Here is a 72,089-nt window from a genome sequence, read left to right on the forward strand (position 1 = left end):
CTTTGAAATATGCAAACATTTAGAAATTGCAATTGACCTTTAAGCAATAAAACTCATTTTTGATAATCCAGAAATTTTGTCAAAATATATTTTTGAAATTATCTACTATAAATATGCTTATTCTGATATTCAAAGGAAGTTTAGATAAATAAGCAAAGAACATTGATATTATATCAATTAACTACAAGAAGATTATGGTTTTTTGTTTGTTTGTTTGTTGTATTTTATAATTTTTTTTGAGACGGAGTTTCACTCTTGTTAACCCAGGCTGGAGTGCAATGGCGCGATCTCGGCTCACCGCAACCTCCACCTCCTGGGTTCAGGCAATTCTCCTGCCTCAGCCTCCCGAGTAGCTGGGATTACAGGCGCGCCCCACCATGCCCAGTTGATTTTTCTATTTTTAGTAGAGTCGGGGTTTCACCTCGTTGACCAGGATGGTCTCGATCTCTTGACCTCGTGATCCACCCGCCTCGGCCTCCCAAAGTGCTGGGATTATAGGCGTGAGACACCGCGCCAGGCCGAAGATTATGTTAACCTATGAATAAGGTTATTCTTCAAGGACTATATTTGGTTGTTTCTACTCCTTTTTTGTCAGGGATGTTATATGCATCATGTTAAATCTCGTCAACTTCCAGAGTCTCAACTTTCAAAAAATTAGTGTGTTTTATCATACGATATATCAAGAAGAACTGATTCAACAAATAATTATTCATCATAAAATTTCACCTAAAATAAGATGTCCAATATTTGAATCATGTTAAATGTCACATTTTTCAATTTCAACCTGTCTATAGAAAGAGTAGGAAAAAGTTATGAACTCACACTTGACAAAAGGGAGGTTTTTATCCATACAATAATTTCAGTAATTCAGCACACACAACAAAAAAGAGTTTTGGGTATGAAACCTAGAGAGGAAGGCATTAAAACCCAGATTGATTGCTGAAGTGTTTACAATCAAAATGAGAGCAAACTCATGGGGAGACTCTTGAGTACAGAGTTATGAGGCAGAAGTTATGAAAAGTAGGACAGAAATCAGAGTGACTAATTGAGGGTGAACTGAATAAAACCATCTCTTTAATCTTCCCTTATTCTTTTAACCTCAAGCTCACAAGCATCTAATAAAAATTTCTGAAAATAATTCATCAGGCTACCTCAGAAGGATCACCACTCCCATTGTTTGCAGCTATCCTACGATTCAAGGCTTCTTGTACAGGCTTTTATTTGTCCACACAACTTAAAGTGAAGTCTTCTCATTGGTATTGCCTACTCTGTGGCACAGATATCTCTACAATTCAGTCGTAAAGCATTGCTTTTGAAATAAAAACTGCTGTATCAGTTGGACATATATAAGTAAAACTAAAACAAAAACAAAATCAGAAACCATGACCCCAATATTAAACCACATATGTAAACGAATATTTTGAGATTAATGAAAGACCAATGTGAATGTTGAAATAATAATGCTAATAGAAAGAAAAGAAAGGGGATTGTCTTCAAAAATCTGTTTCTTCAATGGGACATAAAAATCACTAATTATAAAATAAGAGATCAACATATTGGGCTTTATTGTAATTAGTTTTGTTAGTCAAACCATTTAAAGTATGAAACTATAAGCAATGCAGTGGATAAAGTATGTGTAATATGAATATCCAACCAAACTCACACTCAGAATATTTATTATTTTTTTGCTATCTATCCTTATGCAAACATCATATTGTCTTCATTCTTGTATCTTTATATTGTCTCCATATCTTATCTCATGATTTCTCATTTGTTATTCTTTAAGACTATTGGACTATTATAGTAACTGCATTTTCCACATAAATTTCAGAATTAACTTATTTCCAAAACAACAAAAAGCATTCTGAGCTTCTTCTTAAACTTATATTGACTCCACATAACAATCTGAGATGAGTTGGCATCTTGGTACTAAGGTGGGTTTTAGAAGAAAAGAATCTTAGGATGAGTTTTTTGTAATAATTCTGGAGCTTCCATAATTGGTCATCTAATCTCAATAGATTTAAAAACACTAGTAACTATTTCCAGTAGCCAAAAAAAAAAAAAAAAAAGCATTTGCAGTACATGATATGATTTGGTAATAGAGATATGCAATATACCACAAATGGATACTCTAATCAGATTTATAAGGAAATTCAACCTTTATACTACCTATAGACCTGAGCTGCAACATCAACTGTTTCTGGGTCTCCAGACTGCCAGTCTGTTCTGCAGATTTTGAAATTGTCAGACTTCACAATCATATGAGCCAATTCCTTAAAATAAATGGCTTTCTGTCTCTGTGTATATACGTGTGTGTGTGTATACATATGTATATACATATATGCATGCACAGCTATATATAAGACACATATGCTAGTGTCTATGAATACATGTGTGTGCATGTGTGTGTGTATTCTGTGTCAATATAGAACCCTGAAAAATATCAGAGTTAAATCATACAACCTATAAAAATATAAATACAATATCCTCCCATTTTATAGGCCTTCTTTCTTTTTCTTAAGTATTTTGAAATTTCAATATAGAGATGTAGTGCATCTTACTAGATTTTTCTTGAGTTTTACTTTGTAATTATTAGCTGTTAAAATAAACTTAAATGTTTTTGAATATTGCCTGGGGACTTTGCTAAAGTCCTTATTCACTTATTGCCTTTTATATATTACTTTAAAAAGTGTGTAGATTCTTTTGCATTATTCTATTACAAAATCATGTTATATGTAATTACTGTAAATATCTATTCTTTTGTAGAAATGACCCTTCAGTATAATTTGAAGTAACAATAATTAATATTTGAATTGTTCATGGACTCAAGGGGACAGTGTTCAATATATCACAATTAAGTATGATGTTGGCTATGGTTATTTTTATACGTATACTCTTTATTAAATTAATAATATGCATGCGCTACCTGACTTCAAACTATACTAACAAACAAAACAGCATGGTACTGGTACCAAAGCAGATACATTAATTAATGGAACAGAACAGAGGCCTCAGAAATAACACCACACATCTACAACCATCTGATCTTCAACAAACCCAACAAAAATAGGCAATAGGGAAAGGATCTCCTATTTAACAAATAGTGTTGGGAAAACCAGCCAGCCATTGCAGGATACTGAAACTGGACCACTTTCTTACAACTTATAATACAAAAAATAACTCTAGAAAGATTAAAGACTTAAAGGTAGGACTTAAAACCATTAAAAAAAAAAAAAAAAAAAAAAAAAAAAAACCAGAAGAAAACCTGGGCAATACCATTCAAGACATAGGCATGGGCAAAGACTTCATGACTAAAACAGAAAAAGCAATGGTACCAAAAACCAAAATTGACAAATGAGATCTAATTAAATTAAAATGTTTCTGCACAGCAAAAGAAACTATCATCAGAGTGAACAGGAAGCCTGCAGAATGGCAGAAAATTTTTGCAACCTATTTATCTGACAAAGGGCTTATATCTAGAATCCACAAATAACTTAAAGAAATTTACAAGAAAAGAAACACACAATTCCATCAAAAGGTGAGCAAAGGCTGTGAACAGATATTTTGCCTACCAAGTTAAGGAATTGGTTGTCTTCAGGAAAATGGTGAAATTTATGAGATATAATGAAGTTGCACATCATATCTTCTCACCGGCTTTTTAACATGTAAGAATCCATATTGGTGGCTTTGTCTCATTCCTAATATTAATAGTTCGTGTTTTCCTTTTTTATCTGGAGCAATTTTCTAATGTTTTCTGATTTATTATTTTTTAATAGATCAAATTTGCTTTTTACATTTTTCTTCATGTTTACTTTTATTTGTCTTACTTTCTTGGATTTAAATATGCTATTTTATTTTAGCTTCTTTTTACTTATTTTATATCTTTTCTCATTTCTAATGCAGGTATCAATGCTCTAAATTTACCTACGAATACTCTTTAGCTTGATATACATTATTATTATTATCAAATTCAAATTATTTTGTAATTTTCATTGCAAATCCTTTTTCATGCATTCATTATTTAGGTTTCCAGGAACAAAAAATAGTAAATGATTACCAAACAATGTTTGCATTTTGTATATATGCACACACCCACATACACATAAACACACACATAAACACATACATGCGCGCACATTAAACACAGTGCCCTATGTTTAAGATTTTCCAGTTTTAGGACAGTCTGAGTTATCTCCGGGTTTAGTGTTATAGAATAAACAAATATATAAATATTTATGTTTATATTTATACTTGCATTGTAGAAAAATAGAATATATATATATTGAGTATATAGTAAAATAGATATCAAAAATTCTCATATTAACAATCATTAATAACTCTTAGTCCATATTTTGCATGGAAAGAAGTATTTCTTCCCATTTAAAAAATGTATTTATTTACTGTTTTATTATTTTTATTTTTAGACACATGCTCTTGCTCTGCTATCCAGGCTAAAGTACATTGGTATAAATACAGCTCACTGTAACCGTGAACTCCTGGGCATCAGCAATCTTCCAGTCTAAGCCTCTCTAGCAGCTAAGACTCCAGGCCTGGGACACCTCATTTGGCTAGTTTATTTTTATTCTTTGTAGAGGCAGGGTCTCACTATGTGACCTAGGCTAATTTCAAACTCCTGGCCTCAAGCAATCCTGCTGCCCCAACCTCCCAAACTGTTGTGATTACAGTCATGAGCCGCCACACTCAGCTTTTTCCACTGGTTTAAAAATAATATAGAAACAAACATTAGAAATGGTTTTAGTGTCTTAAATTAATAAAAACCTTGATAAGAAATTTAAAATGTTATGTTTTACCATTGATTGGAATTATCAATCACTTTTGATATATTAAGAAATCTAAGTTGATTTCTCCTCTTCTCTACACTTATTTTCTGCATATTTGGAGATCAGAACTGATTGACAGATGTGTAAGTACACTGACAAACACTGTGATCTTTGCGGAATAAGTTTCTGAAACCCAGGGGGTATGACTATGCAAATACTAGCAGATGGCTATGTAACTGTAAATGTGGTTGTTCCACTAAAGCTTGACATACTAATACATTTAATTAATTTTACATATATTAATACTTTCTAGAAAATTTATATTAAGAAAAGCTTTATCCATCACGGAATTCTTCTTACCCTTTAGTCGAGCTAATGGACATTCTGAAATTTTGGCAGAACATTTTATAGTTGAAAGATTTCAATCTCTGAAAGGATTACAGGGCAGATGGCAATGTAAAGGAACTACTCAACTATCTGAGTGCTATGTTTATGTAGCCATCTGCTGGGTGTTCCTTCCCCTGGGTTTCAAAACTTACTTGGAGGCTAGAAAGTGTGTCTACAGATTCAAATTGTTCAAGGATCCAAGCACTATGTATTTATACATGTCTATAAAATGTATATATAAAAATTATTCTGTTGTGTATCTGGTTCCCATTTTTAAATGGTTTCATATGCATTTTACTAAATATCTTAAATAGGTATATCTCCAATGTCTCCTTTTTCAAATGAAAAGTTGAGCTGAAAGCCACTGATATTTAACCTTAGTCTAGTTAACTTTTCTGTGATGTATTTAAAATTATAGTTGGAATATAAAGCCTTATAGATGACCATTATTATTACATGTGTATTTTGTAAATGAATATATTTACATAATAAAATGAAATAATTTACACTAAAAAGTTAAGCCGGGGTATTAGAAACAATCTAAAAATTGTCTGTTTATTAATTTGCTGTATTTTGCTTGTTTGTTATTTTATCTCCTTCTCTTATTGAGCAATAGTCATCTTATCAACTACGCTTTTGACTATGACATTATTTATGCTGAAAAATATTTATTTAAATGCACATATTCAGAGAAATAAAAAATCCTTAATTGTTCATTCTCCTTTGTACTAAATTCATACATACTCAAAGCTAACTGTGACTCTTGTTAAAGTTCACAGATTTTTAATTATGATAATTAAGTTATTTGTTATCACTATATTGAGATTTTAATATATGATGTTGCATCCTTTACCATTGAGAATCTGGTTCTATTAACATAAGATTGGCAAGCTATTTTAAATTCTACAAATTGCTTTAAAAGTATTATAACTCAAATTATTGTTTAAAGCAAATCAAGGTTTTGTAGAATATACTGTATTTTAAAACAGACATTTTCAACAACAATAAACATCAAGAACAACAAACTCTCACTGAAGAAAATACATGTGCTCTGTGATGTTCATGATGATAATCCCACCAACTCTCCAATTCAGTGGTCAATTGAGATATCCAGGGAATCACCCATGCCTTACTTATTTCTATGATACATTTGAGATTAGTTTTAGGTAGGATTTTCCTGAATGAAATGGACACTTAACGTTAATAACTGATACTAAAGAACTAGTTTATAGATTGCAAAGTTAGCCTGCTTGTCTCTAAGGTAAATTGAATAATACCATAGTAGAAATTTTTTACTTACTTTGTATTAACAATTTTTGATGTATGCAATGTCTAAGCCTATTTTCTGACAGAAAATCATCTTACTGAAGCTTCTGGAATGCTTTCACAAATTTTCTTTTCAGGATAAGGATATCTCTGAGGATCCAAATCCTCTAGTTCAGTCATTTGTGCCAAATAATTAATCTCTTCTGATCTTTGGTAAAGAATTAGTTACACTTAGTAACTTGGGGAATCCAAAAAGAATTTGTCTTAATATTAAGCTGTCTGATTTCATAAAATAATATACCTGGGGGAAATAGAATTGTTTATGTGCCATGGTGATTGGGTGCGGGGGACAGTAAATATGTTAACAGGTAGCAAACATAAATGGTTTTCTTTATTCCAGCTGTACTTGAAATGCAGGAAATAAATATGCTTTAAAGTAGATTGTCTTACTGTGTATTAAGCTGTGAAGTAAGGAAGACAAGTAGTTATTATTTTAAATTAGATACCTGGTGTATCAATGTAGAAAACTCCACTGGTTTTTAGCATTCTTTCATTAACACATTTAATCAGGGTTGCAGAAATGTTCAGAAATATTTTCTAAAAAAAATTGTTTCTCTCATCATATAGAAGCTTCAGTGTGTTTCAAATGTCTCTGTAAGACATTTATGTAATTTATTTATAGATATATCCTAAGTCAACTCAAGCTATTTACTTATTAAATTATTATGCCGGGAAAGTGGAACTAGAAATTTGCAATATTTAAGCTACTTTTCATGCAATTGCATTTAAATGTTTAAGAGTGCATTTTGAAAATGATTATTTTAGAGATTAATATTTCCATTCATTTATAATAAATAATAAAATAATTTATAAGGAAGCACTAAGCCAGAAAAGGTCCGTACATTGCCTTAATTTATTTGTTTGTTTACTTTTTAACTTATTTGACAACTAGAGTTGATTTTTTTTTTAGCAACTCCAAGTTTGTTAAAATTTACTCAAGTAATGGCTACATTATTAATATTTTATATAATAATATTGTTAATAAAATGTTGGTATTTTAATATTGAATATAATACCATTAATATTAACATGCCTTATTTTCTTGATTACCAATGAAATTTCTACAGATGCCCAATCAACTAGTTTTCCAACCTTCAGTGTAAGCCTAGAAATATAGTATGTCTTTAATAAAATATTTATGGAATTGAATTTTTTGAGACAATTAATAAGGGAGACCTTTCCCTCAAGGATTTGAAAATTCCATAAATGCTTAAGTGATTAAATAAAAGAGAATAAACAAATAAACAAAACAAAACAGGTTTGGTTTCACAGCACAGCCATATTTGGTAGGGGACATTCAAGACTCCAGGTACTCTAAGTAAGCCATATTGTGCCAGCAGTAACCATGAGCTGGAAAGTCCCTCTGTCCTAATTCATTCTACTTATTCCCACGGACTGTTGAAATGCTCAGGGACCCTATAGAGATCTCTTCAAGGTTTTTTTTTTTTTAATTATTATTATTTTGTCATTTTTAAGCTTATCTGAATATATGATGATTCCTGAGTATCAAAATAACTTTATAATTGAAAGATGACACTCTGGATATGCATCTTATTTGTGACTGCAAATAAGACAAAGGATGTAAGTTATTTAGTGCCATAAGCATCAGACCCTACCTCATTAATTTCCAGTACTCCATTTGAGGAAGCAAATAGGACTCAGGATAAAAGTAAATTATCAATTCATGAAAAATTGTAACTCAATGTTAAAACAGAAAGAAATGACTGTATATTGTGTACATATTTCTAGAACTTAGTGCCTGATGGTTTGTTATCAATTTGGAATTTGAAACCTTGTATTAGCATTTTATACTAATTATTTTAACCAAAAATATATATTAAGGAAGAAAATGCATGCCTATGCCTTTTACATGATCTGATTACATTTATTCTGTATTAGTAAATTTCATGTGTTTTCTTTTTATGTAATTCATCTGAAATGTATACGGTAGTATATGCCTTTCCAAGTATATAAAAGCCAGAACTGTTTATAATTCTATCATGTGAATTTCCCTATTATCAAACACCCATTTATCGAAATTTCTTTTCAGATATAATTGTACCTAACTCTGATATCTGACATTTTCATTCTGAGATGATATAACCTTTATCCTTTACACTAAGATAGGTTGAAGGTGATATATATGACAGCCTTTTTTCTTATCTTAGATAAAATAGAAAAGTACAACTTCAATTTCAAGGTGACTGTGTATTAAAGAATATTACACTCTATTGGGGAGCAGAGGAATTAGTTATTGAATACAATATAAAAAGGCCCATCTGGCCTTGTTTTTTGAATTTTGATGTACATATTAACATGTGAAAGTTTTACTAAAAGCAGATTGTATAAAACAAATTTTAGCTACAGATAAACTAAAATTATTATTTTTAAAAGTCCTTATTAACAGAGGTGATTCCAGGTTTTGGGATGTTCCCTTTATGAAGAATTTAAGTTACCAAATTAAATATGAGAGTGACTCTTTGAAATGAAATGATGTATCATGATAAATTATAATTTTTTAAAGTTTTATAAATACTATGAACCTCATGAAATCCATAAACATAATACATTTGTTTTATTTAATAGCTTTACATATTTTTAAAAACTTTTTCTTACTATTTAAATTAAATATTATTAGATATATTATTTTCACAAAGAGGAAAAAACGAATAGTTTATATCATCATCCAGCATAGTTGATCAAAATATGTTTTCTCTTAGTAAATCAGAAAATGTTTTAAGTAGTGCTGTATTAGTAATTGAATATAAATTGCTAAGATGTATGCAAATTTGAAAAATATTTTATGAAGTTGTTTTCATATGTGTAATTTGCAAAATTTTCTGTAGCCTACTTTTCCACTTCTTCTATTTAAAGCCTCATTGCTCTTTTACAACCTTCCGTCTTTATTCCTGTGTAGTAACATCACCCATTTTATACTTTTCTGAGTGGTAAAGACTAACTTGTCCCAAATTCATCCTGTATAGGTTCAACTTCAAGGAAAGGGAAGAGTTTCCTGTAGTGCTCCAAGAAAACCATCTAGTCCTTGTCAACCATGACACATGAATGCTGGTTCTTCCATATGCACTTCATATCCAGTTGCCGCAGAAGATGGAGAGATGAAGTGCATCCTACCGCTGCTTTGTCGCGTTGTCCACAATGCTTCAACACCTGAGAACAACACGGGAAGGGTGGTGCTATTGCCAACCACAACAGTGAGCTGTCAGGACAGGGGTCAGATCATATTGTTCTTATATCCTTAGCGTGCTCTTAACAGGGAGCATGGCCATGAATCCTGGGACGAATGTCTGATTTGCTGGATTTTTATGGTAAACCCAAGAGTAGGTCACCTGCTACTAATTCTATGTCCATAATTTTCTCTAGTGAACACCACTCCAGTTGACCAGGTGTTTCTGTGTGCTGCTTGACTATCTGTCCTTGCTTGCACAACATTCAGTGAGAAATTAATAATAAAGAACACCCTTTGTTACAGTAAAGTTGATAATTCAACAAATTATGAAAGATAAGTTGTTCATTTTTCATGTCTTCTTTGTGGATCTTGCCCATTATTTGTCCTGGGTGGCTTGAAAATAGAGCAAGTTCTTTAAAGTTAGTAGTAAATAACAGTTTTGCAAACAAAATAAACTTTGTTTTATGAAGAGTACATTATTTTTATAAAACGTATTATAATCTGAAATAATTGTTAGGTAACTTTTCTAAGCAATTATTGACTCCTGAATGAACTGTTTCAACCGAGGAAGTGATTCAAATATTATTCTTTCTTGAGCAACCATGATAGAGTACTTACACACAAAGTTCCTGCTTTCTTCAACTTAAATTTACTGCAGGGATACAGAAATTAAACAAATACACAATATATTTTGATGTAAAGATAAATGATCAAGGAAAAGGATAATTGGTTAGATAAGCTAGTGAAGTTTTTATGAACTGAGGATAATATTGAAGGTAACTTGCATGTTTCAGGATGAATGATCAAACGGGAAATATTAAATTAACAGTTGTAATTAAAGTTGCTAGTTTTTCCACTGGCAGAGACAGTGTTTCATGAAATAAACCCTATTTTTCTAAATTGATTTTAATTGCATATTCAAATCAGCAGCTTTCAAATATACAAATGTATTTTGGGAAAAGCACCTTTAACATTAATAATAAAAAGTATAATTGTATATATGATTTTTTACTATACTCACAACATTTCAATAATAATCAACGTAATTTGTAAATATCTGTAAATGAAAAAGTAAAAATGTCAAAAATAATCTTAGAAGGAATTCTCAAGTCTGTAATAGAAGACTTATGTTATTTGGTCTTTTTCTATTTTATTCCAAAGTGGCCTAATGCATTCAAATAGTTTCTGTATACTCTATGTCTTTCTCACGTCATCAGTCTACAGCTACCGCTGAGAAGTAGTATTATAATATCGGCTTTCAGTGAGAGGCCATTCACACCACGGAATCTCAAAATTTGGAAGTAGTGACAGGTGTTTCTAAAAACTCTTTTGAATTGCCATGTTTACCTACTTGGTAATGTTTTCCAAAGACAATGCCCGTGCTTTAATAATATGTTAAAACTGGTTTTTAATGATTAATTAGACCCATGATATCAACTGAAATACAGTCTATCAAATGTCATTATCAGTAAATATTGGGAAATTAGTATGGTAGAATAAGTTTCTAACATGCAAGGAAAAGTAGAATCTTGGGGCCCCAAGGTAGCTATGTCAAAGAGAAGGTTAAGTCTGATAGCTGTAATTTCACATGCTTAATTAATCTTATGTAAATGTAGATTTACTGGGCATGAGAAAATGCATAATTGACTTTTTCTTCTGCTCCCTCTTTCACATGTTTACTTTATCTTATGTAATATGTAACTTTACTAGGCAGGAGACAATACGTAATTGAGCATTTCATCTACTGCACATTTTCACATGTAAATGACGTATATTTAATGAGGCTAATCAGAGAATCACAAGAATGTAACCATTTATTTCACTGCTTACCATCCCTCTCTTTTTTTCTTCCCTCCTGCTTATTCTTTCTCTTTAAACACTGAGGTTTCCAAAATCCGCTTTGGAAAAAGCATAGACCACAGACACCCCTGTGATATGGTTTGACTGTGTCTCCATCCAAATCTCATCTTGAATTTCCACATGTCATGGGAGGGACCCAATGAGAGATAACTGAATCTTGGGGGCAGATCTTTCCTATGCTGTTCTCCTGATAGTGAATAAGTTTTGTGAGATCTGATGACTTTATAAGGCAGACTTTTCCTGCACAAATTCTCTTTTTGCCTGCTGCCACCCACGTAAGATGTGACTGGCTCCTCATGGCCTCCCAAGATGATTGTGAGGCTTCCCCAGTCATGGGGAACTATAACTCCAAAAGCTATTTCCTTTTTAAATTGCCCAGGCTGGAGTATGTCTTTACCAGCAGCATGAAAATGAGCTAATGCATCCTGTGATTTGTTTTTTTTTCCCCCCCAGGGGTGTTCTCAAACTTGGCTAAATAAACCTCTAATTGCTTGAGACCTGCTGCAGACACTTTTTGTTTTACACTAACAAGTTAAAATTGCAACTTCAGAAATTAGATAGTCTGAAAATAGTGATACTGTTAACTTAGTAATTTCCATAAAACCTTTTTTTTCTAAAATATGCATAGTAAAACTAAGCTTGTAGTATTATAGTTCACCCACCTCAAAAAACAGGTAGTACCTAGCTGTTTGGATATACTTCACTTATATGTACTTGCTTTGCTTTAGATTATTAATTTCATGTCTTTATATATCTATTATAGAAAAAGGGAAATAGTAATAATTATAGTTGAAGACACATAATAGTAGAAACTATTCATTTACCAAAGAGTTGTTTCCTCTAAAAGAAATGAATGTGGGCAATGTAAGGAGTATCAATCCATTTAAAAGACCCTGGAAGTAATAAAAGATGACAACACAGTGAAGTCTATTGTCTTAAATAAATGAAATATAAAAACACGGCCAGGAGATACACAGCCAAAGCCACTGATAACGGTTATTACAACTTCCGTTCACATCTAAAGTATTACTTCACCCGGAATTACAGGACTTCATTAGTCTGGTGCAAAAGTAGTTTTGGCTATTGCCCTTAACAGTAATGACAAAGCCTTATATAATGTCCAATATCAATGGAAAATTTCTAAGAAAGCAGAAGAGTTTGTAAGCACCTCAAATTTTATAATACAATATTATACAAGTAAGAGTGTTGCTACATATATAATAATCATCTGAAATTTGTGAATTTTGCAGATAACATTGTAGAATGATTCCTATGTAGAAGGTTTAGCAGAATCTCACAACAAGCAATGCCTACTTGTCTAAATATGGTGCTTCAGTATCTCATAAATCTAAAGATAAGCCCTCAATGTTCTGAGATCATGAGATTTGTCAAGTAACTTTAATTAGCCTTATCAACATGCATGGTCCAGAAATTGCAAATTTCTGCTTAGATATTAAATGCAAAACGGGTCAGATCAACATCAACTTAGAGTTTTATGGATTCATAGATTCTCCAGATTCAACTAGAAGAAGGAAAATGTTGAGGGGCTATTCAGTTCAAATTTGAATAGGATAATATCTAAGAATTCTTAGGATCTGTCATCAAGTGTGCCTGAGTACTTAACTCCAGGACAAAGAGATTTTTTAATTGATTTTGAAAATTAGAAAGTTAATCATATATATTTGACCACATACTCTATCCTTTCTTCTTTGTTGCTTGTTTTGTTGCAGGAAGCATTGGCTTTTTGACCTAGACAAACTTTCTTAGATTTCATCATATGGCTGTCAGAAAAAATTTGTCAGGCTCTGCAACTGTTTATCTTTCTCTCAGGCTGTATTGCAGATGCTCTAATGCCCTGGGAGAATATGTATGCATTTCTCTTTTGCCATCTATCTATGTCTAACAAATGCTGTATTTCTAGAAGATGTTATGCTGGGCATTTTGTGACTCTCACTTAGCATGAAACATTGCAAAACACTGTTCGGGACACGATTCCTTTGCACACCCAGGCAGAAACATTATTTTCAGCTCTAAGTATGCTAGATTTCTTAATAAAAAACTTTTTTAAAGTCAACAGCAGCATGTTTAAATTAGAATAAGATAAGCTGTTTAAATGCCTAAAATCTAAGAAAAAAAAATCTTTGGACTTATTTGAAGAAAACCTTGAATTAAACTGAAATTTTATTTTAAGTGTTTGTATTTTTAGCAAGCCAAAATTGCTTTGATTGAGTAGCCTACCCTTCACAATGAATATCTTGGGGGCATGCATTCTTTCTTTTCTTTTCTTTTTTTTTAATCAAAGACAGGGTCTCACTATGTTGCCCAGGCTGGAGTGCAGTGGCTATGCACAGGCGTGATCCCACTACAGATTAGCACGGGAGTTTTGACCTGCTCGGTTTCTGACCTGGGCTGGTTTACCCCTCCTTAGGCAAACTGGTGGTTCCCCCTCCAAGGAGGTCACCATATTGATGCCAAACTTAGTGGGGACACCCTATCGGCACAGCACACTACAGCCCAGAACTCCAGAACTCAAGTGATCCTCCAGCCTCAGCCTCTGGAGAAGCTGGGACTACAGGCACACGCCATCTCAGCCGGGCATTCTTTTATTACTTAGGAGATTTTATTTTTACTTTCTGACAGCTCTCACTCCTTTGTTTCTCACAGCTAAATTAACACTCATTTTCATTAGCAAGTTTGCGTTCTTGTCAGCCTTATATTGTACTTTTTCCACAGATAGGATCTATCTAACCATAAACCACTGCAGACTGGCGTGAAGATCCTTATAATTTGTGTCTGAATATATTGGTCAGTTGATTTATTATTGTCCTATTTGCTAATGATCGAATAGATTATATGAGGACCCGAGTTAAAGCAGTTTATGGCTAGCCATCCTTTCACATGATATTTTTATGAAGAGCTTCCTTTTTATGGGGGCAGTCAATGTATATAAAGTGGTTTGTAACCTGGCCCTTGGCTGATTATACTAGCATTCTTTCTTTTAAAAAAGATCAGAGACGCATAATTAATATCTATTGCTTTTAAACCCCATCATTGGAAAGGTCTCTGGTTTGGTACAAAACAGAATGGTTCCAGTGACTGGACTGATGATAAAGAATAATCCAAGGACATATTCTAAATAGTTACAAACTCCTCAAGCTCAGAATTTAATGTTAGCATCAAAATTTAAAGGACACATAATTCCTCCTCAAAAGAACTCAAGCAGTCTTTACAAAGATTATGGGGATGATTCTTATTTAAACTCCCAGCATCTCTATAGATATGGGTTTTCTTATTGTTCCTATTTTGCAGGTAGTTGAATTTGTTGTAGCTTGGGTGGTTAAATAAAGTAGTTCCCAGAGGTTTTTAGGAATATTTGAGGAATAATTGTATAAGGGACAACTCAGAGGTTAGTCGTTTCAAGGCTCAGAGTTTTGCCTTTCCAATACAGTTCTTATTTCTTTTTGAGGAACTGAGTAGGTCTCATTACAAAGGCACAAATGTCGTTAGTGTGTTGTATTATTTAAACTTATTCAGTAAAATGCAACATCATACGAGACTTCTCTGAAACAAGTATCTGTTCCAAGAATTGTTTTAGAAAAAAAAAAAGAAAGAACAAAACAAACAAACAAAAAGATTTGAAAACTATTGTCAGAGCTTGGATTTAGAAAATTAAAGGCAGCTTCTTTCATTGGTAAAGAAAAATAGCAATTTGTCTCATGGTGCTTTGAACAGTCAAGAAGGATGGCTTACAAATAGTGGGGTTATAAATCTTAGCAACATAGTCACAGAAAGTGAAAGAGATCATAAACGACTTCAGTGTCATTTATACATAGTTTGTGTAACTTCTGAGAACCCTACTTAAAGATGCAGAAAGCCTCTTAGACACAAGTGGCCTTTTAGTAACATTACATATTTGTATTCACCTCTGACAAAGGGGCAATCAGTGACTATGGTGAAGAGCAGTATGTATCCTGCTCTATATCTGTGTTATCATATCATTCCATGAAGAAAGTGAGTAGTAGAAGTTGGAGTGAAACAATCTTGGGCTGCAGTGAGACTATAAGACTAGTCTATTCCAGCTTCTCATTTCAAGGAAGTTAAAAAAAAAAAAAAAAAAAAAAAAAAACTAATGTACTATCCGAGGAAAATACAGAGTAATTTGAATTCTTTAATTTTAAACTCAGGCTTTAGTAATAATAGTGTTACTTTTTCCTACGTAACTGATGTGGTTTGGATCTGGGTCCCCACCAAATCTCATGTTCAGTTGTAATTCCTAATGTTGGAGGTGGAGCCTGATGAGAGGTGACTTGGTCTTCAGCGTGGATCCTTCATGAGAGCTTTAGCACCATCCTCTTGGTGTTGTTCTCCTGATAAAGTTCTTATGAGATCTGATTGCTTAAGTGTGTGGCAGGCCCTGCGCGGTGGCTCAAGCCTGTAATCCCAGCACTTTGGGAGGCCGAGGCAGGTGGATCATGAGGTCAAGAGATCGAGACCATCCTGATCAACATGGTGAAACCCCATCTCTACTAAAAATACAAACAATGAACTGGGCTTGGTGGTGCATGCCTGTAATCCCAGCTACTCAGGAGGCTGAGGCAGGAGAATTGCCTGAACCCAGGAGGCGGAGGTTGCCGTGAGCCGAGATCATGCCATTGCACTCCAGCCTGGGTAACACGAGCGAAACTCCGTCTCAAAAAAAAAAAAAAAAAGTGTGTGTCACCACTCTGTCTCTCTTAGTCCTGACATTGACTTGTAGATATCTACTCCTGCTTTGCCTTCTGCCGGAAGTAAAACCTCCCTGAAGCTTCCTTAGAAGCAGATTCTGCCATACTTCATGTGCTGCTTGCAGAACCATAAGCCAATTACCCTGGTTTTTTGTTTTTTTAAGTATTATCCAGTCTCAGGTATTTATAGCAGTGCAAGAATGTATTAATACACCAACAAAGGGATTTCTACTTATATAACTTTTGAGTGAGAGACAAAACACATTGGTACATTATAAAGTTAAAATATTTATTTTCATAGTTTTTAAAATCATAGGTAAAGGTATATAAAAATAAAATTTTAAATGCAAATCAAATAACTTTTTTTCTCTTTTTATTATACTTTGGGCCCTGGGGTACATTTGCACATCCTGCATCCTGCAGAATTGTTGCATAGATACATACATGCCATGGTGGTTTGCTGGTTCCATCCTCCCCATCCTCGCTTACATCAGACATTTCTCCAGGTGTTATCCCTCCACATCCTCCCTGCCCCTGCATCCCTCCCGTCCCCTCCCCTCCCTTCCACTCCCTCCACCTACCCCAGTGAGTGTTGTTCTCTTCCCTGTGCCCAAATATTCTCATTGTTCCTCACCTGTCTATGAGTGAAAACATGCGGTGTTTGGTTTTCTGTTCTTGTGTCAGTTTGCTGAGAATAATGGTTTCTAGATTCATCCATGTCTCTGCAAAGGACACAAACTCATCGCTTTTTATGGCTGCATAGTATTCCATGGTGTATACGTGCCACACTTTCTTTGTTCAGTCTATCATTTATGGGTGTTTGGGTTGGTTCCAGGTCTTTGCTATCGTAAATAGCGCCACAAGGAACATATGTGTGTATGTGTCTTTATAATAGAATGATTTATACTCTTTTGGGTATACACCCAGTAATGGGATTGCTGGGTCAAATGGAATTTCTATTTCTAGGTCATTGAGGAAACCTCACACTGTCTTCCCTAGTGGTTGAACTAATTTACACTCCCACCAACAGTGTAAAAGTGTTCCTTTTTCTCCACATCCTCTCCAGAATCTGTTGTCTCCAGATTTTTTAATGATTCCCTCTTTGTTTTGTTCTTTGATATATTCCCAGAATGTAGAACAGGCACATATTCAATATATTTTTGTGAATAAAAGAATAAAAGATGGAATGCTGAAATTACATATTTCTATACAGTAAAATACTATCCGTAATGGGCTATGCATAAAAGTGTTATGCATGGTACACATTGTGCTTGTTTTGAGAAATACTAACAAATAACTATATTTTTTAAAGAAAGAAATAACAGATGTGTAGGAAATGCAATACCTGAGAAAACGAAACTGAAATGTCCATTATATGAAGTCTAAAAGCCTCAAAAATAGTTTATTTAAATAAACCAACTGCAACAAATTGAAGCACTTGCAAAATAGGTATAATCAACAATGCTCATTCTTTTTTTGTTAAATAAGTAATAAATATTTTACTAAATTTACTTTGTTTTTAAAACAGACAGGGGAGGAGTCTTATTTTATTTTCAAGTATGTTAATATCTGCAGTATCCACATGATGTACTATTATATTAATGAACATTTTTAAATCATTTTGAAATGTGAAATTTTGCCATTAGATTCAATATAAGGGACATGTTTTGCTAAATTGAAATGAAAAAAAAATACCACATACGTGTCATGAAATTATGAAAAAATATAGAATTCTATGCAGATTTTATAAAAAAGTGTTTTACACATGATTATAAAACATTTTCTTGAATATTTATTTTTTTAATTATATTTTTATGAATTAAGTAAAGCAACTGTTCAAGTTTATACAAGCAAATTTTCTGGATTTCAGATGTCCTGTATTGAGGGAATTAATGGCTCATAATATTGTTGTTCATTCTCACTGTGCCTCCAGACTGAGACTTGAGACCTGATTTGGATATTGTCCTTTGTTCATCTCAACACTAGAACTGCTTTGGAAGAGCACGTGTATGCACCTGCTTGATTTCGTATGCCTCTGAGAGCATGCTCAGTCTAGCCTGCTGAAGAGTAAGAAATGCATGGATTAGAGTCCAACTGGCACAGTTGTCCCAGCCAATGTCAACTGACAGATCCACTGGCAGCCAGATGAATGAACAACCACAGCCAAGATTAGTTCCTAAATAAGCACCTGAGATAAGCAAATGATTTATTATTGTATGCCACTTTGGTTTTGCAAGAATTGTTGTTGTTGTTATTTGTTTTTATGGTGTCAATGGATAATAAATATCAAAATATTCACACACAAAAATAATGATGTTAACTTTATTTGCATGATTCTTCCTTTTTTCAGGGATCCTCTAACATTATACCATTAAATCAGGAGAACAGTATTTTTCTGAATAATTTGGCAATAATTAATTCCAGCATGGTTCAACTCCATTAATTTAACTTGAAAAGATCAGAATAACAGTTAGAGAATTGATAGTGTCCTTTCTGTGTCCTGACAGTGAACCAAAATTTGACCTCATCAACTATTCTATTGATATCCCAAATGAATTATCTGAGGTATTTTCCCTATGGATTTCTCTTCAGTTTGCTTTATAGGAGGTTTTAGGAATTCATTAGCGATGATTAGAGAAAAATCTGCCTATTTTCACTTACAATTTCTGACTTGATCCTAGCAATATGACCCCTTAAACTTGGAATTCACTGAAAAAGGCATAAGTAAGTAAAAGCTTTATTTCTCCTTTTTTTTTTCAAGGTTATAGCATATAAAAACATGTTTTGTAAAAGTGGGCTAGTTCACCACAATGCCCTCCTAAAATATATACATATCTGTTAGAGTTTCATGGCTAATACCATATTCTGATCTTGAAATTCAAGAATGTATGTCAATTATTCCCAAACGGTTACATTGAATGAAGTGGCCCAGAAATGGAATGTAAATTTTATGTAACATTATTGCTCTTAAAATGTGAACCTATGAATTTGCATACACACACACACACACACACACACACACACACCTGTTCTACATAGTGTGATATATAGGTTGTATAGATTGATAAATAAGATTGGCTAAATAATGGCTCCCGAATATGTCTACATGATAATTTGTTGAACCAGAAAATGTTACCTTCATGGTACAAAACAGACTCTGCAAATGTGATTAAGTTAAGGATCTTGAGAGGCAAAGATTGTACATTATTCAGGTAGACATGATATAATCAGACAACTCCTTATAAGAGGGGTGCAAGAGGAATCAGATGCAGAGAGCAAGGTGATATAATGTCTGAAGCAGAGGTTGGAGTCCCAACCACTTCGATGATGGAAGAAGGAAGCACGGACAAATACATATTTGCAAGAAAATAGGTTTTCTCATCAGACTTACAGGCTGATTAAAAACTAGCCTTTTCCAACAATCATATGAAAAAATGCTAATCATCACTGGTCATTAGAGAGATGCAAATCAAAACGACATTGAGATACCATCTCATGCCACTTAGAATGGCGATCATTAAAAAATCTGGAGACAACAGATGCTGGAGAGGATGTGGAGAAAAAGGAACACTTTTACACTGTTGGTGGGAGTGTAAATTAGTTCAACCATTGTGGAAGACAGTGTGGCGATTCCTCAAGGCCTTAGAAATAGAAATTCCATTTGACCCAGCAATCCCATTACTGGGTATATATCCAAAGGATTATAAATCATTCTACTATAAGGACACATGCACACGAATGTTCATTGCAGCACTGTTTACAATAGCAAAGACCTGGAACCAACCCAAATGCCCATCGATGATAGACTGGACTGGGAAAATGTGGCACATATACACCATGGAAGATTATGCAGCAACCAGAAATGATGAATTTGTGTCGTTTGTAGGGACATGGATGAATCTGGAGAACATCATTCTCAGCAAACTGACACAAGAACAGAAAATGAAATGCCGCATATTCTCACTCATAGGCGGGTGATGAAAAATGAGAACACATGGACACAGAAAGGGGAGTACTAAACACTGGGGTCTATTGGGGGGAAAAGGGGATGGCCAGCGGGGGGTGGGGAGAAATGCCAAATGTGGGTGAAAGGGAGAAAGGAAGCAAAACACAGTGCCATGTGTGTACCTATGCAACTGCCTTGCATGTTCTGCACATGTACCCCAAAACCTAAAATTTAAAAAATTTAAAAAATTAAAAAAAAAAAGAAACTAGCCTTTTAACACCGGAACTTGAGTTGAACAATACCAGTTTTGCACCTTTGACATTCAGTATGACAAGAGGATACGTTTGTATTGGTTTGAACCCTTAAGTCGGGGACATTGAATTTGTGGCACAGTAGGAAATAAATGGTACTAGAGAGCTTTTCTAAGGCAGTGTGTAATCTTTTTAAAATTTATTTTCAGGCCTTTTCTCTGAGTCCAACATTCTCGTATTGAGTTTTCAAATGTTTAAACTTAAAACTCATTTCTTTTTTGTATTTATATTATAACTAGATAAATGCAACTCAGCATATTCTGGCATGACCTGATCACAGATTTATAAATTTGAGTCATATCCAAACAAAGTTTCTGAAGCTGCAAATACTATTGTTTAGAGCTCTCCATAAAGTAGGGTGAGAGAGAGATGTTAGCCTCTGTAGTTCTCTGGTAGAAACCTTAAAATTTAGGTTTGTCACAGGTTTTCTAAGTTGAGAGATCACTGACTTATATATTCATGATTTTGTTCAAATTCCTTTTCTTCTAAATGCAAATGTTCTCTCTGTTCCATGTTCGTCATGAATTTGTCATTAATTCTACAAGCTTTCCTACACACTTTATGAAGCATCATTTTTAACTACTTTAATCTTTCTTCAAATTGCTCCCTTTGTTTTGTTTTTTGTTTTTGTTTTTGTTTTTGTTTTGAGACAGAGTCTCACTCTGTCACCTGGCACCAGGCTGGAGTGCAGTGGCACAATCTCAGCTCACTGCAACCTCCGCCTCCCAGGTTCAGGCAATTCTCCTGCCTCAGCCTCCTGAGTAGCTGGGACTACAGGCACACACCACCACACCCAGCTATTTTTTATTTTTTTTTTATTTTTAGTAGAGAAGAGGTTTCACCGTGTTGGTCAGGATGGTCTTGATCTCTTGACCTCGTGATCCCCCCGCCTCGGCCTCCCAAAGTGCTGGGATTACAGGCTTGAGCCACCGCGCCCGGCCTCAAATTGCTCCCTTTGATTTTACTATGCTGTTGTCTAGGAAAGAAGCCTATGTTCTTCTGTAACATAAAATCTTCTTTGCATCTTGACCATTTTTCTACTTAGTGTTTTGTTTGCTAACCAGAGCGGAAAGCTTTCTTTAACTGAATTCATAAGCTTATGTCTTTCCATATTCTTGAGAGTCCTTTGTATTTCGCAGGCACACATAGAAGTTCCCGCTTTATGTCTTCATTGTTGAGCACGCTGATGTTTCCAACTATGTATTCAGCAAAATATGCCTGTATTTATTTTACATTTTCAGTAGGACATTATGTTTTTATTTTCTAAACTTCAGTCTCCTTTCTTTAACACCTATCATTGGCTTCATTTCAGAATGATTATGTTGTTTGCATCCACTTTGTGTAAAGATATGAGTTTAACTCTAATAAACTATTCTGTTGGCCAAAAACCAGAAGGGGCCTCCAAGAAGTCATTAGATTTTAAAGAAAAACATTGTCATAAATTGCTTTCAAATTGAAATAAAAAGAACACAGCTAATCATATGTATTAAGGAAGGTTTTTTGGATAAATTTCCTCTATCTCAAAGCGTGAAACCTCTTTGAAAGTTTGTGTAACAACATATTCTCTTTGTGGTAGCCTAAAATACTTTGTATGTCCATGGGAATTCTCTAAGAATTAACTGCATGTATATAGTGAAAAAGGATTTTCAGTGCACATAACGATTAATTCAAAGTCACTGCATGAAAATGCCTTTAGGTGAAAACAAACATTGTACTTTATCTTGTGTGTAATACTCAGCATATACTCAGAGATGACCTACTTATGAGCTTACTTTATATGTTGCTCCTTGAATGATCTTTTAGTGCTTTGTTAATTTTCACATTCAATGAATGCAGAAAAATTTATAAGAGTTTTTCTAAAAATCTCATTAGGAATTACAAATAAATATTTTAGATACGGTTAAAATGGAAAAGTAGTATTTTACACTTTGCAAATTTCAACTTCTTATTACAAAACTTTTTGTTAACAGGAGTGCCAATATCAACACATAGTAAGTTTGATGATACAGGAGAAAAATTCTTCTTGACAAATTACAGTTCTTAAAGACACTATGACTAATTATCTTCCCAGCTCCTGACATGTCTTGTCCCACTAAAAAAATATTAGTCTAAAATCCATGTATTTATGTTTAAAATAAATTATATGCAAGGTTGGCATTTTATAAAGCTTGGCATCTTCTCTTTTAGGCATTAACATCCAGTAGCTTCTGGTTTTTCATGCCTCTTAACCATTATTTTACTGAAATAAGCGCAGTCTGGTAAGAGCCTTGTTTACAGACTCATGGTTTTGTAAGCAATGGTCCATACAACAGAGAATAGCTTTCCATAAAGGCAAAGAAGAAAGAGGAAATTGCAGAGTCTAGTTTTTCTTGTTACTTTTGCTAAACATGAAGAGTCTAGTTTTTCTTGTTACTTTTGCTGTGTTGGTGGTTATGGTTGAAGAGATATCTGGATGATTCAAAAAGGGTGAGAAGAAGATTTAGGACTAGAAATGAATTCTAGAGATTACTCTTGTTATTCCTCTCCTCTTCTGTTCTCCTTTGACCAAAATTCCTAGTTGATTTGATCTTGCTGGTTACCAAGCTATTCTGGCTAAATGTGGGGTTAGGTGTAGTTAGAGATGAATAAACCTAAGACCAATGATAACAGCGAGTTAAAAAAGCATATATTATGGATAGACATTATTGAGAAGGACATTTACAACTAGATTTTTCTTGTTATAGGATAATGTTTTTGGATTTAGCAATATACTATCCTTGTGCCATATTAAATAATTCTAAAATAGATACACATTCAAAAATACATCAAAATATATACTTAGACTTTTGCTATAATAATGATGTAACAATATAAATAAGTATTTTAAAGTTTATGGTCCCATGGCCTTAAATCTTTAGAAGAAAGCAACTGTCTCCCATTTGACATACTCATGTAATCAAGCAACTTTACAAAATAAATTACATTTTTACCCATTAAACATTTGTGCTGAAAATTATCCTTCACTACTTATGCCAGTTTGAACATCTATTGTGTTCAGAGTTTGAGTTATATATGTAGAATACTCTAACTACATTACTGCTTCAAAGAACACATTAAAAGTATAGATCACACACAGTATACACACTGAGTGATAAAGACATCCATGGGTTGAATTGTATTTACTTGTATGGAAACAATTTATAATTTTTGGCAAATTTTATCTATGGAAATATCCCTAAGGACATCATTTAAGAATATATTATTAAGACAAATTAATATGAACAATATATGAGCTAGAAAAGTTTCATTTTAAAGTACTTCAGTTTTAAATGCTACATAATAAATGCCGGCCTAATATTTAATACATATGTGTTTCTTTCTTTACATAGTTTTAAAAGAACAGAAATGTGTATTCACTGTACTTAACTAAAGTTGGGCATTTTAACTATTTTGGTATTTTTGATTAGTATCCTAGCAACGTGACAGAAAAGCAGTTTAAAGTTTTAATTCAGAGGACACTCTTTGGTACCAACGTATTTAAGTTCAAGTCCTGACACTGCCACTTTCTACCAGGATGACTTTGCAAAATTGGATAATAGCATAGCTTAAGCCAAAATGTATTATGTGAAGGAAATTTGCTGTAAAGTACCTAGAACAGTGATGTACACTAAACTGTATGAAGTTATTTGCTTTTACCTTTGCTAGGACTTTCTTTTTAGCACTTTTGTGCTAAATTTCCAGGTTTTGTTTGTTTGTTTGTTTGTTTGTTTGTTTGGGATGGAGTCTGGCTCTGTAGCCCAGGCTGGAGTACAATTCCACGATCTCAGCTCACTGCAGCCTCCACCTTCCTAGTCCTGGTTCAAGCAATTTTCCTGCCTCAGCCTCTCAAGTAGCTGGGATTACAGATATGAGCCACAATACCCAGCTAATTTTTGTGTTTTTTAGTAGAGACAGGGTTTCACCATGTTGGCCAGTCTGATCTTGAAATCCTGACCTCAAGATCCACCCACCGCGGCTTCCCAAAGTGCTGGCATTACAGGCGTGAGCAACCAGGCCTGGCCGTTTTCAGTTTTATATTTAATTTTTTAAATTCGCAAATTAAGCCACCTCCAAATATTACCTGTTACTGAGATGTGCTGTTAACATTAGTTTGGTAACTATTCTCAAAACTCAAGTAGTATCAATTCAGATTGTAATGTGTCACCATGGGCTCACTAGAGAGCTGTTTGAAAAGAACAAGAGAAATACCATTGTTCATTAACCTTTATTCATAAATGTAAACAGCAGCATAATGGTATAGCTCTGTCTGTTAAAGACTAGGGCTAAATTGTCTCTTACAAACAGACGCTGAATGCAAGCTTACTAATCCATTCTAATGAGGGCTCTATCTTCATTAGTCAAAACAAAAAGGAATGAGACACAACGGCACCCACAGATCTAAGGAGCATTTTAAATTCTTTGTAAGAAGGGGTACTCATCATATAGCCTCTGGCCTTTCTATTTCTTGTCAGACTCTGGGAGGCTCATAAACTATAGCTAATATGCAGGAAATGAGAGAAGTAGTTGTATTGAGAAAGGGAGAGGGGTGGTGCTGACTGTGATTCTAATCCGCCAAAATCTTTATTTATGAAAGGGGCAACATGCCAAGGCCTGTCCCCAGCTGGTACAGTTCTATAGTCTAAGTGCCATTTCTGCTAATAAGGAGAAATTTGACAATTGCATTAGAGAGAAATGCTAAATACAAAAATGAAACTGTATTTAGAATCTAAATAGTCTTAAATACTTTTATTTAAAAGACTGACAAAATAAGTTACGTATTTGAAGAAGTTTTATCTAATTAAAAGAGAAAAGCACTCTGTACTGAATATATATTTAAAAGGATGGTGGAAAACAAAAATTTTTATATGCTGTGATATATCATTATTCATACTTCAATATATTATTATTATAAATTTTAAGTATGAAGACCAACTTTACATGATATATGAATATGTTTCATCTTTTATTAATAATAAAATACTATATACATTTCAAGCATGGAAACTGTATGACTAGAGATTTTCACTGTTTCATTCAATGCTAGGACACCAGCCCTAAAATAATGAGTAATGAATGTTAGACATTTAATCAATATTTTTTTAATATTTCAATATTCCACTAGTAAAAGTTTGAGATTTGCTGCACAAATTATTCCCAGTGGGGTTGAGCCAGTTTCTCATGCTAATAATTTGTTTATTAGCAGCCTTTATTGATTACTCTTTCTTCATCATCTCAAATATCATTTTATATTCTCACTTTTAGTTTCTCACATCACTCCCCAAAATAGCCAGCTGCTATCAAGTCTTTCCCGCAGTATCTGCTTCCTGGGGATTCCAGAACAGGACAGGATCTTTTCCAGTTTTCATGTGACTGGCTCCCTCTTTTCCTTCTGATTTTAGCTGAATTGCTATGGTAGGGTGAATAGCATACCCACAAAGATGTCCATGTTCTGATTTCCATAATCTATGAATATATTACCTTACATGGTAAAATGGAATTTCCAGATATAATAAAATTAAGGCTCTTGTGATAGGGCGATTATCCCACGTTGAGCCAAAGGGACCTAATGCAATTACCATGTTAAAATTAAAACTTAGAGTTTTTCTTTTAAAATTAAGGATCTTGTGAAAAAATTAAGAATCTTGTGACAGGAAGATTATTCTGGGTTGGTCAAATAAACCTCATGTAATCACGTTATAAGAAAAACTTTAGACAAATTCAATTTAGTAGAGTTTATTTTGGCAAAGAAGCTGATATGGTTTGGATATTTGTTGTCTCTATATCTCGTGTTAAAGAATATTCCCAATGTTGCAGGCAAAGCTTTGTGGTAGTGACTGGATCATGGGGATGCATCCCTCTGAATGGCTTAGTGCCATCTCTTTGGTCATAAGTGAGTTCTCCTAATATCTGGTTCTTTAAAAGTGTCTGGCTTTGGCCGGGCGCGGTGGCTCACGCCTATAATCCCAGCACTTTGGGAGGCCGAGGAGGGTGGATCACGAGGTCAAGAGATCGAGACCATCCTGGTCAACACGGTGAAACCCCGTCTCTACTGAAAATACAAAAATTAGCTGGGCATGGTGGTGCATGCCTGTAATCCCAGCTACTCGGGAGGCTGAGGCAGGAGAATTGCTTGAACCCAGGAGGCAGAGGTTGCGGTGAGCCTAGACTGCGCCATTGCACTCCAGCCTGGGTAACAAGAGCAAAACTCCGTCTCAAAAAAAAAAAAAAAAAGGGGTGTGGCTTTAAGTCCCACTTGCACCATGGCGCACATACACATATGTAACAGCTCTACAGATTTGGCACTCGTATGCCGGAACTTAAAGTAAAGTAAAAAGCAATTATGAAATAAAATTATAAAATGCCCACAAAGAAAAAAAAAAGTGTGTGGCTCCTCCCTACCTTCTGGCTGCTTCTCTCATCATGTGAGACTCTTGATCCCCCTTTGTCTTTTGCCATAATTGTAAGCTTCCTGGGTCCTCACCAGAAGTAGATGCTAGCACCATGCTTTCTTTAAAGCTTGCAGAACTATGAGCCAATTAAGCCTCATTTCTTTGTGAATCACCCAGACTCAGTATTTATTTGTATCCATGCAAGAACGGACTAATACAGGAGCATTCATGAATTGAGCAGCATGCTGGACCAGTGGAATTTCAGTATCTCTGCAAGCAAGCTTTTATAGAAGCAAAGTGGAATAACCCCCTAATTGGGATCAGCTAGGTTTTTGCTTATTTGGCCATGATTCTATCAGTTAGCTGTTTGTGATTGCCTGAAAACTGACTAATAATTATTAGCTGAAACTCAGGGGTTGTACTCCTGAGTTACGTTGCAGTTGGCTATGTAAGGACTTAAGTTATAGAGGCAGATTCAAGCCACATTTAATTTCACAACAAGGATCCTTACTAACAGTCAGATATAATGAACATAGAAGCAGATGTCAGGGGGAAGAAAAGATGTTATTGTTGTTCAAAATTGCTGGTTTTGAAGGTGGTGGTAGGAACCACAAATGAAAGAAAAAAACCTCTAGAAGTTGGAAAAGATGAGAACAATCCAAGATGGCTGATCGCTAACATCCCGGGATTGCAGCTCTCAGGGAAGGCGCGGAGAACTAGAGGACGCCACACTTTCAGACAAAGTCTGGTCGCTCACGGAGCAGAAGATCCCCCAGTGGTGGAAACACATGAGTCGCCAGCGCGACTCTCATGGTCGGCGCAGCGGTTCCGCCGGCACTTCGTCGTGGCAGCGCTCGGCGCAGAGTAAACGGGACGGTTCCCCTCCTGACCGAGGTTTGGAGCCCCGGGAAGGCAGAATCGCCTACTACGGAAACAAGAAGGAAGCCCGACAGGAGAATCCTGGGCAGAAAAGCACCATCAGTTTTAACGCCGCTGCTCTGGCCCTGGGAACTAACAACATGGACGTCCACTCAAGAGACCTAATCTGAAAGTTGGTAATTTCAAAGACGACAGGAGGATAAATTTACAATGATGGGAAGAAACCAGCGTAAAAAAACTGAGAATACTCAAAGTCAGAACGCCTCTCCCTCTAAAGATGATCACAGTTCCACATCAACAATGGAACAAGGCTTGATGGAGAAAACGAGCGCCTCCTGATGACAGAATCACTCTTTAAGGAATGGATAATAATAAACTTTGGTGAGTTAAAAGACCATGTTGTAGCCCAACGTAAAGAAACTAGGAACTTTGAAAAAAGGTTTGATGAAATCCTATTGAGAATAGACAACTTAGAGAGGAGTATGAGTGAATTAATGGAACTGAAGAATACAATACAGGAACTCCGAGAAGTTTGCACAGGTTTAAACACTCGAATTGTTCAAGCAGAAGAAGGGATATCAGAGGTCAAAGTCCAACTTAATGAAATAAAACGTGAAGAAAAGATTAGAGAAAAAAGGATAAAAAGGAATGAGCAAAGTCTCCAAGAAATGTGGGACTATGTGAAAAGACCAAATTTACGTTTGATAGGTGTACCTGAATGCGACGGAGAGAATGAATCCAAGCTGGAAAATACCCTTCAGGATATTATTCAGGAAAATTTTCCTAAACTAGCAAAGCAGGTCAACATTCAACCCCAGGTAATACAGAGAACACCACAAAGATATTCCTCAAGAAGAGCAACCCCAAGGCACATAATCGTTAGATTCACCAGGGTTGAAACGAAGGAGAGGATACTAAGGGCAGTCAGAGAGAAAGGTCAGATAACCCACAAAGGCAAGCCTATCAGACTTACGGCAGATCTCTTGGCAGAAACTCTACAGGCCAGAAGAGAGTGGGGGCCAATATTCAACATCCTCAAAGAACAGAACCTTCAGCCCAGAATTTCATATCCAGCCAAACTAAGCTTCACAACTGAAGGAAAAATGAAATCTTTTATGAACAAGCAAGAACTCAGAGATTTTATTACCACCAGGCCTGCTTTACAAGAGCTTCTGAAAGAAGCATTACACACAGAAAGAAACAACCAGTATTAGCCTTTCTAAAAATACACCAAAAAGTAAAGAGCACCAACATAAAGAAGAATTTACATCAACAAATGGATAAAACAGCCAGTCAACATCAAATGGCAGTAACCCTAAATTTAAATTGACTAAATTCCCAATCAAAAGACACAGCCAAAACCCAACGGCATGTTACATCCAGACCTGTTTCACATGCAAGGATACACAAAGACTCAAAACAAAGGGATGGACAAAGATTTACTAACCAAATGGAGAGCAAAAATAAATAATAAATAAATAAAAAGCAGGAGTTGCAATTCTTGTATCGGATAAAATAGATTTTAAAGCAACAAAGATATAGTGGTAAAAGGATCAATGCAACAACAAGAGCTAACGATCCTAACACCCAGATACGAGACTTAGATTCAATGAGACAGAAAATTAATAAGGATATCAAGGACTCGAACTCAGATCCAGAACAAGTAAACTTAATAAATATTTATAGAGCTCTCCACTTCAAATACACAAAATATACATTCTTGTCAATACCACATCACACCTACCCATTAGTTTAAATGAAACATTGATTGGCCATTATTAATACCCAATTTTTTTCAAAATAAAGCAATATTTCTATTTACTCTCCCTCTTTCTCTTCCTCTTTCTTCCTCTCCTTTACTTATTATTTTTTTTCTTTCCTTCTCTCAAAAAAAAAGAAATCAACTTGTAAACCTCTAGATCCAGGTCAGCAATGTCTCTTTCATTGCTTGATTTCCTTTCTTCCCTTCCCTCCCTCCCTCCCTCCCTCACTCCCTCCCTCCCTCCCCGCTTCCTCCCTTCCTTCCGTCCTTCATCCCTTCCTTCCTCCCTACCATCCTTCTTCTCTTCCTTCCTGCCTTCCTCCCCCCCCACAAAAAAAAAAAAAAAGAAGTTGGAAAAGATAAGGAAACAAATTCTCCTTAGACACTCCTGTAGAGGAAAATAGCCCTGTAGACTCATTTTTAAGACTTCTGACTACCAGATCTATAAGATCACAGATGTATGTTCTGTTAAGCCATGAGGTACAGCAGCAATAGGAAACTGATACAAATATGATTTCCTAAAAAAATTCCCAAATTGTCTTATATTTAGGAAATTTCTCTTAATAGACATATAAAAAATATATGGTTTTGTTTTGTCACATAATATATACTCCACATTAAATAAAAAATCAAAGATTTCACATACCTGTAATTCATTTTATTAACCCTGTAATATTATTTTTACTCAATAATGAAAAAATATATTTTCATCTCCAACTTATGTGTTGAAATTTGGAGTATTTTTCCAACATGATGTCCTACACTAACCCTGAATTTTTTGTAGAAATTATTCTCTGTCTATTTCAGTGGAAACCCACAGGTTTTAATCGTTACTTTCTCAATCCATGAGGCTGACATATCCTTCATAGATCATAGATTTGTAACTTGTCAGGCATCCAGTGATTTTCCATTTGGGTATCCATCCAAGTTGGAGACTATCATCATCGTAACAATATCTTCTCATCATAATTTCTTTATTACCAGTCTCTAACCTCTTGAAAATACAACACTTCAATATGTTCTCTTCTCTTCACATATATATAAAACATCTTTAATCTCATGACTTAAAAAAAAAAAAAAAAAGACAGCAGAAAAACATAACACAAAAGCCCAGAAACACCAAGGTATAACAAACAATTTCTATGTGCTCATTATTATACGTTCTCCTATGCAACAAACTGTCTACTTTTTCTTGAGCAGTGGCTGAAATCTGTGGTTTCTATTAAGTAGTGACACTTTGCTGTTTCATGCATCTATAGTAGGAAATTCAAGTGTTTTTCAATGTACTTGTGTATATCTATTATGATTGATTTCAGATATGCTGCTATCAGCTATAGTTTATACTATTTTTCTTTATCCCATTTTGTAGCTTATTTTACTGTATTTGCCTTATTGCATAATCTCGTGATTAAAAGAAACCCCAAACATTCTTTTTACATAATATCTCTGAAGGTCAAAGAAGACTCTGAGGGCTGAATGTGAACCAGAAAAATGCATAGTACATTAGATATCTGCTTTCAGGATTAATTGCTAGAAAGCTGCCTCAAGGTTACTGCTCCTCAAACTATTAATCAGTTAAGGCATACATTCAATCATTCATTTTACAAGGATTTTTTAAATGTCTATGATACTGAAGACACTGCGCTAATAACTAGAATACAGCAACAAACCAAAGCATACATAGTTCTTGCAGACATGAAGCCACCTAGTAAGGCTTAAATAATAAAAGCTAAGAAAACCAAAACCAAAAACAAAACACAAAAAATTACCAATAATGAGAAAATAAATGAAACAAAAAACTGCTTAATTGTATTAAATGCTCAAAGAAAATGTTAGTAGGATTTAAGACAGAGTAAGAGAAAAAGGTACTTTTTTTTTTTTTTTTTGAGACGGAGTTTCGCTCTTGTTACCCAGGCCGGATCTCGGCTCCCCGCAAACTCCACCTCCTGGGTTCAGGCAATTCTCCTTCCTCAGCCTCCCGAGAAGCTGGGATTACAGGCACGCACCACCATGCCCAGCTAATTTTTTGTATTTTTAGTAGAGACGGGGTTTCACCATGTTGACCAGGATGGTCTCGATCTCTTGACCTCGTGATCCACCCGCCTTGGCCTCCCAAAGTGCTGGGATTACAGGTGTGAGCCACCGCTCCTGGCCGGTACTCTTTTATCTACATCAAACAGTAAGAATCTCTTCACAGAAATTGACACATAAATTGAGAGTGAAAACTAAAGAAAAAATGGAACAAGCTTGATGGAGAAAAGAGGGGGCTTAAACGAGACAGAGCATCCTGCATCTATTTTCTAATTTGTTTCAGTTAGGAAAATGTGAGCATATTTACAAAACAAAAGTAAGCTAGGACAAAATGTAGGAAGAATAGGAGAGGAAAATGTTAGATAAAGTTTGACAGGTCATGTCCAGAATTTGTAAATTTTTTCAGTTATAGACATCTGCGTTATCTCATTAATACAATGTGAGATCAAAATTTAAGCATGAAGTGAAGCAACATAATTAATCTTCTTAGAGATTAGCCATTTTGGTAATACAGATTTGATGCCAAATATTTTATAGATTTGAAAATAGCATTGATTTTGTCACTGGAGTTCTTTTTTTTTTTTCATGATCTTTTACTTGATTTGTTTTGTGTTGTTGCTTTTTTACATTTAAATATCACAAATACTTAGAAAGTTGCCATACATTTCACCTATTAAAATATTTTCAGTAATTATATCTATTTCTGAGCATTGCCTGTATCCTTCGTCAGTCTCACAACAAGATAATGAATAACGTGATTTTTCTTAACAATGAATGAAAACTTTTATTAGCATCTCTTAATGCATTTTGTTTTAACCAGCCAGACTCTAATATCTTTTCTTCCCTAGCCAACTTTCTTCTGGCACCAGCCCTCCTTCCCTCTCCATTCTTTTTATTATCATCATTTCAACAAGTTTTGAGAGATCAGGTGGCGTTTTGTTACATGAATACATTATTTAGTGGTGATTTCTGAGATTTTTGGTGCACCCATCACTGGAAGAATAAATGCTGTACCCAATGTGTAGTCTTTTATTCCCCCCACCACCATTTCATCCGAGTCCCCAAAGTCTATTGTATCATTCTTATCCCTTTGCATCCTGGTAGCTTAGCTCCCACTTATAAGTGAGAACATACAATGTTAGATTTTACATTCCTGAGTTACTTCATTTAGAATATTGTCTCCAATTCCATCCTGGTTTCTGTGAATGCCATTATTTAGTTCCTTTTTATGGCTGAGTAGTATTGTGTGTGTGTGTGTGTGTGTGTGTGTGTGTGTGTGTGTGTGTAAATTTTTTATCCACTTATTGATGGATTGGTGTTTGGGTTGGTTGATTCCATAGTTTTTCAATTGTGAATTGTGCTACTATAAACATGCATATGCAAGTATCTTTTTTCTCTAGAAAAACTTTTTTTCCTCTGAGTAGATAGATACCCAGTAGTGGGAATGCTGGATCAAATGATAGATATATTAGTTCTTTAAGGAATCTCCACATTGTTTTCCATAGTGATACCTTATACACAAATCACTGCCAGATGAATCAAAGACTTAAATCTAAGGTCTTAAAACATAAAAATTCAAAAAGATAATATTAAAAAATTCCTTCTAGACATTGACTTAGACAAAGACTTAACGACCAAGAACTGCTAAGCAAATGCAACAAAAGCAAAGATTAATAGGTGGGACTCAATTCAATGAAAAAGTTCCAGAAGAGTAAACGGACAACTCACATGTTTGGAGAAAATCTTCACAATCTACATAATGACAAAAGACTAATATCAAGAATCTGCAAGGAACTCAAACAAATCAGCCACCAAAAAAAAAATCTTATCAAAATGTGGACTAAGGACATGAGCAGATAATTCTCAAAAGATTTACAAATGGCCAGCTAAAATATGAAAAAATGCTCCACATCATTAAGTATCCGGGAATGCAAATCATCACCACAATGTGACACCATCTTACTGCTGCAAGAATGTCCCTAATAATAATAATAATAATAATAAAATTATAGATGCTGGCTTGTATGTGGTGAAAGGGAACACTTTTACACTGTTGGTGGGAATGTAAATTATTCATTGGCATTCTTATTGTCAACAATAATAATAATCTAAAACTTAAAGCTGTTACTATTAATATTTTTATACTACCTATAGATTTTTTGAATTTGCATGAGAATAAGTCTATTACATTCTTTGAATTGTGTTTAATTAGTTTCTTTCATAAAATGTTACCTAAACTGAAAGATGAAAGCATCCAAAACAGAATTCTAAATTAAACTGTTTCTCCTCTTAGGGAATTACATGGCAACTCGCAGTAAAGAGATTTCTCCATAGAAATTACTTACTTTTTTTTTTTTTATAACACTTTCTTTTAAAAAAAACTTAGGTAATATTTAATTATGCTAGTTATGAGTAATGTTTCTTTCACTGAAAAATGGATCAGACTTTTTAATATTTTGATCATCATGTTGGACCCCATCATATGATACTAAGCTTAAATAAATTAAAATCCATAAACAGCCTTCTTACTTGAGAAGCTAACACTATCTACATCTAATACAAACACCTCTAAAGAAGTAGCTATCACAAGTAAAAAAAAAAAAAAAAAACAACCCTATCAAAAAGTGGGCAAATGATATGAACAGACATTTCTCAAAAGAAGATATTTATGTGCCAACAAACATGAAAAAACGCTCATTATCACTGATCATTAGAGAATTACAAATCAAAACCCTATTGAGTTATCATCTCAAGCCAGTTAGAAAGGTGATCATTAAAAAATTAGGCAACAACAGATGCTGGACAGGATGTGGAGAAATAAGAACACCTTTACAGCATTGGTTGGAGTGTAAATTAGTTCAACCTCTGCGAAAGACAGTGTGGCAATTCATCAAAGATCTAGAACTAGAAATACTGTTTGACCCAGCAACCAAATTACTGGGTATATACCCAAAGGATTATAAATAATTCTACTATAAAGACACATGCATACCTATGTTTGTTATGGCACTGTTCTCAATAGAAAAGACTTGGAACCAACGTGAATATCCATCAATGATAGACTGGATAAAGAAAATGTGGCAAATATACACCATGCAGCTATAAAAAGACTGAGTTTATGTCCTTTGCAGGGACACGGATAAAGCTGGAAACCATCATTCTCAGCAAACAGGCACAAGAACAGGAAAACAAACACCACATGTTCTCACTCATAAGTTGGTGTTGAACAATGAGAACACATAGACAAAGGGAGTGGAACATCACACACTGGGGCTAGGTGGTTGTGGGGGCTAGGAGAGAGATAATTGGGGGTGAGGGTATAGGAAAGGGATAGCAATAGGAAAAATACCTAATGTAGATGACAGGGTGATGGATCCAGGAAACCAACATGGCACCTGTATACCTATGTAATAGACCTGCATATTCTGCACATGTACTCCAGAACTTAAAGTATATTTTAAAGAAAATAAAAAAAAAAGAAAAAGAAAACCAGACAATCAACCTTTAAAAAAATCAAAAGTCTGTCCGTAAAAAATCACAAAAGGGACAATGCACTCTATTCAAATAGAGATATGATGTTTTTGCTATAATACACGTTCACAGCAATAATAACAGCGGCAATCACACTAACATAAAGAGCAGCAAGCACATCAGGAGGAAGAGAATAAAGTGCAAAAGGAAGAGGAAAGTGGGAACAAATAGGAATAATAGCAACAGAAGTACTAATTGTAGTCACAATTAAAGTAAAATGTGGGCACAAATAGAATTCTAGCCAGAAGTAATAGCTCATTGGTCTTTAGTAGCTTGGATACTACTGGGTAATATCTTTAATTCCTTCTATTGACTTCACTTTGGTTTCATTAATCTGGAAAATTTAAAATAGGTTTTTCTAAAAAGGATTGCCTTGGTCACTTGTAAATTCAGTAAGAATTACTCTCAGTGACAACCTCAGTGGTTTTATTCAGGTTGGAGGCAATGAAGTTTAAATGAGTGATTAATTCATTAAAAATTATATCATGGAACACAGTAGCAGGCCGAGTACATTTCTCTCCTATAAAACTAATTAATCTGAACTAGATTTGTCTTGTAAACACTTGAGTCATAAAATAGAATTGACTTATAGAATTAAAGCAGATGGCATTCTTGTTTGTCTGATGATCTTTATTGTGGAGTGACTCATAGATAGAGGACTCTGAAACACAACTGCAACAGAACTTTGCTGTGTTTAGATACAGTAATATGGAGATTAGTGTTATTTTCTTGGTTAAGGTTAATAAACTCTTTTATGCTAAAAATATTCGGTAACCATGAACACATATATTTTTTCCATTTTGCATTAACTGGGCAAATGTTAAATGAAAATATAGGGTTGATTATCTAAGTAGGTAGACTATATCCTTGTTTTGCAGTGTTTGTCCAAGATATTATGCACTGTTGCTCAATGTATTAAATTCCAGATATGAAAGCTAGACAAATATTTACCTGGTTATGCAGGTTTTGTGCATCATAATCTAATTCTATGTTTAGATCTCTTTGAATTGCCTGGTATTAATTTGAGAGTGCTAGTCTATCAATTTTTATATTGATTTTCATTATCAAAATGAAAGCATACTTTTCTGGCAGTTTCCTTTACTTGCTTTTGTTCATAAAAGTCACAACACTTTAATTAAAGCTCTGTGTTAATGGGTTTAGTACCAGTTGCCACCTCAATAAATCAGAACTACCCAATCTGCTCAGTTTATTCAAACTGCAATCAATGCTAATTTCCTTTTTGTTCAGCAACTTCATTTACTTTTGTATTGGAAGTTCAATTATTTGCAATTACAGTTCAATGTATTAAGATAAATGTGATATAGCATCTAAAATGTAACTTACAGAAGCTCAATTTTTATTATTTTGTGCATTGGAACCTATTTAAAAAATTATCTTAGTAAGCATAAATATTTTATTGCAAATATTTGTTTATTTTACCTAGAAATTACTTTTGCAAATATATGCACACATATTCACTAAAAACACATACTTTTTTTTTAGTTTTGTCTATTTATGTAAAAAGGGAAAGGTGTCAGTGCAAAGATGACTATATAGAATAGGAAAAACAGTACAGTCCTAGGAGCATGAGGAGGAGGCAGGAAGGTTTCCATGGCCATGAGTACCCAGTGAAGTCCCCAGCAAAGCCCCCAGTGGCCAATGATACAACTTGAGATTGTTCCAAGAAGTTCATCCACATATCCCATCTTCAGAGATTCTTTTTTTTTTTAATTGTACTTTAGGTTCTGGGGTACACGTACAGATTATGCAGAGTTGTTGCATAGGTGCACACATGGCAATGTGGTTTGCTGCCTCCATCCCCCTGTCACCTACATCCGGCATTTCTCCCCATGTTATCCCTCCCCAACCTCCCATTCCCTTGCTGTCCCTACCTTGGCCACCCCAACAAACCCCAGTGTGTGATGCTCCCCTCTGTGTGCCCATGTGTTCTCATCGTTCGTCACCCACCTATGAGTGAGAACATGTGGTGTTTGATTTTCTGTTCTTGTGTCAGTTTGCTGAGAATTATAGTTTCCAGATTCATTCATGTCCCTACAAAGGACACAAACTCGTCATTTTTTATGGCTGCATAGTATTCCATGGTGTATATATGCCACATTCTCCCTCTCCAATCTATCATTGATGGGCATTTGGGTTTGTTCCAGGCCTTTGCTATTGTAAACAGTGCCACAAAATTAGTTAGCAACATTTGAAGTACTTTCCATCTATTGAAGCACTCTTCCATAGCATATGTGTTGTTAACATAGATGTTATTCTATATTTCTTTTCCAATGAATTATTTCTTAGTGTTTTAGATTTTAAGCAACACAAAAAGTCATAGAACAGTAACCAATTTTATCATTTTTAACAATGGTGCAGGATTGATCAACATATCTTTTATATATAAAGAATACGTTTTGTCTTCACTTTTTATTTTCTTAAGAAAAATCAACATTTTATTTGCCACATTTGTTATTACTAAACACTTATACTAAGTAAGAAATTTAAAACTTCAGCTTTTTTAAGCAATAAAAACAATACACAGTAAGACTATCAAATATTTAAGGCCTTGGTATTGGAAATATTTAAAAGGTTGCCTATGTTTATGCATAAAGTATATTATTTGCGAGTAGCAATTGTCCTTGAATGTTTTCAATAGATTTATTCAAAAAATGAGGTACATTTTCTTGAAAAGCAACATAAGAAGATATGCTGGCGATGCTTTCAAATCAAAAAATGTTTTTTAATGTGGGCCTAATAGTCTGATGAAATCTGTCAAGAGTTAGTAAAATAATTGAATGAAGAGGTTTCCTTCATAGAGAGAATAATTTCTCAAATTATTTTTCCCTACAACTTCTCTATATTTCTTACAGTTGTAAGAAAAAATATTTCAACCTCTTGATATTCTGATTTAAAGCAAATACAAAATTGCAATTTCTGTTAAGAGGCCAGATCTTTGATTTGGGAAGTGCCGACAATTCTGAAAGGCATACTTGGGAAGATTTGTTAAACACTCTGATGCTCCGGATTACCCTCTACTATTTTCACATTTCTTTTAATATCTTCAAGACTGCTATACTTCTAACATTGATGAATTTAACCCAGCTTTCATACTCCACAATTCACAACTCTAACCCTACGAGACTTCTGTTTCCAGCACAATAAATGGTTAAAGTAATAAACATATGACCTCAAGGACATGTAAGTATGAAGTCTCAATTTCTATTCTACTTCCTTTCTAAAACACCTACTATATATGACATTGGATTGAAGGTCACAGAATTAAGAAAGAAAACTGCTAATAGGATATGTTTAAGAGACAAATAACATTTGGGCACTTTAGCTGCTGGTCAGCTAAAGGTTCACCAGCTAATAATCGTTCATGCACTTATCTTAGAACTCTACCTTGGACTCTTTTTAAATGCAAATTAATGTAAAAAAATTGGTCAGACTCTAGCTAACGTTAAAAAAATTAGTTATGTTTTTGTTTACCTTCAAGCCAGTTTTTATACAACCTTACTTCAGAGTTTGTAAAAAGACATGAAAAACCTGAATATGACATAGAGTTTGCAGCTGCTTGTTATTAGTTTATTTTAAAATTTAGTATTCATAAATAATTAAGACATTTTATTAATCTTAATATTTTCTGTATAGAAAAAAGCTCTGTTTTTGCCTTTTACATTCATTTAAAAATCTCTGGGAATTTAAAAAATACTTAAGTAAAGGATAAGCTTGTTTTATTTTTAAGAAAATTTTCATTGACAACTATCTGGGAGATCATGATTACTCTTGAAAATATTCAGCAAGATAGCTGGATGTAATGTAAAGCATAAATGAAGAAAGCTTATGGTTAATTAAATTGCATTTCTCAACAAAATGGAATGTATGCCAATCAGATATGAGGCTCCTACTCTATCTCCCTGCTAAGCATTTAAGACTTAGAAAAAATAAAGGAATAAGTTGGGTTTAGCATTATTATGGATGTGAACCACATCACTAGGAGATAATACCATACTATTTTTCTGGAATGACAATGAGGACATTCACCTTAAGAGGCTCCCTTTGATGCAGTATTTAAAATCGCTAGTGAGGGATGTGTTCGGAATAAAATGCAACCACAGGTGGTGTTTTCGTTCTCAAGTCCCTGATGCTTCAAATAGAGAGAGTGAATTAGTAGATGAAATACAGAATCTGTATGACGTCTGGAATGAACTATTCAAATATTTAATTTGCCTTTTTAGATCTTGTTTTAATAACAAAAACACTGTATCACAATAATGAGCAGGGTTTAAAAAATTACCAGCTAGTGAAGCATTATTTGCCTATTATTTTAATTTGATTTCTGTTTTTAGGAGGTGCAAATTATCTGTTTTGTTTTGTTTTGAGAATCTACCAGTGAACCTACTTGTTTAAAATACTTTTTCTTACACTTTCTTTAAAACATTTTATTTACTTTTTTTTACATCCAGCAAGCCGTTTTCTATACTGTACAATTTAACTATAAAAGTGATTATATTTGTTTCTGTTTTCCTCATTATATAAGGTAATGTAACTTTGTAGCTAATAAGAGCTGTAGGCTTACATGGCTTTTTATAAAGCACCTCACAGTCAATAACCCATTTAGTGTGGAGGCTGACAAGGATTGTCAGTTTGATTTTTACAATATATCTAATAAAGAGCTACAGTCAAATTGCTACACTACAGATGCTTAGAAATTATTAAAGTATGTATGTATAACTGTATGTTGATTATCTTACTGAATAATGAGGAACACTGGTTTGGCTTGATTTTTTTCCTGTGAGATAGAAATGATACAGAATTCTATTTAGGGATAAATAAAACAAACAAACAAAAAAAATCTTCAGTGAGTCAGGACAAAAAAAGACACTGCCTTTGATAAAGAAATAAAATTAATGCAAACCTAAAAGATTTAAACATAAGAAGTATAATAAAGAAGTTCCAGATCACTTTAAAAGATTGCAAATGTCATCATTAAAAAGCATACACCTGAGGGTTGTCTCTCATAAAAAGACAACAGATGAGAGCTTTTTGTGATGAAAATCATACAAAAAACAATTACGATTTTCTAAGACTTTGATTTCATAAACTCACAAAAATATGTCTTCTGAGACAAAGACACAAATTTCCAGGAGTATTTTTCACTAGCGATTCAGTAAAGTAATAGCTGAAAACTTATGAAAGCACTATGTCTTTATTAGAACATCTAATAACAGCACTTGACTCTCTTTCCGCTTATGACTCTTTCTTTGGTTCTTTGGCAAATATGTTAAACATAACATTTTACATAATGTTTTTATTTGTTTTTGTTTGTTTATTTACTTTAGAGGAAGAATCTCAGTCTGCTGTCTAGGCTGAAGTGCACTGGCACAATCCTAGCTCACTACAACTTCAGACTCTTGCACGTAAGACATCCAGCTTCCCGAGTAGCTGGGACTACAGCAACCAGCCACCACTCTTGGCTATTTTTTTTTTTTTTTTTTTTAATTTTTAAGTGTGATCTCCCTATGTTGCCCAGGCTGGTCTCAAACTTCTGGCCATAAGTGATTCTCCTGCCTCAGGTTTCCAACATTTTTAATAGTTAAAAAAATCATGTTTGTGGTTTTGAATAATTTAACAATGTGGATTATTTAAATAAAAACAGGTATTATAAAATACATAATTGCTAATTTTGTGAAACAGACATGTTTTCCCTTGTAAATAAAAACTATAACAGAGATCAAGTCCGGTAGCGTGATATCAACTCCAAAAATTAGAAATTGGAACACTTGTTCTCTCTAAAAGGAGTTATCCATAACTCAGGTACAACACATTGCTGCTCTATGGAATGTGGGGCCAGTGGTGTCAAATATTCCATTTTTGTAAAGTGAGAATAGAAACTCAAGTTCAATGTCAAGTTTCTTAAGAGTTAAATATAAGCAAGAAATCCAAATGTTTTTGAACGTTCTGTGCAAAGCAATTTGCGGGTGAAGTCTCCATTTGGCATGCATGCCTCTGGTTTTTCATCTCCAGGTATTAGGGCAGGAGTCAAAGGAATCTGTTTTGAGTGTGTCGCACTTTTAACTGAGATAAATGTTTATGTATACAGCTTATTTTACTTTTTAAATTCTTTGTTTTGTTCAAAAGAATGCTGTTTTACTTTCTCAGAGTTGAAAACTATTGTTTTTTTTTTTTAAAGGTTTTATAGCCTTTGAATCGGACACTGCCAAACTCTATATGATATTGTCATAAGCTGTCCATAAGGTGGCTTGAGAGTTTAAAAGAGGTCATACTGTGATATAGCTAACTTAGAGTTGGAACCTGTACACTGCCATCTTATAAAAGACAAAAATGTTTCCATTCTCCTCACAAGGACTGCTAACCTTGGTTTCTGTAAACTGCTAGATTATTTGCAGGATGCAAAGAGAGGTAAAGCTGTATACCTTCTCTTATCTGCCAGAATTGCTGGCCTTTGTTTCCCAGAGTAAGCACCCCCAGATAATTCCATCCTGGCGCCAAGCAACTGAAAATCTATGGATCCCACCCCTACCCAGACGATGTGTAAATGAATGCTAATCTCAGCATCTGTGAACTCCTTAAATGACAGTCAGAATGTCAAATAGTCCCCTGGCCCTCGAAATGTCCGGAACGCCCTCACCCTCCTCTCCACCCAGAAGGTGATTTGAATACCCTGTCCCTCGGTATGTCTGAAGCCCCTCACCCTCGTCTTAGCCTGGGAGGTGATTGACAGCTTTCATTCCCATCTCCACCCCCACTCCCAAGGCGGTTTTTGCGGGTATAAAAAGGTCTTGTCTCTCTTCTTTCGGGGCCACGGGTTGGAGAGACGTGAGTCCTCCGTGGTCGCCGGCAATAAACCCTGCAATTTGGCATTCTTTAGTTCTGGTGTTGACCTTCTGTGCTCAATTCGATGCAACAATACCTGTTTATTGAACACTAAAAAGTATTTTTAGAAGAGTAGCATTTGAGCATGAAAATTATCTTCTATTTTATATAAACATAATATTTGAGGTAAAATCCATAGCTCTGTTATTTAGTTAGTGGTAAGACTATTAGACTATGAATATTTATGAATTGTTATTTTGAGGTGTCCTAGTTTGAGCACTGATTATTCTATTAAGCCCTTATACTCATTCAAATTTCTCACATGCTGCTTCTGTTTACTAAATGTTATCCTGGCCTCACAAGTTCTAATGAATTTGTAATTGTGAAGTGATGATATGGCTTTCTGCTAACACTCAAAAGCCGTCCATCATCAAATATGCTTTACAAACCGATTCCCTTAATCTCCCGATCACCTGAAGCTTACTCACTCCTTTGACAACTTACCGTTTGCCTTGTTTGAAATAAAATAAGATATACATTATTTTGCTTTTGGATTCCGTCCTTATAATGGTTACTTAAAGGCAATTTCTCATTTACATATAGTACCAGCTTAATTGGATTGTTATCTTAGTTTCTCCTGGGAACATTTCTCTGCATATAAAAACTCTACATTCTAGGCTCATCCATGTTGATCCTGTTTATTTGCAAACATACATCTGTTTATTATTCATGGAAAAACTGCTTGTTCATATTTTTGCACATTCTCATCTCAAGTTAATGAATCTTTGCAAATTATTTAAATATATTTAAGATTCTGTCACTTTCCCAATTTAAAAAGTGTTGTTAGTCTACCTAAAAGATACCATAAGATTAGTTATGAATATGATTTTCTCAGTTCTACATTTGAATAGTCTGTTTTATAAATTAGGATAGCCAGTAGTGAAAACTACCAGAGAATATACACGCAGTATAACTAAGGTAAAAACTTTTTTTTATTAGTACAGTGTATTAGATCACATGACTTTCAGATTTTTAATTTAGAACATTATTATAGGAAAAGAAAAAAGGGTAATTTTAGAAAAGGTAAAAGGTGAGAAAAATATTAAAATGAGAATGGTTGCAGGGCATTGAAAGAGGCATAGTAGAGATTCCCAAATTCAATAAATTGCTCTGCATTCTGGAATGAGATGACTTGGACTTTTAGTGTAAATTTCAGTACCAATGAATACAAAGTACTTAGACATAATTTCAATTAAAATTAATAATTGTTAATATAATCTTTAATTCTAAAATTGTATTAGTGAGTTTCAAATATATAACTAGAATATAAAGAAAATTTTCCTGTTTATATAAATATTCAGTTAGATAGAATGCTTATTCAAGGAATAAACAAAAGACAGGAAATTCTCTATAGAGGAATAACTCTGAAAATAGGTACACACGGCATTAGAAAAAACAAAGAAGCAGTTTCAATCTTTTATCTTTACTCTCAATTCTTGCTTCAAAACTTATTCGGTGGACACCTGAATCGCTGTTTTTCAATAAAAGCTTCCTCATTAGTTGACAACATGGTCCATCCTGGATAATGAAACTAATCAAACTATCATAAAAACTATAAATATAATATGTCTATAAATATAATGTATCTATAAATACAATCCTCTCACCAAAGCTAGACTTTTGATTACGATGTTTATTTAGCTCTATAATTTCTCACTCATATGCCAAAACGCTTGAAATTCTTACAATCTAATATTAATTTCTCTAATATAAGGCTTTTCCTACTGTTAGAAAGCAAATTAAGCCACATTGTTCACCATCCTCAGTGTCAGGGACCCACAGCTTGTGTTACGAGTCCCCAAACATGTGTCTGATTCACTATCATTTCGAAGAAGAATATTGAAAGCATTCAGGAGAAATAATATATTCTAGCGTGTCAGAAAAACACAGACTCGGAGGAATATTATACATATGGATTTTGACTAATATGTTCCTATTTATGTGTAATTTATTTACCTCTGTATGTTAAACTAGAACAGCTACACCACCTTGCAGGGGCATTTTGGAATTGAAATAAAGCAAATATCTAACTTAGGATATGTCAAAAATTAGTGATGTCTCTGAATATGGGCATTGACGAAAATGATTAGGCCACATGGAGTTGAATGCAGATGTGTGGAGGGAGAGGGAGGTATGCAGATAGAGAAGGAAAAAGCCAAATGTAACAAGTGAAGCAGGTAGCATATCACATCAGAGATCTGATCATTTCTCTGGCTTTTCCCACCTTCAGTAGAGTATTCCACTACAAATGCAAACCTATCATTGTCTGATATCCTCCAGCAATACCTTTTCTTACCTTATGAATGTAATTCTGTCTTAAATTTTGAATCTTTCGTAAATATTTGTTAAATAAAAAAACAAAGTGAGACGATGTATTACTAATTTCCCAACTATCTGTTTTCAGAGAGAATGAAGGCAGAATATCACATGAGCAAACTAATTAACAGATGCATTGGTGTACGTTTTTCATGACCTTGCTCAGGAACATCCTCGAAGTTCCTTTGTACGAATAAATCCAGTAACTGACCCCTCAGACAGAGGAGAGAAAAGCTATTGACTTCTTGGCTACAAATACAGTATACAAGGTAAGAAACCAAGAATTACAATTGCACAGTTCTTTTTTGATAAGTTAGGTCCATTAGTGAGGCCTTCAAAGGTTCCCAAATTGTAGTAACTCAAAAATTCAAATATACTAAAGGGAAATAATATTATAATGCACATATTATAGAATTGTGTGTAGAATAAACACTTAATAAAATAATTTTAACAGTATTTACACCATATCAATTATGTTTTAAGTGCTTACATGGATTAGCTGATTTGATCTCCTGATAATTCTATGAAAAAAATCCATATTGTAGTTTGTTTTCAGTGTAAGAAATTATGGCATAGGCAGATAAAATAAATTGCCTACGATCACAAAGAGAGGAAGGAGTGGAACACAGGATTCAAATCAGGCAGACCAACTTCAGAAATTGTGTTCTTAAGAATGTCACTATACCTTTTATTCTCAATATGTCATTGGTGGTTTAAAAATATATATATATTTGTTTCATATTTACTTAATTATATGACATGTAAAACTAAAGTTATTGTATGTATCTTTTCAGCTTAAAATGTTTATTAAATGTACACATTTAAACATAACTAGCAAAAACATAAATACTCCAAATACTCTGTGGGGTTGGTATCTGAAAATCAAAATATGTGTTCTGAATTGAGTAAGTGCATAGAGTCTTTGAATTTTCCATTGAAGTAGATTGTTCTGGAATTAATATGTTCTCTACTCACGGGTCAGTTACTGACAAGAAGTTCTCCATTGTTTTTATCTTCCAATAAACCAACTATTTGTGGGTTTTGCCCATTATTCTAGCAAAAGTAATTTCATATCTCAAATATAATAGAGAATTCCTAGGCATTAATATATTTAACTACTGGGCACTCTTAACTATGCTTCATTAAAGCTTTCTCATTTGGACTCCCTCTATTAATTTCCCTCGCCTCTTCAGCGTCTGTTGCCATCTCAGCCTCCTCTATCTACCTTGATATATTTCATTTAATTAAAGCCAAGCCCTTGGCTACTTTTTCTTCTCATTGTGTCTCTCTCTAGGAAGACTTTATGTCTATGAAACAATTATTACCTCTCTGCCAAAAACGTATGCACTGAATTTTTAAAAAAATGTTATTGAATATCCTATATAATAGTTTTACTTGAGTATCTTTAAAATATTGAATAATCATGGCAATCTTCTATTTTCTTACTTTGGTTATACCAAAAACAGGCCCTAAGGCAGGGGATGGGGAGCAGGCAATTTATTCAGAGGTGACTTAGGAAGTTAAGCAAAGAACTCAGAGAGTGAGGTGAGGAAGAAAAGAGGTGTTAATGAGTTGGTCGGTCCCGCAGAGGACCTCTGGGCTCAGTTTCTGGTGATCCTACAAGGAATCTTACAGAATGCATCAGAATAGTCCCAACTGAGAATGAGGTATTGCAAATGGAATAGAATAAAACTTCTGAAATAAAAGTATAATTTTGTGATTTCAAAAAAATGTAAAGGGTTAAAAAAATAAAGACAGTTAATGTTCATGTTTTTTTAAATCAGGTTGGCAGATGAATAGTGTACTATTTTAGGGGGTGGGGAGGTCATTTCTTGTCATGGCCCTGTGAAGACCAAGGCTCCTTTACATCTTGAAATAATACTTTATGGCAATTTACCTGTCTAGACATCGCGTGATAATGCCCTTGTTATAAATGACTGTGATAAGTGGCCTTCGTTTTAGCTCTTGTGAAACAATAATATTCACAGTAGATTGATCAGTGAATAACAAAACATTGAACATTTTAAGTATGATTACTTCTATAATGTAATAGGTTGCTCAAGCTTTTATCATGAGAGACTATTTTGCCATGTTTCTCTTTTTCATATCCATTAATAAATTGCAAATTAAGCATCGTAGTTATTTAGAAATCAAGAACTGTTTCTTAAAGCTACTTTTTGTTCTACATTTCTTTAGAACGCAGTACTAAGAAACAAACAAGCAAGCAGAGACTTCTCCATGGTAATTCTTATTGATGATAACCCCTTAAAGCACAATTTCAATGCCAAAATAAGCAGAATTTTAAAAGGCAAACATTTTAATATTAGAGCCCAAACATAAAAAAACCTGATACAAGCAGTTTGGAACTTTACCACAATGAGTTGGGGCAAATGTAAGATTTTAACTTCTGTTTGCCATTTTAAACATGGTACTAACTTAAAATAAAAGAGAGGATACATTATTTTTAACTTATTAGGGAGAAATTCCGTGTATTTTTTCAACATCGAAGCACTATAGAGTGTTTTTTAAACTACATGTTCATAGCTTCTCTTAACTAATATCACATTTCATAGGATGCAAATGAAATTAAAACAAACAGATCCATGCAAATTTATAGTTTCTTACCTTTTCTGTGCTATCACATACAATAATAATAACTCAGGATATAGGTAAGTCTTTGATTCTTAATAAAGAAGTACAGAAAGTATGTATTCAAGTGAAACATATAGAGTCAGCATAGATGTTTTCCAGTATAAGATAAACTGTTTAATGCAGTATTTACATGTACGACATTTTAAAATTCCTATGTGTAGCCATTTCTCTATGATGTTAATGTTTTTAGCAAAATGTAGTAAAATAAGATACACATCACGAGTGTATATGTATTAGGAGAATGAATACATGGCACTATATAAGTGAGATGTATGTGATCCTTACTGACCACACATTTGGATTGTTCGTTTTTGTTCTCTAATGCCTTTTCCAATGAAGAGTGACTAATGCAACGTGATCATTATAGTTACAGAATCAGAATAGCACCGTGTTACAGTTTGAATATGCGTGTCCCTTCCAAAATTCATATTGAAATTTAATACTCAATGCAACCGTATTGGGAAGCAAGAATGTTGGGATGTGATTGAGTCTTGAAGTTAAAACTCTCATGAATGGGATTAGGTTGAGTCATGAAGTAAAACTCTCATGAATGGGGTTAGGTGTGCTTGGGTTCATAAAAGGGATTGATGAAAGGAGTTTGCCCCTTTTTGCTCTTCTGCCTTTTTCCGTGTGAGGATACAGTGTGGCTCCCCTCCAGAGAACACCTCATTTAAGGCATCATCCTGGAAGCTCAGACTGAATCCTCAACAGACAGTAAACCTGTTGGCACCTTGATCTTAGAATCCCAATGTTTAGAATGTGAGAAATAAATTTCTATTTTTCACAAATTACCCAATCTCTGGTATGTATTTATAGCCACACAAAACAGAGTAATGTAGAAAGACAGGAGCTTGGTAAAAAAGAACAGGAGCAGACACATAGGCTTACATCTACTCTAGGTGTATCTGCACATGGTTTCCTAATAGAAAGCTATGACAATCATGAATGTGTGTTCTCATATCTCTTGAACTATGCTGTTCAGCAGCAAAAGAAGTATACTTAGCCATTAGCTTCCTGATGCAATGTCTTCAGGATCTGCTTCAGCTTTAGAACAATGACTATAAACTTATCTGAAAGCCCTTAGGACTATCACCTGTCTATCTCTCCCCAATGCAGTATTTCTTTAATAAACAATCTTTGCTATAAAGCTGTGTTTAGTTGACTGAGATGTTTTCAGGTATTCTTTATCATGTGTGGTACTACAAGCCAACTTATTTCCCTCTTGCTTTTCACTGGTTTCATATCTACATTACATTCTGAAAGCTTTTTCTTTTTTTTCCTTATTTCTTTTTTTCTTTTTTTTTTTTTTTTTGAGATGAAGTCTTTCTCTGTCAACCCAGAATGGAGTACAGTTATATGATCTGGGCTCACTGCAAACTCTGTGTCCCGGGTTCAGGAGATTTTCAGCCTCCTGAGTAGCTGGGATTACAGGCACCTGCCACCGTGCTCGGCTAATTTTTGTATTTTTAGTAGAGATGGGATTTCACCATGTTGGTCCAGCAGGTCTCGAACTCCTGACCTCGTGATACCCCACTTCGGCCTTCAAAGTTCTGGGATTACAGGCTTGAGCCACCACACCCGGCCCTGAAGTCTTTTTCTAACCAATTATGTCTCTTTTCCCTTTTACCTATGCAAGTATTGCTCTCTAATAAACTAGCATTGTGAAGCCTGTCCTGTTTTTCAAAGAACCCAACTGACAGAAAAGTATATCTCCATTCTTGAGACATTCAACACTTTGTGTAGGTGGCATGCACTCACAATATCACACCTAAACCTTATAGATATTTGTGATAAAAATGTCGTTAAACAATTTCTAGTTTCAAGATTGACATTAAGGTATTTGGAAGTCATCACTTTAATTGAAGAAAAACCTGAACAAACTGAAAATTAATATTTTTTTGGACCCACGAGAGAACTTAGTTTGCAGAGCAAACCACTTCTCCGAAATCTGGAGATAAAGGAAGTACGAAGAATCATGACTCAGATGAGCTTACCCGAAGCAGAAGTGATAAACTGGAGTGATAAACTGGCAAAAACACATAAATGGTCACTTACACACATTGCTGGAAGCTGAGTGTGGAAAAACATGAGAGTAAGAAACTGCTAGGGACTGCAGTCTTAGAGTATTCAATACTTTCATGGATTTTCCTTTCTGAAACTCTATCAAGTTCTCATAGTGACAATCTAGAAAAAAATTCCTTTGTAGCTCTAGCAAAGTAAGAAGAGACATTATTGTGAAATAAATATATAGCCTTAACATAGCAAAGACATATCCCAGGGTATGTCTTTAGTCTTACCTCGGCACCATAAAGGCATTCCTCTGAAGGTATTTCCCACCCCATCCCCAATCTTTCTGTCTCACCGAAGGAAGAGGAAGCTGTTTCAAATGAAACATGTTTGCAAGTCACAGGTTAAAGACCAAAGACCACCAAAAATCTCGATCGATTGGAAGATTTTAAAACATCTTACTTCCACACCTTACCACTACCACAACAGGGCTTCACCATAACAATCATGAATTATAAGAGGAGATGCAAGTCCTAGACTCTGTCTAATGAAGAGTAGTTAGAGAAGCTCAGAGTAGACAGGGAAGAGTTACAAGGACTCTAGAAGAACGTGAAGCCTTTGATAGTTGTAACTGTAACAAACACTAATCCCATGTTTAACTCATGGTTAGATTAACATAAATACGATATTTACACATTTTTTTTTTTACTTGAGACTACTGAGTTCCCATGGGAGAGGGGCGGCCACCATCGCTGTGGCTCCTGTAAGCCGTTTTCCCCTGCTGGTGCTGAGAGTGGGCAATCTGGACCAGGAAGAATTCCCCAGAGCACAGTACAAAGGCTGTGGCAGCTTATGGCCAGAATGCTTCTTTAACTGGTACTCTGATATATTTCTCCTCAAGGAAGTGGGAGTGGAGGGTATCCCTACAGGAATTTCAGCAATTCCAGTCGTGGATTTATGGGCAGAACTCTCATGTTCCTGGAATGGAGCCCCTGGGGGGAGGTGCGAGCACAACTCTGCAGTTCAGCTGACTTAGGTGTTGCTGACTCTGGAGAGTCCAGGCAGTCTGAATGAGGGGCTTACCCACAGCACAGCATACCTGCTATGACAAGGGGGAACCAGCCTGCTTCTTTAAGTAAGTTCCTGATCTCTTGACTGGGTGAGACCTCCCAACAGTGGTCTCCAGATTCCTCATACGGGAGTGTTCAAGCTGGCATCAGGTTGGTACTTCTCTGGAATGGAGCTCCCAGAAAAGCAGCAGACTATTTACTATCTTTGCTATTTTGCAGCCTCCACTGGTGCTACCTCCAGGTGTGAAAGGGACACAGGTAAGTAGGGTCTGGAGTGGATGCCCAGCAAACTGCAGCAGCCCTACGGAATAGAGGCCTGACTGATTTAAAATAATAATAATAATAATAATAATAATAATAATAATAAAGTAGCTCCAACAACAATAACAAAGATCCCACAAAAAAACTCCATTCAAAAGTCAGCAGTCTCAAAGGTCAAAAGTAGATAAGCCCAAAAAGATGAGACCTAATTATTGCATAAAACACTGAAAACTCAAAAAGCCAGAGTGCCTCTTCCCCTCAAAATAATCACAGAACCTCTCCAGCAAAGGCACAGAACTGAGATGAGTCTGAGATGGATGAGTTGACAGAAGTAGGCTTCAGAAGATGGAAAATAACAATTTCACTGAGCTAAAGAGCATGTTCTTACTCAGTGCAAGGGAGCTAAAAACCACAATAAAACATTACAGGAGTTTATAATCAGAAAAAACAGCTTACAGACGAACATGAATGACCTGATGGAGATGGAAAACAAAATACCAGAACTTCACAGTACAACCGCAATATCAATAGCCAAGGAGACCAAGCAGAGAAAAAAATCTCAGAGATTGAAGACCATCTTGCTGAAATAAGACAGGCAGACAGGAAAAAAGAAAAAAGAATAAAAAGGAACAAATGAAACCTCCAGGAAGTATGGAATTATTTCCTGGAGGTTTCATTTGTTCCTTTTTATTCTTTTCTCTATTTAAAGAGACTAAACCTGTGACTTACTGGGGTACCTGAAAGAAACAGGGAAAACAAAACCAAGTTGGAAAACATACTTCAGCATATCATCCAGGAGAACTTCCCCAACCTAGCAAGACACCCAACATTAAATTCAGGAAGTCCAGAGAACGCCTGTAAGATACTCCATGAGAAGGTCAGTTTTGAGACACATAACAATCAGATTCTCCAATGTTGAAATGAAAGAAAAAATGGTCAGGAGAGCCAGAGAGAAAGGCCAGGTCACCTACAAAGAGAAGCGTATCAGACTAAGAGTGGACCTAAGAGTAGCAGAAATCCTACAAGCCAGAAGAGGCTGAAGGTCAATATTCAACATTCTTAAAGAAATTAATTTTCAACCCAGAATTTTATATCCAGCTAAACCAAGCCTCATAAGAGAAGGAGAAATAAGATTCCTTTCAGACAAGCAAATGCTGAGAGAACTTATCACTATACATGCCTTGCACGAGCTCCTGAAGGAAGTACAAAACATGGAAAGGAAAAATTATTACCAATCAATACAAAAACACACTGAAGTACACAGACCAGTGACACTAACTACATAAAGAAATCTGGAAAATAACCAGCTAACATCATGATGACAGGATCAAATTAACACATAACAATATTAAACTTAAATCTAAATTGGGATAAATACCCCAAATGAAAGACATGGAATGGCAAGCTGGATAAAGAGTCAAGACCCTTAGTGTGATTTAGAGACCCATCTCATATGCAAAGACACACAAAGGCTAAAAATATAGGGATGGGAAAAATCTTATCAAGCAAATGGAAAACAGAAGAAACAGAGATGGGAATCCTAGTTTCAGACAAAGCAGACTTTAAACCAGCCGAGAACACAAATGACAAAGAAAGGTGTTACATAGTGGTAAAGGGTTCAAGTCATCAAGATAAGCTAACTATCCTAAACATATACGCACATAATACGGGAGCACCCAGATTCACAACACTCACCGTCACCCCTAAGGCCGCACTAGCAACATTTTTGCTTCCTATTCTCATGACATTATGTTCTGCTGGCCTGGAGGTTTTAGTTCCAAAAGGAGAAATACTGCTACTGAGAGACATAATAATTCCATTAATCTGGAAGTTAAGATTGCCACCTGACAACTTTGGGCTCCTCCTTCCTCTAAGTCAACAGGCTAAGAAGAAAGTTAGTGTTGGCTGAGGTGACTGACCCAGATTATTAAGGTAACATCTCTCTACCACTTCACGATGGAGGTAAAAAAGGATTTGCATGAAATGCAGGAGATCCTGTAGGGTGTCTCTTAGTATTATCATGTCCTGTGATTAAGGTCAATGGGAAACTACAACCAAACCAGGCAGGACTACACGTGGCCCAGACCCTTTAGGAATGAAAGTTTGGGTCAGTCCACCAGGTAAAAAACCACAACCTAGATTTTCTTCTAGGGTTTTTATGGTGCCAGGTCTTATGTTTAAGACTGGGTGAAGGGGAGGAAGACAGCAAATCACACTGCCACGTGGGTACCTATGCAACTATCTTGCAGGTTTTGCACATGTACTCCAAAACCTAAAATGCAATTAAAGAAAAAACAAACACAACTCTCTGAGGTGCTTGCTGAAGGCAAAGGTAGTAAGAAGGGTAGAAGAAGGTGGTCATCAGTACCAACAATGATCACATGACCAGTTACAGAAACGTGGACTATACTGGTCATGAGTATTTCCTCCTTATTTTGTTAAGAACATGTTTGCGTATGTGTACACTTGTACAAAGAAAATATCTTCATTTTCTTTCCTTTATCATGTGACATAAGTTTTACTGACTTCATGTCAGCATTTAAGTGTTGTTAACTTTATGTAACAGCATGTAGGTTAAGTATTAGTGCAATTCCTATTGTATGAAGAATAGCTGTATTACGTTAGGCTTAATTATGGCCTTACCATTGTCTTTGTTTGGAGATTATGTATGATTTCAGGAAATGTGTACGAGTTCTAGTTGACAAGGGGTGGACTTGTGATGGTTAATATTAAGTGTCCACTTGATTGGACTGAAGGATGCAAAGTATTATTATTATTATTGTTTTGAATCTGGGTGGTTCTGGATGTTGCCAGAAAAAAATAACATTTGAATCAGTGGACTCAGAGGGGAAGACCCACCTGCAGGATGGGTCTTGAGTGTGTGTGGGTCACATCCAATTGGCTTCCAGTTGGCAGGCAGAAAAAGGTGGAGGAATGTGACTTCCTGAGTCTTCCAGGTGTTGTCTTACTCCCATGCTGGATGCATCCCATGCTGGATGCTTTCTGCTTTCACACATTAGACTTCGAGTTCCTCGGCTTTTGGACTCTTGAACTTACATCGGTGCTTTGCCAGGGGCTCTCAGGCCTTTAGCCAAAGACTGAAGGCTGCACTGTCAGCTTCTCTGATTTTGAGGTTTTGGGACTCAGACTAGCCTCCTTGTTTCTCAGCTGAGGACGACCTATCGTAGGGTATCACCTTGTGATCATGTGTTTCAATTCTCCTTAATAAACTCTCTTTCATATTGTCCACACCAAAAACCTAGAAAGACCTCAAATTGACATTCTAACATCCCAATGGAAAGAACTAGAGAACCAAGAACAAACAAACCCCAAAACTAGCAGAATACAAGAAATAACAAAGATCAGAGCAGAATGGAAGGAAATACACAAAATACCCTTCAAAGCAATCAATAAATCCAGAAGCTTTTTTTTTAATGAAATCATATGGTAGACCACCAGCTAGACTAATAAAGAAAAGAGAGAAGAATCAAATAGACACAATTAAAAATGATAAGTGGTATCACCACTGACCCCACAGAAACACAAACAATCATCAGAGAATACAATAAACACCTATAGGAAAATAAAGTAGAAAATCTAGAAGAAATGGATAAATTATAAGCCCAGAAAAGACTAAACCAGAAAAAAAAAAAAAAATCCCTGAATAGACCAATAACAAGTTCTAAAGAAAAGCCATGGATAAAACAGATTTACAGTTGAATTCTACCAAAGGTGTAAGGAAGAGCTGGTGTATTTCTTCTGAAACTATTCCAAACAACTGAAAGGGAGGCACTCTTCCCTAACTCATTCTATGAGGCCAGCATTACCGTGATGCCAAAACCTGGCAGAGATACAACAACAAAAAATAAAAACGTCAGGCAAACACTGTATTGTATAAGTCTCTTAGAAGAAATGTGCACCTATTTCTGACAGGCATATATATACCAATGACTACAGTTGTTATGTCAATGTTTATAAAATTAATTTTACAGGATACTCTAAGAAGTTTACCAAAATCTGCATAACTAACTTAAATTCCCACCAGCAGTGCACGAGGCCTCCTCATTACCATTTCAATTTGCATTTGTATGAAGACTAAATCGATAAAGCATCTTTTCATATGCGTAGAGCCCATTTGATACCTTTCTTTCTGCACATCGCCTCCCTACTTTGTCACTAACTGGTATAAACCATTCAAGGACTATCAGATGGTCCATGGGCCACTTTAAGTAGAAGTCACATTTTAAGAAGAAGCGTTCCTGGGGACGACGGACCTCAAATGCTAAGCTCTTTTCTCTCTTTTATTTTCCTTTGGGTATTGACTCTGTTGTTCTTCACTATTTTGTAATTTCTCTGATGCTGTCAAAAAGAGGTATTTATAGTCGGCCAGATATTCTAATTATTCTCGGTTGGAAAGTGTTATTCATATTTGCCTAGAACTCCTTTAAAAGAAATAGAACACACTATTCAATTTTGAAGACTGTCAAGTATTTTTGTTATTTCTGGAATCAATTATCTCTTCTGAAATTTTCACTTACCAACTTATCTGAAGGGGAAAACAATGTCTTGGGGATTTTTTTTTTTTTTAATTTCAAGTTTCAGAGTTCTGTGCCTAATGTTGTCTTTCTTATATTTAAAATATTTTTAATCATTTTAAAATATATAATTTTTGTTAATCGCCTTAAGAAACATAAGATAAATCAGATTTTACTTTATTAGGGTGTAGTTTTCTTCAACATTTAATGTAGGCATTTAGATTCTTTTAGAATAATTCTACCACCTAGAAAACTTAATGCAATTAGGAGGTTAGATTTAAAAAGAAACAAAATGAAATATTGATTGCTGATTAAGATTTTATTTGGGAAATTAGCTGTGACAACATGCCACATTCTCTATGAAGCGAAAGGCATGAGTCTAAAGAAGTATTGTTACTAATTTTTACAATGAGATAATATAGAATTTGTCTCACTACATTAAAATCACAGAAAATTATTGAATAGAGTGGATTGATTACTTCTATGAGATTTTTTAAAAATTCAAAAACTATTAAAATGCTTGGCTAATTGATAGAATTACTATGAACTACAAAACATTATTTAACTGTTTGCTATATTTGTTATATAAGTTTTCATTTCATTTTCCATGGTTTGAGAATTACTTGATTTGATGTTTATTCCATTGTTTTAAATTTATGCCATAAGGTTATTCTTTGCACATTGAACACTGTTAAAAAGTCTGTTTTCTAGATGGGTGATAATGTTTCCATAAACAAAAACACTTGTTTTAACTCTTAAATGATCTAGTCCACAGATCATATTATTTAGCATAATCTTTTTACCTATTATATCTTTAACATAAACTGATTTGTAAACTTTATCATTTTCTTTATTTGTATAATGGTTTGTTACAGAGGTATATAAAGTATTACTTATGCACTATTGGCAAGTTACATCTATTATGAAAGTAATTTATATTATAATGAAGGTTTACATTTTTAAACACAATTAGTATGACTTCTGTCATTCACAAAAATTCATACAGTATTTATTTGTCTTAACACTAAAATATACTTGGCATTTGAATTTTTTTTTTTTTTGCTTTGAACAGTCCAATGTATGTGACCTTCCGTTAGCTTTTGAAAATACACTCCTGGCGCTCAGTTCACCAAGTTCCAGTTTGTGATACACAGAAGGAACTCTAGGAGTCCATTTAGATGACACATAGAAACATGTTCTTTTTTCTTTCACTGAATATCACTTTAAGAACATAATAGGGTAGCTGTAGTTCTCATGAAATTCTGAGTTCTCAAGAATTCTGTGTTCTGCTAAATCGACGTAAAATCAGAAGAGTGTAGCTTGCTGATTTTCCCAGCTAACTTAAATGTACCAAGTAAAATTTATACATTACATTTATTCAGTATCACTTTCTGGCTTTCTAAAGTGTGCTACTATTGATTATGTTTGTTTTTAGGTGAACTGTAAAATGCCAATTTCTTTATTTTTATTTTCACAATGTTCTATTGAAATAAAGCTTAAGATAGGTCATTATCATATCCAAAAATAATGAAGAAATAAACAAATTAATATAGGCTACATTCTACTAGAACCAGCTATATTTTGAAATACCTTTTGACAATAAAATATCTAAATAATTCTCATGCCTTCTATAATTAATAACATTAATTAAGCTTCTCTTCTCCAGTTTAGGCCACTTTCAAGCACATAGAGCTTAAAAGAAGCTTATTCTATGCGCAATCACTTTATAGTAACAGACCTAAGGCATCCTTGCAAAGAAAATGCCTACGAGCAACAGCACTGGGAATTACATCTGGTCAATATGCAATCTTTGTAGCACTATGAGAAAGGTTCTTCCTCAGCAGTGAACTGGTGAGGTGAATAATTCAAGTAAGAATTGACATTGCTGGAGGCCAGATTGCTGAAATATTTCACGATTAGAATTATAAGAACATGAGAGATTTTTGGAGAGAGAATAAAGGTCACTTGGTCCATCAAGGCATATTCTTTTTAGTACTCCATTTCCCCAAGGATGGCATCTAATTGTTTCTTGAATGACATTCCTGCTTTTTGCCTCAACAAATTTGCCTGCAGGCCATTCCAAGCATTTATTATTCTCCACATGAAGAGGTACTTTCTGAAATATGTGCTGAATTTATTTTTTAATTTCCATTTATGTCTTCCTGTCCTATAATCTGTGTTGAAATGGAAATAATAATTTGGGTTGACATTATCGGTGGCAGTTAAGACTTTATATGCTTCAAATCAGACAGTTCCAACCCTGTCCTTAATATTATATGCCCAGATTTATAATCTTAACCACCAGACCTGCATAACAATCTAGGGGCCCCAGTCCTAACAATATTTTCAAAATTTATACTCTTTCATGTGTATATTTTTCTGTGCATAATAGACTACCACTCAGTGAAAATAAATGAAAAATTAATGAATGTATTGTTTTGTCTCTCCATCACTTGCAAATATGCATGAATGGGTATGTGTTATATGTGTATGCACACACACACACACACATATATATATATATACATGTATATACATGTTTTTGTATGTATATGTGTATTGTATGAGTGCATGTATGTGTGTGTATATCATATATATATATATATATATATATATTTATTCTGGTTTTCTCCTGGATGTAGATTAATGAGAAAAGCTATTAGAAGTTTATTGCTATCTAAATTGATATTTTATTATGTATTCTTAACCCAGGTTAAGTAATGATTTTTATTGCATTTGACTAAGTAATTATACAGTATAAATTATAATAACCCAAACATCCGCATTTAGAAATATACACACAAAATACATCATTTTTTAGTCGTTTGAATAAATTTAAAATAACTGTTTTATAGAGAAAGAAATGGTAAGTCTGAAATCCCACACACGTTTTGTTTTGTTTTTGGAAATGCTAGGAAGAGGAGATCCTTATTTACCCATTGTTCACCTCCCTTCTTAGAGTCAACCAAATTTTAGAAAAATCACCCTTTAATCATTCTGTTGTAATTATGTTGTTTGGCACATTTATTAAGCCTGTTATACTCACACCACCATTTCAAATGATGGTTAGATCTGGAAGGAGTAGAGATTAAGGTTAAGCTAATTAGTTAAACCAGCCATCACCTGACATTACACTGGCAATAGAGATTGGTTCAGGTTGGTCCAATAACAGCAAAATTTAGGATTTATTTTTTTACTTGTGAAAAATAATTATTTAGTTGTTTCTTGGGTGTGAAGGAAAAAGCACATAGGTTTCTACTGGTGACAGCATATTGCCATCATGAAAGAATTCTGGACACAGCTAATGCAATGCGAATGAGGAGAGACCCTCTCAAAATGGGAGCTGGAACCCTGAAGCTCAATCTAACTCACAAGTTCTCAGTTACATGACTAGTGCAACTTAGCATTGTTTATACCATTCATGTTTTGTTAACTGCACATGAAAGCATTCAAGCTAATAATCTAAATTTTACTTTTAATTTAATTTATACCACCTTTGCTTTCCTGGTCTTTACATATTTGTCTGATTCTGGATGCCTTCTGGATTCTGGATTGCCTTCATACTATTCAATAAATTATTTATAAAGGATGACCATAAAATCATTAGAAATAATTAAGTAAATTCACTCTGCAGTCTACAACTAGGCAAAATTCACACACTTGCTTTTTGTGATGGAGTCTACCTCTGTCACCCAGGCTGCGGTTTAGTAGCACAATCTTGGCTCACTGCAACCTCCCAGGCTCAAGCGATTGTCCTGGCTTGGCCTCCAGAGTAGCTGGAACTATAGGCACCCATCACCATGCCCAGCTAATTTTTGTATTTTTAATAGAGATGGGGTTTCACCATGTTGGCCACGCTGGTCTAAATATATGCATATTTACACACATGTGCACGCACACAGGCACACACACACCTTACGCACACTCGAAAGGAGGTAGATGGTGATGGGATCAGCAAACATGTTGTACTGTCTACAGACAGCCTGGCACTATGCCTTCCAGCAGAGTGACCTCAACAACAGCTAGTGGAAATAGCAAATCAAAACTTCACTATTTTTTTCTAAATTATTAAAGGTGGTCAGTATCAACCCAGTTACTCAAAATAAGCATTAGCCATGGGACTGATCATCTTTGTAAAACATACTGAAAATGAATAGCCACTTTTAGACGTCTCAATTATGTGTTAAAAAATAAAAAGCATATAGGAGGATAAAAATAATTACCTTTTTATTATCAGGGTCTTTACTATTCATTTTTATTGTCGCAAGTGTAGGGGAAACTTTCTTAAGATCGTAAGAGGTTCTTTAATCACAAAGAAAGAGAAAAGTTATGACAGGAGAAGCCTCCCCTGCCCCCTTATCACAAGAGCAAGAGGATATTCCCCCTTTATTATAAGAAAGTAAATCTTTCCTCCTTCCCCATTTCCCCTTTTGAAACAAGTTTTGGAATATGAAGGTCATAGGTTTTAGAAGGAAGACTATGCTCCTGAAAATATTTAGAATTCCTAGGTCTATTTTCTAAGTTAGAAAAATGTTTTGAATATCTAAAATTGCTTTTTCAACTGTGACATTCTTCACAAAGTTCTAATTCTAATGGCCAAGAAATTTCTAAAAAATAAATATGTGACAGTTAGAAATACATAAACGCCTGCATTTACTAATTCAGTCTTAACTGCCAGGTTATATTATTTGAAGCAAATGAAGATATATTACTCTTTAGGTGTTAATTAGGTGAACACAGTTACAAATGCTTCATTGACAATAAAATACAATGATGACTGCTTTAGTATGAGGTTCATGATCACTATATACTACAGTTATTCTAATAAATGACATGGGATTTCTAAAGCAAATAATTAACAGTAAATAAATTGCATGTTGGTGTGACACTGTCTCCCACAGAAGCTGGCATATCTCTTGCCAGTCTCTTTCTTCTCCCTAGTCTATCCCTTTTCCACAAACACATTTAACAGCTGTGGATGCAAACAAGGCACATTTGGCAAAAGTAGGAACCAGATGCCAAAGTCTGAATGTATGCTCTATTCAAAGCTTCAGGGCCTGTTGCTAACTCCTCAGTGTCACCTCTGCTGGCTCCCTTTTTAGATCGGTCTACTGGCACAAAACAGAGGCACATCTGGAGGTATTGTTGAGGTCATGTAGCTGTGGCCTCGACTTGGCTACCTGGTTAGATAACAACTATTTTGAGATGGTTTTCTGTTTCTAAGAATGTGTTGGTAAAGCATAGTATCACACACACACACACACACACACACACACACACACACACAGAAGATACATGTTTGAAAATATTACTAGCATTCATTGAAAAAAAATTCTCCAAATTTAAGAATTTAAAAATGTTGCCTGAAAGTAAAACAACAGTATCTGAAACAAAACAAACAGCCCTTACAAAGGATCTTTGAACACCTGTAAGGAACAAATTTTGTTAGAATCTACATGATAAATTCTTTCAGTTACATAGGCAGAGAATTTCCAGCTCATCTTAGCTCAGATCAGCTTGAAGCTTAAGGCAGGTTTGCATGTATATGATTTATTTGGGAGTTGGTATCAGGAAGTAGAAGAGCAAAACAGAGTGGGGGTGGGAGGGTGGTAAAACGGAAAAGGTGGGAAAGCCAGCAATAGGGTAGATGACTCAGTAGTGGATCCCACAGTAATTTCCAGGGGCATTGCTGAAATATATTTTTCATAGATTCACATCTTAGGGAGAAAAAAGGAAGGCATTACTTTTTATTGCTCAGTGGCCAGGAGTTGAACCCTGAAACTTCTGAGTTGTGCATGTGAGTGTTGACCACATTACTATGGTCTTTTCATTCTATGGAATCACAGAAGAAAGCAGTGTTTGACCTGGTATGAGCCTGTGTTAAGACACTGTCAAATTATGCCTGAAAGAATAGTAGCTGAATTCTGGAATAAAAGGGAAGACTTATAAGATTTGCAGTGGTAAATGCATAGTAACTAACACACAATGACGATTGTCTAAAAAGAATTGTTTGTTCATCCTTTGGAAGAACATAGGAACCAGAAATCACATAAATAAATTAAACTGTTGATACAATTCTCTAAGGATGTTAGAGAGCCTTGGTCAGGATCATTCATGTAGAAAGGCCCAAACTAAAATCTGACCCTTCTCTGGGATGATGCAGAAAAAGCAGTACTTATTAATGGAGAACCTTATTCAACAGGAAGCCTAAAGAGCCGTTCACCAGCTGAGATGAAAAGCCTGTTGATTTCAGTGGACAGCAGGTAGAGCAACTCATTAATGGTGGTCATAGATGGTGCTCATGCCTCGCTTTCCTCACCTTCCCTTTCCTAGCTCTGGTGACCTTCATGCAGTGTCTCTTTGACCCCCCCTTCACCTTGCACACATACCCAATCACATGATTTTATTCTGCTTTTCGAAGACATACTTGGAAAATAAAGCATAGCAAAACCAGTCAAATCAAAATATTGAATATTCACGTCTTTGCATTACCAATTTGACAAACTTACTTCTACTGAAAGGAACAGTAGGTGCTGCTGACTCACTGGAAAATAAAGAGTTAAAAAAGAAAGACGAAAAGAAGAAACTAAATAATCAAAAATGTAACTTGCCATGATTTTATATGTAGCAGAATACCAGTTATTACAAGCTATATCTTGGGAGCTTTATCCATCTTAAGTTTGGAAGCCAGACTAGAACAAGAGTGAATTAACTGTGCATTGGGGTAGTGACTTATCAAGTGAAGTGACATGTAGTACAAATTAAATTAGGGAGGACATACACTATGTAGGTATAAGAAAGAGCACTACAGTTATCCTGAGTCTAAGTTAAGGAGAAATTTGTATTTGACAGGCAGAGAGGAAATCAATTTAGGCACGCAAAGAAGAGTAGGGAGGTAGATAGCATTTCCAAAAAAAATAGCAGTTATGGTTAGGACTTGGGCAAATTAAAAAATGAAATGCTGAAATAAGAGAAATGAGATAGATGATTTTTATACACTCAGATGTGATTTGCTGAGAAATTCAGATTTATTGAATACATATTTTCGAAAATTCACTGATAGAAGAAGTTACAAAATACAGAAATGTATGATACTAGGTCAAATCTTAGAAAGCCAAGACCCATTTGGAGTTAAAAAGCCATTATGTGGGAGTAAAAATTTCAGAAAAAAAGTATTTGAATACACACTACTTTTATTATTTTATTATTTGAAATTTATGTTTCTATAGTTCAATCATTTTAAATTTGTGACTAAATGAATGAATCAATAAAAATATTAATACATTAAAAAATGAATGAAAAGATAAGAAAGTGTATTTTTTAGTATCTAAGTGCAGAAAAAAGAATATATATAAAAATGGCTGATCGCAGCAGTAAAATAAACAGAATTTGAAATGAAAATTTTGATCATACTCCAAGCCTTTAGGTTTTTTTTTTTTTTATTTTAAGTTAAAGGTCAAAAAACACAAAATAAATGAGCAGCAGTGAAAGAGACCATATGCAGGTAAAAAAAAAATCATTCTAGAATCAGAGAAGATGGTATTAATGTAGAAAAAAATAGTTAAACTGGTGTCCAATTCTGTAAAAAACATCCAAAAATTGTGGGAAAAAACTCCTGCTGAAAACTAACTTGATATCTTAGAATCATCATGATGCTGAAAAAAGGAGAGGCCCCAGAATGCGAGAGATGAAGCAGGCATACTGACAAGTACAATGGAATGTTATGTCAAATTGATTGCAAGCTTGTTTAGGAAAGGGGTTTTACCTGATTAATTTTCAAATCTTGCAAACTATATTGCAGGGATCCTGGGCTAAGGCATATCCTTAGTTAGAGCAAAATGTTTTTAATGAAATATTATAAAATGAGCAAAATAAATGTAACATATAGTTGTGCTTCTGAGAGATAATTATCAGTATTCCATCATTATGATACAAATAATGTATCTCAATAAGACCAATATACTTTCTGAATGTGGTGGCTCACTCCTATAATCCAGCAGTTTGGGAGGCCAAGGCAGGGGGATAGGGGAATCACTTGAGGCCAGGAGTTCAAGACCAACTGGGTCAACATGACAAAACCTCATCTCTACAAAAAGTACAAAAATTAGCAAGGTGTGGTGCATTCCCATAATCCTAGCTACTTGGATGGGTGAGTGGGTGGTGGATGAGGCATGAGAATTGCTTGAACTGAGGAAGCAGAGGTTGTAGTGAGCCAAGATCACACCACTGCATTCCAGCCTGGGCCACAGAGTGAGACTCTGTCTCAAAACAAAACAAAACAAAACAAAAAAAATCCAAATATACTAAAAATATAAGCAATTAATGTGGAAAAGTAATATATAATTTTAGCCAGGAAACATGCAATATATTTTAATTCCACTCTACACAATTTTAACATCTAGACCAAATGAAGAGTAAACTATATAATCACATGTCTAGTTTATTTTGCTAGGTAACATGGCTGCATGTATTTCAATACAGTTTTGCCAAGTAAAAGGGTTAACAAGGGGTCAGCTATTCTGTGCCATAGTTGAGTTGAAAAAAGGTTTTCTGATATTCTAAGATACATTTTTATTGTATTCAATAAGAACTTAAAACATAATAGGGATTCCTGCACTTTATGAAATGTATTAGAAAGTACTAGGTATTATTGTGACATTTGAAGCAACTAATAAAGTTTTCTTTTGTAAATTTACTTTCGTGGTTAATGAATAAACTAACGGTGATTAATAATACATTATCTTTGTAATTTATAACCAAGAAGAAATTATTTTGAGTAAAAAGTTACATTTATATAGAGAAGTAATGTATGAAAATTTAAAATGCTCTTATATTTAAAAAAAGTTAAAACATATTCATTTTAATAAAATTACAACTAAATTTTATTAGATATGTAAGCATTACACTTAAGTAGCATAGCATTTGGAGAAAGCTTAAAAGTTTTTATTTGAATATTTAAGAGTTGAGTTGCAACTGTGAAATACTCTAAATTTTATAACAAAGTTATTAGAACACAAATACAAAATATAGCCAGGTCTACTGGATGAATAGTTTGCTTTTTTTTTTTTTTTTGTATTTTAATGATAAAGTTATAGTGATTGCAGCAATGTATTGATAATTTTAAAATTTAAAACTTGTACACTATGAATACTAATTGGTCAAGAACTAAACACTACAGGATGGAAAAAGGAGCCGCAGATGGAAAGGATGTGAAGCCAACCATATTTAAGGAGCTGAAACCAATTAGAAAGGTATCACTGAAGCTCTTCCATGGACCCAGAATGGAGAGGAAGTATAATAATAAAATGCCATGGCTGATAGCTCCTAAAGCCTGTGGAATGTCAAGAAGCAGTAAGAGTGTAACGTTAGCACCTTAATAAGCAATTTACGAGTATTGCAATGCAAGACTGTTTCTGTTTTTGGAACCTAGCTTGAGTGCTGGATGAAATGAAAACAGTTGGGGAATGCCATTAATCTGTGCACTAACCACATGTTCAGATAACTTCTTTGGGGGATAATTGGCAACAGGTTAAAAATGGAAGATCATTACACATTAAGGATTTAGAAGATGCAATGGTGTGTTTCTAGAGGGAAAGGGAAAAATGAACCTGTGGGAGAAACGGAGGCTGAAACAAGTGGCAAATCATTTTCATACTCTCATTATCAGTTAACCTTAGTAGATATCAGACTTGTATTCAAAATTAAAGAATCAAATCTATAGTTGTGAACTTTATGTTTTGAAGAAAAGGAAACATTTTTCACCTAATAAAAACCTTAAAAACACGTTATGCATTATTTCTTAATATTTATCAAAATATAAAGAAGTTCATATATTGTTTGACTTTTAAAATATGTAAAATGTGATTTGCCTTTAATTTGTGTCCTGGTGTGCTTTTGAGAACAACATGGTATCATATATGCTAATTACAGTTGTAGAATATGTGTGGCTGAGCTGATTGTCGAAGATATTCAATATTTAGAGAAAAGCAAAGTAACCATAAAAATATTCCTCTGTGTTAATTATTTGAAATAACCTTAGCCTATTAAACATACCAGTATTCACTTCAAGTTCTTCAGGGAAAAATTACTCTAAAGTCATGCAGTATTCAAACTGGTTGCCCATCAGATGCTTTGCCGTGTATTTTTTCCAGCTATTTAAAATAATGTTATGCATTCATATTCATCTACATAGACTGAACATTCATATATGGAAGTAAAACAATGTAATTGAAATTTAAACATCATGACTGAAATAAACTTTTGGGAAGTTAATTAGGAAAACATGTTCTGTCTTCTTTAACTTAATACATACTAAATCCACAATATGTTAACTAAAGATTATTTTGCAGTAGAAAACTTGTCTGTATATGAAGATGTAAAAACATTAGGTTCACCTGGACACTCATTTCATATTGAAGATGAGAGTAAATTAATCACAAATTAAAGCCAATTTTAAACCTGAAAGCTGTCCAGTACTTTTAGATTTTAATCAGAAATTACATATTATATAGAAAGATTCTAGAATAATATAATTACTATCATCTTTAAATAAACATTTTTTATGTGAATGTCTATGTTTCTGAAACTTGTGAATATTGTGCATGAGCTACAATGTTTTCCTTGCTTCTTTACTAAGTTGTTTAAAAGGTAGAAGTGTTGTTATGCATTGGAATACATATACAACCTGGAAAATCAGGAGTAATATACTCTCCTTATTAGACTATTCACTAGTCAATGCTTTCAAATGAAGAAAAATCAATACAAACAATAGAATTGAATTTATCTTTTTAATTCCCTTATGTATTTTTTTTCCATCATGGAATATTCATTACGGCTTGGTTTTGTTAACAGTTATGTCTTTTACATCTATGAAAATTTAGCAAGCTTCTCCGGATCTTATCTTTTCCATTAGATTATATGGATTTTTCATAAGTTTACAAAACATAAAGTGATCAACCAGCTATGTCGCAGACAAGCACAGCAATCTCAAAGGAGCACTGTAAGTCGCAGGAAGCTAAATGAGAAAAAGAACTTTATTTTTTAAATCAAATGCTTCTCAGAAAGAGAAACATGTAACTAGATGTAAAATTTGAGGAGCAACTTGGGCAGCATTAAGACCCTTCGACAAGGATACTCAAATAGCAACACTATTTTAATCACTTGCTTTTAGGATTGATTTTTTACACTTGTAAGACTTAGTTGGTTGAATGTGGAATGTAGGTTCGGGGCTATAATTTATTTTATGAGGATGATACTTCTATTGGGAGCTCCCTTTCTTTTCTTTCTTCTTATCTCCAAGGTGCTTGGATTCACTTTCTATAATAAAACAGATATTTAATGAATGTCATTTAGATAGACGTAACATACTAAGCTTGCTGGTGTGTGCATGTATTTTGGATTCTCCTGGAACCCTCTCTAAATTGCTAGGCATGGAAGTTTTATTAAATGTCTTTATGTGACTACCTTTTGTCTATTAAAGCAACTTCAGTTGCCACTAACCCTTCAGACACCTGGAAGACTCAGTCCTGTGTTGATGCTTTATAGAAAACCAATCAGATGAAGCGATTCCTTCTATAAAGTGCCTGGCCATCCTAACCGTGTTCAGATCTCCCTCTCCCTACTTAACACAACAACTTGGGTTATGGGGAAAAAACAGCAGCTGCCTGTAATTCTTAGTAGTTTCATTCTTTGATATCCAGGTCCAATCCTATCATACTTTGTTCTCTTTTTATTACCATTTTCATGTTTACCAAAAGAATAAAAAATAATTGCTCATTTATGCATGCTAATTCTCATCATACTCAACATACTCCCTTGAATTACTAGAGCTAAACATGTGCTTGACTTTTCCTAAGAAGCTGCATTTTTGTTTTTACAGTGATTGCTGAGGAGAGTTACTACTGGTATTTAATGGTCTGGATTCAGAAACAGTACATATAATTTGACTTTCTAGACTTCTGGGATATTCAAGATATTTCTGGGCCAGCGCGGTGGCTCAAGCCCATAATCCCAGCACTTTGGGAGGCCGAGGTGGGTGGATCACGAGGTCAAAAGATCGAGACCATCCTGGTCAACATGGTGAAACCCCGTCTCTACTAAAAATACAAAAAATTAGCTGGGCATGGTGGCGCTGTAATCCCAGCTATTCGGGAGGCTGAGGCAGGAGAATTGCCTGAACCCAGGAGGCGGAGGTTGCGGTGAGCCGAGATCCAGCCTGGGTACACGAGAGAAACTCCGTCTCAAAAAAAAAAAAAAAAAAAAAAAAGAATAAAAAAGATATTTCTGAAGTCTACTTTATCTTTTACATGAAAATGCAAAGACTATTGTTTGTTTTCAATACAAAAACAATACTGATTTTTTTCCACAATTTTAACTATGTAAATCAAGAAAAGACTACACTTTTTAAAGAAATGGCACTTCATCAAAATTGTCATTGTGCTGGAAAATTGGTTCACTATTTGTCTTTCTTGACGTCTGAGTTGTCAGAAGAGCATGCTACTAACAGTCTGCATTTTTATCTCATCCAGGATGATGCTAAGTAGAAATGCAAGCTTCAGATTATATTATTATATCTCATAGCAATGCCTGAGCATTTATATAGTAGCATAAATAATTAATATAAATTATTTTTCTTTGATTTTCCCATATTACACTTAGAATATTGCATTGACTTTTAAGTGTGTTTATAAGTTGTTTATATTTTTATGAATTACATTTCATGATATTGAAGTAGTATTATACAATACTTAATATGAAATGGGACTTAAATATTGATATGAGTCCTGAGAAGTGTTGCCCTGAACTAGTAGTCCCTGTGTTGCTCTCTTTGGATTGCTATAATGAAAGCACCTTAAACTGGGTGGTTTATGAACAACAAAAATTTATGTGCCGCAGTTCTAGAGACTAAGAAGTCCAAGATAAAAGCACTAATGTTTTCACATGATAGAAGGAATGAGGGAGTCCTCTTTTAAAATGACTAACCGCCTTCATTAGCGCTTTGGCCTTGCGACATAATTCCACCTCCCAAAGGTCTCACCTCTTATGTAATGCCATCATATTGGAGATTAGGTTTCAGCATAAAAACTTCAGGAGGACACATTCAGTCCACTATAGTTCTATTTCTGTGACTGGTGGCAAATCTTCACAGGTCTGCAGCAACCTCAATTCTTGCCTACTCAGAAGAAAGAATTTAGCTGAGGGGTTTAAGGCAGAATAAGAGACTCGGGCAAGTTTTAGAGCAGAAGTGAAAGTTTATTAAAAAAATTTAGAGCTGGACGGGCGCGGTGGCTCACGCCTATAATCCTAGAACCTTGGGAGGCCGAGGCAGGCGGATCACAAGGTCAAGAGATCAAGATCATCCTGGTCAACATGGTGAAACCCCGTCTCTACTAAAAATACAAAAATTAGCTGGGCACCGTGGCGCGTGCCTGTAATCCCAGCTACTCGGGAGGCTGAGGCAGGAGAATTGCCTGAACCCAGGAGGCGGAGGTTGCGGTGAGTCGAGATCGCGCCATTGCACTCCAGCCTGGGTAACAAGAGCAAAACTCCATCTCAAAAACAAAAACAAACAAACAAACAAAAACCTTGTTTGAGATGTTGCTTGCCTTTGTCTCACCTCCTCCCTTTTTAATCTCTAGTCTGTCTGAAGTGAGGGTCATCGGATTTCACTGCATTTCATCTCTTCACGTTGTTGCTTACTGACGCTCACTGGAAAGTTCGGTACCTAGCTTACCTTTTATTACTACTCTTTTCCTTATCACTTAGGATTTAAAACACATAAATGATTCATCCAAACTTATAAACTCTCAGTTTTTTAATTCTTTATCCAGGATAATATTCAGACAAAATCATGGACACCCTGAACACTTGTTCATTTTATAGCTTGTTAACTAACATCCAAAGTTACTCATCTTAAATATTTTTTGTCTTTTTTTTTTGAGACTGAGTTTCACTCTTGTTACCCAGGCTGGAGTGCAATGGCGCGATCTCGGCTCACCGCGACCTCCGCCTCCTGGGTTCAGGCAATTCTCCTGCCTCAGCCTCCGGAGTGGCTGGGATTACAGGCACGTGCCACCATGTCCAGCTATTTTTTTTTTTTTTTTGTATGATTAGTAGAGACGGGGTTTCACCATGTTGACCAGGATGGTCTCGATCTATTGACCTCGTGATCCACCCGCCTCGGCCTCCCAAAGTGCTGGGATTACAGGCTTGAGCCACCACGCCCGGCCCTTTTTGTCTTTTTTTAATGGTCCAAAAGTGGAAAAAGGCCAAATGGCCATCAACTTCTAAATGAATAAATAAAATGTGATATATATATAGATAGATAGATAGATAGATAGATACACACACACACACACACAAAGTACCAATACATTCTATTACATGGATGAACTTTAAAAGTATCATGCAAATTTAAAGAGGGCAGCGGCAAAATACAGCATACTGAATTGTTTCACTTATATAGAAAGTTGAGAAAAAGCAAATCTTCAGATATAAACTCCAGACTAATAGTTGCCTGAGTATGGGGATAGATTAGTAGCTGCCTGAGTTTGGTGGAGTATTAGCAGTTGACTGAGAAAGAGGATTACCTGTAAATGGAACAGTGTAGGAATGTTCTAAAATTAGAACGTTCTAAAATTAGATGCTGGTGATGATTGCACAAATAAACTGGATATGAATCATACATTATACATTTAAAATGGGTGCATTTATGTATTGTAAATTGCATTGAAGAAAACATAAATATTTTACCCCAAAGTATATTTCTCTGACGTACTTTAACTATCTGCCACAGGGCCAGAAGATGGAAATGGCCCTGCAAAGTCCTTTTTGGGGGAAATTTGCATCTGTGAAGAATCTCCATTAATGCAGCCAGGCCTTTCCTTTCTAGGCTTTGCCTGGATATAGGAAAGATTAACTGAGACTCTGACATCGATAAGAGTCTAAAAAGACATTTATTATCCATCCTCTCTGACAGCTATGACCTATGTGGCTTCATATGCATAACAAGGATACCTTTGCTAGCCAAGCCTCTTCTTTACTTCTGCCCATAACCTGTCCTGGCAGTGAAACCGAATTTACCAATATTAGCTGTGTTTGGACATACTTATGGCCTGCATTTTTTCTGTGAAGTCAAAATGATATATAACTTTTGTGCCTCATTAGAAGCTTGGGCTTTCGTTTTAAAGGCTCTCATGTATACACATTCAATAAGTGTGTTATACTTTTTTTCCTATTGATCAATCTGTTTAAAGCTGTGATTTTTTTTTCAGTGAAACTTTAGGGGATCAAGGGCCTTGACTCCCCCAATACCTCACCAAACTTATGTGCCCTTCCTCTTTGTCCAGCCTTAATCTAATTATCATTCTCTGTAATTGACTGAAAAAACACAGTTCACACCATTATCCATCCTCATGCATTAATCTGCTTTTATACAAAGCTGAATGCTCTTGGAGATATCAAACAAGGTATTAAGTATTTCAAAATCATGATGAAAAATCTCAAATAGTTGTCATCACTGCCAATCATACCACATTTCTTTACTAACATCATTTTCCAAATTTCGGTTTTATAACATCTATCTCCAATAAGCCAACTGCCTCATCACTCTGCTGAAAACCTCATTCAACTTCCTGTATCTGAAACCACACACTGTGCCTTCACTTCTAGTAGAATGGAGTCATAAGTAATTTCCTAATCAAAAGAAAACCTCTCTATGTGTGTCCTGCTTCCTATCCCATATTACCTGTAAAAGCAAAATATAATAAGACAAAATCCTCAATGCTACATTTGTATCAGCCTTCTTCTTTCATGACCACTTCTTGCTTCCTATTGCATCATTCCCATCATCACTGTCATAAAATTGCCATTATCATAAAATATTCCTTACTGATTTTCACCCACCAAAAGAAAATGCCATAACTCATGTAATCATTGAGTTTCTACCCATTTTCTCTTTCTCTATTTCTCCTCCCATGGCCTCAGAAGCCTTTTCATCGTCTCCATTTCATTTTTTTTTTTTTTTTTTTTGAGGAGGTTTCACCATGTTGGTTGGTCTTGAACTCCTAACCTCAGATGATCCACCCGCCTAGGCCTCCCAAAGTGCTGGGATTATAGGTGTGTTGTCTAATTTTTATTCAGCTTACTGTAATTATGTCACCAGTGGTGTTTAATTCCTCTACCATTAAAATAAGTAGCTCTAAAGACCAACAATAAATCACTTTTTGCCAAAAATCAGTGGGTTATTTTCTGTTGTATTACCTAGCTTCTTCCCTGTATTTGAGATTATTGAAGAACTTTTTGCTTCAAATTGTCTTGGACTTTCAGGAAATCCCATGTTCTTCATGTTCCTTCGATGTCCCTGGGGATCCATCTGACATTCCTCCAGTTCTTCCCCAATTGTCTTCAAATTTCTTGATGTCATAATTTTTAAATTGCATACTAAATAATGTTTTAAATGTGAACCTTTACAAATAAAACTTCCACCTTACTCTTAAAAATGTGTCCATTGGAATCTAAATATAATAAACATTTAACATTTATTGTCATCTTCAGGAAAAAAAGACATCACCAATGTATTTTTTCAAGTACAACATAAATAAATGATTTTCTCCTGAACTTATATTTCTATTCTCCCTTAACAGAATTTGATTCTTATCTGATATGTTACTTACTCTTGAAAGTCTTTTATTTGTTCTTGTATTGTAATTCTCAGCCACAAAACATATAAATAAAATTTAAAAATCATTTTTGAAAGTTCAGGTTCCCATAAGTTTCTATAAATTAAAAAGACTTTTCTGACAAATTCATTTTATAAGAGCTCCTCAAAACAACATACATATTTTACAGACTGTGATGTGTAATCATAAAGCATAAGGACTAGCATTGTATTTGAAATTTATTAATCAAATAAATGCAGCCCTTTAATATATTTGCTCATGGATCCATGAATGAAGTTTATCTATCATAACATAAGATTTATTTCCCTGCTTCATTTTTATAGATTCAAACCCTGTAGACATTTTATTTCACTTAAAAATTGTTGGAAAATTTGGAGATTTTTAAAGAAGGTATTTGATTATTTGAATTCCTTTCTGAATTTATGCCAAAAGTCACATTATGACTACTATCAAAAATAAATTGCTTGCTGGGCACAGTGGCTCATGTCTATAATCTTAGCCCTTTGGGAGGCTGAGACAGAAAAATTGCCTTAGGCT

This window comes from Callithrix jacchus, chromosome 21, assembly GCF_049354715.1.
Source record: "Callithrix jacchus isolate 240 chromosome 21, calJac240_pri, whole genome shotgun sequence".
Taxonomy (NCBI): domain Eukaryota; kingdom Metazoa; phylum Chordata; class Mammalia; order Primates; family Cebidae; genus Callithrix; species Callithrix jacchus.